The sequence below is a fragment of the Puma concolor genome, chromosome D3 (genome assembly GCF_028749965.1).
Source record: "Puma concolor isolate L17-30 chromosome D3, mPumCon1.1.hap2, whole genome shotgun sequence".
Lineage (NCBI taxonomy): Eukaryota > Metazoa > Chordata > Mammalia > Carnivora > Felidae > Puma > Puma concolor.
Window position 1 is genome coordinate 20873452 of NC_141678.1, and position 72089 is coordinate 20945540.

The following is a 72089-nucleotide window of genomic DNA, read 5'->3' on the forward strand; positions in this document are numbered from 1 at the left end:
GAGAGGATGTGGAGAAACAGGAACCCTCCTGCACTGAGGGTTGCAAACTGGTGCAGCCGCTCTGGTAAACAGTGGGGAGGTTCCTCAAAAAATTAAAAATAGATCTACCCTATGACCCAGCAATAGCACTGCTAAGAATTTACCCAAGGGATACAGGAGTGCTGATGCTTAGGGGCACTTGTACCCCAATGTTTATAGCAGCACTTTCAACAATAGCCAAATATGGAAAGAGCCTAAATGTCCACCAACTGCTGAATGGATAAAGAAGATGTGGTTTATATATACAATGGAATACTACGTGGCAATGAGAAAGAATGAAATCTGGTCATTTGCAGCAATGTGGATGGAACTGGAGGGTATTATGTAAAGTGAAATACTTTAGTGTATGTATGAAATACTTTAGTGTATGTATGAAATACATAAAGTGTAAAGTCAGTCAGACAAAGACAGATATCATATGCTTTCACTCTTATGTGGATCCTGAGAATTGTAACAGAAGACCATGGGGGAGGGGAAGGAAAAAAAGAAGTTCGAGAGGGAGGGAGCCAAACCATAAGAGACTCTTCAAAATTGAGAATAAACTGAGGGTTGATGGGAGGCTGGGAGGAAGGAGAGGATAGGTGATGGGTATTGAGGAGGGCACCTGTTGGAATGAGTACTGGGTGTTGATGGAAACCAATCTGGCAATAATTTTCATATTAAAAAATAATAATAATAATAAAATAAATGGGTGTGTGCTTCTGTATACAAAATTTCTCTCAGTAACATAGATTGAAACATTCTTGAAATTGAAATGTTCTTATGAAAATGCAGATACAATCACTAGATTGTATTTATCTATTACAAATCACAGATCTGTATTTATTGCAGAGAAAAATAGATAGAAATTGTGGGAACAATGGAGAAGGGAATCCCTTTGTTGGAGGTTGAAGGAGTTGATAAAGTGTTTCGAAAATCATGTTTTCTTTGTCATGAGTATAGCATGGTGGAATTTTTCTGCAGGTAGGAGAGCCCGACATGATGCTCAGTGAAATCTCATGAGGGGCCTATTTCTATGAATTCCAGAACCATCTCTATAATGCAATTACCAAACACTGAGAGAGCTTCCAGGAAAGAGCGATTTGGGGTCAGACTTGTCTCTGGGGTGAACACAGCTCTACCTCTGTTCTTTGTGTCCAGCATATTCAGGATAGAAAAAAGCTCATTCAGACATCCATGAATAGAGGAGTGAACTTCTATCATCTGAGGCCAACGGGCTGAAAACTTTCTGTCACAGGTTCCATATGTGAGTGGTGGAGAGATGGCAATAAGGGGAACTGTGTCCGTGAGGTCACTGTCACTGTGGCCCTTGGGTGGGGGACAGAAGAATTTTCAGCAGAAGTCCAGATTGCTGCAGGTGTCACTGGGAAGACTGAAGCAGTGACAGCCCCGTTCTGAGAGCACGCACAGATTTTGTCGCGTGTCCTCATGTACATTGAGCTCCGTGGGAGCATCAGTGAAGCTGCTGTCCCAGAATCAATCAACTGATCAGCCTTGGGGGCTGGCTGGATCCCAGAGATTGTTGGGGACTGAGCTGCCCATGGGGACAAAGAGTCTCCTTTGGATTCCCAAGCATCAGCCTTGTCCCAGGAGAGCAGGTGTTCAGAGCGTCTGCTGGTTGCACTTGTGACAGGACCCCAGTCACACTGGATGTTGCTGGTGTTTCCTGATGATGGAGATTCTGCCTCCTGGGATTCTGATCCTGGGAGTACTGGTTGAGTACATGTTGACCATGATTTCTGGAGACAAAGGGAAGCTGGGAAACTGAAGACTCTAGGACACTATACACTCAAAGGAGAGTTGTGTGTGTGTGTGTGTGTGTGTGTGCGTGTGTGTGTATGTGTGTGTCCATCTGCGTGTGTGTCTGTGTTTGTGTAAGACAGAGAAAGAAAGGGAGAGAGACAGAGAAACAGAGAGAGAGAGAGAGAGAGAGAGAGAGAGAGAGAGAGAATATGCTCCATGTATCCCCAGGAAGTCTTTCCTTCAGAGGCCAACTATGTAGACAAGTGTACCCCTGTCCCTCTAATGTCCTCTCTCTGCTCCCTGAGTGTTGTTCTCCATGCAAATCCATCGCTAGGGCTGGCTCTTTAAAGAGCCTCCTGTGTTCTGGAGCTTGGAGCTAAAGAAGGCTAGTGTCTTGAAGGTCACTTCCCTTGCACAAGGATGGAATGTACACAAGGAAGAGGAATTTGGTGCAGATTAGTTCTGATAGGAATTCCATTGAATCATGAATTTGGATCTTGGGGATGGGTCTTCAGTCCATTTTCACCCCAACAGATACATATCCCACATCTGTGGGTTCCGGTCTCAGGAAGCACAAGACAGGGGTGACAACACAGTCCCTTCCTCCTGCCCTGCACAGCACAGCCACCCCACACTGTGCCCCCAAGGTCCCTGGATGCCTCCTGCGCGGTGACCATGAAAGAGTGCCTTTTTTATTTTGGAAAAAGGCTAATGCATGAGACTTCAATGATTGGAACAAAAGTGTGTGGTTGCATTAATCTCCTGATGGCCTCAGAAGCAAATATTCTCAAAAACAAGAAAAACTGTCATGTCTGGAACTATGTAGCCAATCCTTCCTTTGTTGGCTAGGTCAACAGTTACCTTTTGTGGTACCTCAGTAAGTTTCAAGGGGGAAAAGTCATTGTACTAATGGCTTTTGTGGGCAAATACTCAAAGGCTGAATGAACCTTCATTTGTCAGAAACACAATAATATTGTTGTCATATTATAGAGATTTACTGAGACCGGTGAGCATGGAAACTACAAACAGAGATGAGAGCAAGAATCAGATGATGAGGAGATTTCCTGCCAGTCCAATTTCTGCAACTTCTCCTCCCTAGAGATGAACCCTAGAAAGTGGAAATTACTGTAAGATTTTACTTCTCTCTGAAATCCTAACATAGAAATGGGTTCAGACCTGAAGAGCTATGGGGAGAGACTAAAGGCCTGAGGGAGGCAGGAGCAGAAGGGAGAAGAGGAACCGGTGTTGGGATGGGGAGGGGGTGAGGTGAGTCTGAAGAAGTTGTGACTCACTTTTTGTCAGATGGGTGAAAGAGAAAATTGTGTCTATGACCAAGGTGCTTATTAACATATCGAGTATGGATGTGTCGTCAGTAACACAAGAGTCACAGTTTCTGTCCTGAGATTTGTGGATGAACATGACTCTCTAGTTCACCTTGTCCACTTGAGACAATCGTACTGTGTGATCTTAGAAACTATATAGGAGTCTCTGCGCCCTGGATCCTGACACAGAGTTTCTGAAATTCTTGTCATTTCCTAAGTGACAAGAGCACTAGAAGCATCTTAGTTCTAATGACGTGGCTCTGGGTGGGCTCCTGGATGGCTCCTGGATGGGGCTGGTCCCCAGAAAGACCAAGCCTTGATCAGAGCCTGCGAAAATTCACCCCCTCATACTTGAGACAGGGAGGGAAGACTGACAGTGCAGTTAATGTCCAATCACGTCTACCCGAATCCTCAATAAAAATGCCAAAGTACAGGGTTTGAAGAGCTTCCGGTTTGGCGAACACATCCACTCCCAGAACAGATGCACCTCAACTCCACAGGGACTGAAGCTCTGGTGCTCGAGACACTCCCAGACCTAACACTAGGTGTCTCTTCATTACTTGTTCACCTGTCCCCTTCATATCTTTAATGAGCTGACAAAAGGAGTCAGTGTCTCCCTGAGTTCTGTGAGTTGATCTGGCACCTTAATGGACCTGAGGAGGGAGTCGTGGGAACCTTCGACGTATAGCCACGTTGGACAGAGGGTGCCGGCAATCTACTAGTTGTTGTTGGCATCAAAATGGGGAGCAGCCTCCTGGTGCCGAGCCCTTCCCCTGTGGATCTGACACTCTCTCTGTGCAGATAAACTAAGCCTTAAATTCAGGTAAATTGTAGGACACTCACCGTGTGTCCCACAGAATTTCTAGATATGGGAAAACAGATACAAAACGTATAATTGATGAACATGAGTGTGTGAAGTGAATATTCTGTGAGTAGTAAAGGAGATATGACTAGAGGGAGAGACAGAGATTTTGGTTGTAAAATAGTTGTTCTTGTTACTTTTCTCCAGACCCAGGGGCATGTGCAGTTGGGCTCCATTCCCTGATTCGCATGGGCTCCTGGGACACGTGTGCTGTCTCAGGCAAGAGCATCATCTGTGTGTCCGTCCTTCCTCCTCAAGGACAGCTCTCAGCACAGAGGTGTCTCCCCCACAGAAGCCTCCACAGAAGGTTCCCAATAACAGAGGCTCAGACGCAAGGTCTGTGGACCCAGGGGTTTTTGACTCACTTTCTCCATATCTGAGTCACTGGGAGTAGCCAAAGCTGCTCCCACTGCCATGAGCTGTAGCACAGGAAGAGTCAGCCTTGTCCTCAGGCTGCGGCCCAGAGAGGAGCAGAAGCCCTGCATTGGCCAAGGCATCTTTGGACCCAGAGAAGCGGCTGGGGATCCCAGGGCCCTGGTGCTTATTTGAGTCTGAGTAGTAGTACAGGAGATACAGAGGAGGGCTCACTGGCTTCTGCTGGAACCAATGTATGTAATAGCTGCCAACACTGAAGCCACTGCTCAAGGTGCAGATGTCTGGCAATTGTTCCCGGAGATGCAGACAGGGAGAGCGGCTGGGTCAGCACAGGCTGGGAGATACCCTTTGGGGATGCAGCTGGAAATGGTAACCAAAATTCAGGATTCTGAGCAGAGGAGGAGTGATGTGGGGACCACCCTGTGAGCACAAGGCCTGTCCCTACCTGGGCAGTGAGGGAGGAGCAGGAGGAGGAGCAGCGTCCAGGCCATGGTACACAACCCCTGGTCCCCACACTGGGCTGGGCCACCCCAGGCCTCCTTTTCTCCTCCACCCTCTGCCAAGGAGGGGCTTTGCATGCAAATGAGGTCCATCCAGTGCCTGCCCAGCCCCTCCCTGAGCCCTGGTGCTGGAGCTCAGCTCACACCACACACTGGGGAGGATGGGGGTGGAACTCCTGCCCGGGGAAGCCCTGGGAGGTAGCACCAGCTGCAACACCACAAAGCCTCAACGTCTGGTCTCCTTTGAGTGATTGGTCCTCACTGACCAGCTGTGTAGGGACCACAAGGCTGTCCCACAGCGCATCCTGTTAATCTCACATGGAAAAATGAAAAATGAATAAAAAGAACTTGTAAGTGGTACATCTTAGTAAGAATACATTAAATACATAGTTTCTTAGAAGTTACAAAATTGGCTGTCCTACAAATACATTGACTGAATAGACCAATTCCAATAAAAACATGGAAAAGGTTATTACAGAAGCACTCCACAGAAATACATTAGGTACAGACGTTTTCACAAGGGACATCTAACAAAACTTCAGAATTTAGATGATTCCACTTATTTAGTTCATATTTTTCCATAATTTAACACGGTATTGAATATTTCTTACTTCTTTTAAAAACGTTATAAAACTCATAAATACACCTTCAAAATAGCTTTTACAAAAAGGAAAATAGTAGAACAGTACCATGAAATATTGATAGACTGTTGGGTACAAAATATTAACAAAGAGACCTCAATACCATATTAATAAATTGAAATACTATCATTAAGTGTGATTTATTCCAATGATACAAAGTTGGGTTACATAATAAGAAAGAGTTTTATATTACACACCATATTATTACATCATGAGATATGACCATATGGCCCCAGCTCGTCTCAAAAGGGCCTTTCACCACATTTAACACCATATCCTAATAACACCCATACAAAAATACAATCAGATACATCTATAATATGGTAAAACACACACTCTCGCACACGGATGATGTAGTCCTAAGGCCCACATCTTACTTCCTGCTGTAGTGAGGAGACGATTTCCACAAAGATCAAGAACAGGTAAAGGAGATCTTAACTTCTATTATTTTTAAATTATTCCTCAATAGTTAGAAAATGTAATTAAAAAGCCAAAATCAATGGTTAATACTTAGCATTGATGGCAAAAGACAAGTGGTCATTCTTGGATATCCAGATGGACGTCATGGCCTTAGGTAAGCCTGTGTTTCTTTGGCCGTGATGGCAGAGATCTCCTCAGTGAGGACTAGTCGCTGACTCTGACTAGTACTGGTGACACTAAGTAACAGGGACAAGATGGGTGGAACAAGGGCAGCAGAGAGAGGTCTTGTCCCACTTAACTGGGTGAAGAGCCCTGTGCAAGGTGTGGGCCAGTGACCCTGGATCTGAAGTGATTATTTCCTCCCACGCTGGCTGCATTCTACATGATGCCAGTCATCACATTCATGGGGCTTCTGCCTCAGACCCACAATAGTACATATTGCAGAGGTTTTCAGTGCAGAAATTGGGGACATTTGCTGAAGTGACCGGTTCACCAACAGATGGATTGTGAGTCTGATGTCACTGCACCTGCTCCTTGATGAGCTGAGGAAAGGGCAGGTCCTGTGTGATCTCAGGGACTCCTTTTGTAAAATCTGGCAAAGGCTTCCTGTTTAAAGGTTTGAAGAAGAGACTCCAGGACATGGTGGAGATCCCACAGAGCTCTGTCTTCTGAGGTTCCATGCGGGGGTTCTATCCACAAGCTCTCGTATCTTCTGGGCAGACTCTCCTGAAAGCCCACTTCCTCCTTGGAAATACATTTGAGCCGGTCGTTGTCTATCAGCCTCAAACGTACCAGATGCCATAGAGAAAAAGGACATGATCCACATTTGACTCTATGTGGTGAAGCATCCAGATCCAGGAGGTCACAGAGCAATGGGAGCTCACAGGTGGAGGCTGGTCATACATCAGTGAGGATACAGTTTGCCTCCTGCCCCTCCCACCAGCTGAGTGGTTTCCCAGTTGTCTGGCTCAGCCCCTCCCCTCTGCAGGCCCCTGCCACACTGCTCCCCTGCTGCCCTCAGCACCATGTCCTCCAGCTGCTGTGGTCCCCTCTACACTCCAAGCAGAATGTTCATTTAGGCAGCAGTCTTACTGACGTCGTGACCCAACAGAGTGGAGTAAGAAAGGGGCTTTCTAGGTCTCTTAACGGAATGATGACACTTTCACATTTGGAAATGTATATCAGTGGAAAACTATGATTTATTTCAAAATATCCATCTCTGCCCAAAATATCCCTGGAACGCACAGTGTGTCTTGTGTTTGCAGGCACTGCATGTGGTAAATGTAAAGACGATGAAGGGGTGTCGTTGGGGCACATATGGAGATAGTGCCCAAGTTCACGTGGAAATTTGGGACAAAGTGCATGGAAATTTGGGACAAAGAACTTCCATCAGAGCTGTGGTACATACGGTGGGGACTATATGGTGAGTCAAGTGGTGTCCCTGCAGAGAGCTGGGAGACCCGTGGGTCAGAGGTCAGGGCATGTGCCAAGGCCAGAAAAAGAGAGGAGGCTGGTTGCAGGTGACTCTAGTGAATATCCACTCAGAGCCAAACTGATAGACCAATGAGCACATGAATCCAACATCTCCCAATGGAATTGGAAGGGAAACACGGAAAATAAACATACCTACACAAAAACCTGAAATGGTTTTTACTCATTGTGAATACACATATATTGATATGCCACAATTATAGTCACAACAATGCTACCCATGTTTACTTGCTATTTCTACAGGACCAGCCTGTAGACACTTCCATGGGGGTGGAATTTCTGCACTCAAGTGAACCCTTGCTGTCTGTCTATCCAGCTTCCCTGCCCAAGGCTTTCACAAGTGGGAGCACACAGAGGAGGAGTTAATGAACTAACCCAGAGATGCAGGTGGTCTGGGTGCTGATGATCCCCAGGTCCTGGCAGGTCAACATCGTCTAGTGAGCACACTGATGCCTGAAACCTGGAGGCCCTGAATGGTGTTCCTGATGGCAGGGGACAAACAGGATTGCCCCAGCCTTTCCCACATGCCCTCAAACACCAAACCATCCCCCCAAAAAACAAATATTCCAGTGAAGAAATGGGCAAAAGACATGAATAGACACTTTTCCAAAGAAGACATCCAGATGGTTAAAGACACATGAAAAAAGGTTCTACATCACCCATCATCAAAGAAATACAAATTCAAGCCACAATGAGATACCATCTCACACCAGTCAGAATGGCTAAAATTAACAACTCAGGCAAAAACAGATATTGGCAAGGATGCAGAGGAAAAGGATCTCAGTTGCACTGCTGGTGGGAATGCAAACTAGCACAGTAACTCTCAAAAACCGTATGGCGGTTCCTCAAAAAACTAAAAATGGAACTACCCATGGATGATAGGCATTGAGGAGGGCACTCGTTGGGATGAGCACTGGGTATTGTATGTACAGAAAACAAAAAGTACTACCCTACAACCCAGAAATTGCACTACTAGGTATTTGTCCAAGGGACACAAGTGTGTTGTTTCAAAGGGGCACAGGCAGCCCAATGTTTCTAGCAGCACTATCAACAATAGCCAAAGTATGGAAAGAGTCCAAATGTTCATTGACAGATGAATGGATGAAGAAGATGTGATATACACACACACACACACACACACACACACACACACACACACACAATGGAGTATTCCTTGGCAATCAAAAGAATGAAGTCTTGCCTTTTGCAACCATGTGGATGAAACTAAAGTGTAGTATGCTAAGTGAAATTAGCCAGGGAGAGAAAGAGAAATATTATATGACTTCACTCATATGAGCAATTTAAGATACAAAATAGATGAACATAAGGGAAGGGTAGCAAAATTAATATAAAAACAAAGAGGGAGACAAACCATAAGAGACTCTTACATATAGAGAACAAACTGAGGGTTGCTGGCGGGGTTGTGGCGGGGCGTGGGCTAAATGGGTAAGAGGCATTAAGGAAGACACTTGTTGGGATGAGCACTGGGTGTTATACATAGGGGATGAATCACTGGAATCTACTCCTGAAATTATTATTGGATTAAACGGTAACTAATTTAGATGCAAATAGACAAATAAATAAGTAAATAATACACTAGCAAAATACACAAAATATGGTAACAGCCTTCAGAGATCATAGTTTCAGTTGTCTACAACCCCCTCAGCATTCACAGACAGAAAATGTATACTGAGATAACACACAGTCTCCCACACACGTAGAACTCAGTCCCACACCCAGAAAATTAGATAATGAGATGAGGGTGGGGAGGATATTTCTACAAGATGAAAAGGCTAACGTGACCTAAACACCATTATTATTCACCATCTTTCTGTAAGTGTTAGGCAATGCAAGTGAATAAGAAAAACCACTGCTTGGATCTCAGCATTGATGGGAATGGACAGGGATTCATTTCAAAAGGCAAAAAAAATTGTGATTTAGTCATATATCTTCTGGGGCTGGTGCTGCAGTGAGAGAAGACATAATCCCAAAGAGCCAAAAGAACAGTTCTTTCTACTGAAGACTAATAAGAGGATTACATAGGGCTGGAAACTTCTAGAAACAGGTAAATGGCCAAGGATGGAGACCTTGGCTTCCTCAGAAGTCAGGTGGGAGCTGAGAACACTGGACCTACGACCCCCAGTCCATGAACTTAGTTAGAGACCGTGTGTCTCAACATGATGGGCGAGATGAGCTTTCTGTGTCCTTTGAGACCCTTTGTCTAGGAAGGGGCTGCTGTGAGTGACGTTGGGGACAGAACGGAAGGAGGAGCCCTCACTCCCAGGTGGTGCTGTTGCGTGCACCGGGGCCCATGGTGGCAGCAGCAGGAGCATCAGAAGCAGAAGTCACAGGCTGAACCTGAGCAGCTGCTGGGGCCTCACCCTCCCAGCAGATGAGAAAGGGGTTCTGCTTTCAGTTCTCATGGGCCTGGGACTCTGTGTGAGCCCACGATGCTGTCCCAGGAGGGACAGGGACCAGAAGCCTCCTCCTCAACCCTCAGCCCTTAGCCCAGGGAAGATCTGGGAGCCAGAGTTGCTAGACATGGAGCCAAAGAGGGAATCAGGATCCACAATGGATCCGACTATCATAATAGATGAGGATTTAGGGGCAATTAGTGGGAGCTTTTGTTACCAGGACACATAGCGGACACTTCCGATGTGTCCTGACTCAGAGCTGGATTTGTGTTCCTGTTTCTGCTGTGACCTGTCATGGACCCTGTCCTCAGGGCAGCCTGCCTTTGGCATCCAGGAATGTGCTCAGTTTGAGAAAATCACTCAGTATATTGATCCGAAAGACAGGCTTCAAGGAGGAATTGCAAAGAATGTGGAAAGACTTTGTAGACATATTGCTTGTGAAGGGTCTCAGACCCCAGCTTGCACGAAAAAAACAAAGAAGCACTTGACTTGGCCAAAAAGTCAGAGCTTCACAGGAAGTCCCATTGCTGTGGGGACAGCAGGTTTTTGTCTCACTTCCCCACAGGCCTGGAGCACTGTGTCAGCACCTTGAGTAACGTCAACAGACAGGCAGTAATAATCAGCCTCGTCCTCGGCCTGGAACCCAGTGATGGTGAAGGAGCCTGTGTTGCCAGACTTGGAGCCAGAAAATCTGTCAGGGACCCCTGAGGGTCGATCGCTACTACCATAGATGAGGAGTTTAGGGGCTTTTCCTGGAAACTGTTGGTACCAGTTCACACCAACAATACCGATGTTGGCACTTCCAGCGCAGGAGATGGTGACCGTCTGGCCCAGGCCCCCAGACACTGAGGGCGGCTGAGTCAGCACAGACTGGGCCCAGGAACCTGGAAGGGGAGAGACAAAGAGAGCATGATGCTGGGATCTAGAGACCAGAGGAGAATCCAAGGCCCACGTGTCCTCCCTGGACCACTTCCTCTGTTCCCTCATCTAGTCACCTGTGCAGTGGATGAGGAGGGCGAGGAGAAGAGGGAACCAGGCCATGGTGGAGGTCATCACCGACCCTGCCTTCTGTGGATCCACAGCTGAGCAGATCTCCTCTAATCCCTTCCTTCCCCTTTTCATCACCTGAGAGAGGGAGGGCCCATCCATGCAAATCAGACCAGCGGCTCTCTGACACTTCACTGACCCTGGGTCAAGTCCCTCTGCCTGAGGATGTCAGGTGAGTTGGACGGGGAGGTGGTCTCTGGGGCCATGCCAGGAGAGGGGAGGTCACAGTTTCGAGTCCTGAGCAGAGGGCACAGGCATTGTCCACATACTGGTCCCAGGTCTAATCATGGCCGACCCTCAGAAGCAGGTGACGACCACCCCCTGGTGTCCAGGCCCAGACACAGCATATGTGACATGGTGAGCAGATCTCATCAGAGTTCCTGCCTTCCCACTGCTCTGTCCACCATCCCCTTCCTTCGGGACAGGCCAGGTGTCCCCTGTGTGGCCTCCCATCCCCTGAGGACACACTGTGCTCTCCTCTGGCTCCGCATAGTGAGTCTGTCCACAGCGCCTTTGGCTATTATTGACGGGGCAGGACTGACATGGTGACTGTTGTACAACCACACAGATGAGGATCAGGGCCACAGAGAGATGGGTCCACATTGACACATGGCCAGTTCTGTACAGGAGGCCGACTTCTTCCCCCTTCCCTGCTTCCTCTCTGGTCTGAGAGTTTTCCTTTCCCAGAAGCTCCCTCAGCACTGAGGACACAGGGACACCTTTTCTCCAGGTTGTGGGTAGAAGCCCACATCCCTCGTGTGCATTCCTACAGGGTTCCACACTGAAAATCTTTGTCAGTTGTCACTCTTGCCACCTCACATCACATACTGGGGACGATGGAGGTTGGCTTCACCCCTGGGGAGACCCCTGCAAGGAAGCACCTGTTGAGGCAATACACATGTCCTTGCTCAAGTGGGGACTCTGCCACACCAGAAGGGACGCAGCTGCTGAGTCTCCCTCAGGAAGTACAGGGCCCAGTCCCCAGTCCCAGGTTCCTTTTAGTGAATGGTCCCCACTGAGGCCCTGTGTAGGGAGACAGGGCAGTCCCACAGCGCCCCCTCCTGGCTGAAGGGCACACACCCCACTGTGTCCCACAACCCTGAGAGCCCAGTGGGTTTCCTCACTTCTGTTTATTCACACATCATTGAGCTGAATCTTGGATAATGTGACCCTGTAGTGCTGCCCATGTTCAATGTAGTATTTTTCAGTCTCCAAAGAAGCCCTAGCCCATAGGATTTGGAGGCATTTACCTATATTAAATGGTAAGTTGCCAGTTCTTTGCAGAAGGTACTCCAGACCTCATGTCCCTCTTCTGGCCTACAATTGAGAATATGTCTATCTCATGAATATTTGAAGACTCCTGTGCGTTAAAGCAATGGATTCCAGCCTCTGTCATTGGAATTGAGTATTATGTTAATCTTCTATATTTTTAGGTAATTTCCTTGGCTTACTACATTAAAAAGAAAAGGAAATAACAACGAATTTATATTTGATGAAGTCCTATTTAGCAAGTGTCATTTTTTGTTTTTCTTTTTTTGTTTTCTCATGGGTTACCCTGACAGTGTCTTATTTAAACATTTTTATAGAAACCCTAGATCCTGAATATTTTCTCCTTTATTATGTTTGTAGCTTTATGTTTTACAGATATGTCTATAATCCTTTTAGTGATTTTTAAATATATATAAAGTCAGTTTTAAGTATGATTCATTTCTCTCTCAGGATATCCAATTTTTCTGTGGCCATTTGTCGAAAAGTCCATCCTTTCTCTTCGGAAAGGCTTCTTCTACTTTGTAAAAGAAAAAAAGTGTTTATCCTTCACTCTGTGGGTCCATTTCTGGGTTTTATGTTCTGTTATCTTGGCCAATGTGTCTATCCTCTATCCATACCACCCTGACTTGTTAGGACAGGAACTGAATTACACTTTTATCCAATTTGGGAAGAACTGGCATATTTATTATAATGAGTCTTCTAATCCATGAACGGAACTTATCTTTCCTTGTTTTAGATCCACTTTGATTACATTTACCAGCATTGTCCAGATTTCAGCACCTGTGGCCTATACTTGTTTTGTGAAATATGCCCTGAAATAGTTCATCGAGTGGTTTTAAGGTTTTTTTATTTTCACCTGTTTATTGCTAGCATGTATACATCTATATGATCTTTCTATGTTGATCTTTATTCTAAAATGTTTCCAAAATTATTTATGACTCTTTGAATTTATATATTTGCATACTTCATTGTAGCTTCCTTTGTAGTTTTCCTGTAGGTCATTCTCTCACCTGAAATGGGACAATTGTCTCTTGTTCTTCTTCATCTGAATGCCTCTCATTGTTTGTCTTGCCTTATGGTTCTGACAGACACATCCAGTCCTATGTGGAACAGCAGTGTTGACATAGGACATGGTGGCCTTGCTCCCTACCCGAGGTGGGAAAGCTTTCAGTGCTTCCCCTCCGTGTGTGTTCACCGAAGGGAAGGTGTTTTATAGTTTTCTTTACCAAACTGAAGATGTACTCTTCTATATTTTGTTCTCCGAAAACTTTTATCACTCTCATTCATATACTCATTCATTCTTTTCCATGAGCACAAATAGGTCTTGAGCTGTGCAGGAAGTGGAAGAGAATTCATCCTACCTGAGAGAGTGAGGGAGACGCTTTCATCGGTCTTTCTTTTTTAATTTTTTTAATGTTTATACATATTTGAGAGAGAGACAGATGGAACCCAAGTGAGGGAAGGGCAGAGAGAGAGGGAGACAGAATGGGAAGCAGGCTGGAGGCTCCGAGGTGTCAGCAGAGAGCCCGACATGGCACTTGAACTCGGTAGCCATGAGATCATGACCTGAACCGAAGGCACATATTTAACTGACAGAGCCACCCAGGGGCCCCTCAGCTGTCATTTAATACTTTGGCTATTATCGCAACTGATTTATTTCTCCTTCTCCTTTGGTGTCAAGGAGACAAGGCAGGAGGCCTGGTGAGACAGATACCACTCCCTCGTGTCCAATATGAGGGTGGGTGAGAGGACACTTATGACATGGAAGAAGTGGCATTTTCTCTCTCCCTTTTCCTGCTGGTTTCTTCACTTCCTTAGACTCCCTGCCCTCCTCACACTCTTAAAATCCTGGGTCATCATTAGCATGATCACAATCCATCCCACATACCCCTCGAGGTTTAGTCCCACCCGCCTCACTGACCACCCACCCCATCAAATCCACATACTGCTCCCTCTCCAGCTGAGTCCCCCAGCTGACTGGCTGCAGGTGCACATGGCCGTGATGGCTGCTCCCGCTGTGAATGTATGAGACTCTCTTCAGGGCATCCCAAGTCAGACACCCTGTGATCTTCATTTCTCACATTCCTCTCTGTAGCCCATTGTTAGGGCTGTCCCTGTCTACAGTGCACAGTCAGACTTCTTCAATCTCCTTGAAGTGAGAAAGTATCTTCCACCCAGACTCCACACTGGAAAATAGAAGCTAGAATGTAAGTTTCATGGCGTCACCCACTAGTTGTTAACAGGCTCATGTTTTGTTTTCTTATTGATGACAAAAGATGTTCACTGTGGGGCATAAGCATAGGAGTCTCCCGGGCTTACACCAAGGGGCTAACAAGGCATAAAGAAATACAACGCCATAGAATGCTCACAACTGAGTGCTGGAAGCCGAGCTCTCCCAGCCTGAGTGGCAGGCCCCGGGCTGTGGACGGATTGGTGACTGCAGGGCGGCCCGCCGACAGTGAAGCTTCTTGTACTCCTGCTTTTATGTAACTTGGCCTTAAAAGTACCTGGGGTATTGTCTGTTGGGGAATTGCGCTCGGCAGCCCCCCTGGGAAAAGAACCATTAGGGAAGAAATTAAGGTTCCGCAAGAAATTGTCCGGCCTTACGGTTAGCCCTTGCTATCCCCTATGGAGACTCCTCTACTTGCAGGAAGGATAGCCTCATGCATTTGCCAGCAAAGAGGGCCTGTAAGGAGAGACATACGGATCTGAAAGCCTCACTCCGGAAACTAAGGAGTGTATCTCTGGGCACAGGTGACTTCAACCCCTAGGCCCACCTGGCCCCCGGAGGCATTCCAGATGGTGACTGAACCTAGTCGGTTAAGCTACAGAACGGTTCATTGGTTCCTAGGTGCATTGTCTCTGTGAGAATGTGTGAGGCATGGGTTTCTAAGGCTTTTTCAGCCCCTTTCTGGCACCTCGGACCGAGGCAAACACATTGTTCTTCTGGCCTCATGTGGTTAGGAGGTCATGTCCCTATAACTGTTCCACTTGAGGTGTTAAGAAATGGAGGGCCTTTCACGAGAACAGCAAAGCAAATCCTTTGTAGATTATAGACAAACGCAGATGCCTAATGGAATAATGTCAGAAATTAATCTTTAATCAAAGGGTATGCGGGAAAGTTAGGGCAAAATCACCATGTTATTTCTTAAAGGTTGTTTACATATAGGAACATTTTCAAAATTAGGTAATGTTAGAAAAACATAGTTGACGTATGCTACAAGGAAATCACTAGGATATATAATGCCACATTTACTGCAATAAATCGGCCAGCTCAACACACTGCTGTCGTCTGTGTCCATTTTTATTTTTTGTTTCTATTTTAGTTTTTTATTTTAGTTTTGTTTTATTTTCACTTTTTCGCCAAGGCCGTTCATCCTTCGGGAACCCCTGGATCTCCTGGAGCTGCACTCCAGCAACTGAGTTTGGGCAAACCAGATTGGCACCCCAAGACTAGGGGGATGTAAAGGCATCCCAAGAATAGGGAGGTGCAACGGCACCCCAGAATAGAAAGGGGCCGCAGAGCCCCCAGAATAGAGAGGGAGGGGAAAAGGCCTAAAGTAAGAACAGGCACAAAAGCTCCCCATACAAAGGTATATGAGGTAAGCCAGATTAGGCATTCAGGGCAGAAGCACTCTCCAACTTAGTACTATAGCAGAAAAGCTGCTTTCACTGGAGGAAAGGACCAAGTTAGATAAACAGGTAAATTGAGCTACAGACCGCTGCACTGCAGGCAAAGCAGCCCAGAGCAGAGATGGTTAACAAAAGAAAAGGTGCCTTGTTAACCTAACCCTGAGGTTGCTCCCCCTGTCTGCTTTAGCCCCTAGGCTGGCTCAGATAAACAGACACGGTGCCGGTGCCATTAACAACCATGGTAACAACCATCTGCCCATCTGCCCGGTAACAGGATTTTGTTGTATATTGACCAAAACCCCAAACACTGTATATCTTCAAAATCCCTTTTCCCTCACGTCCCCAAGTGAATGTTCACAATTTCCTTGTCTCTTTGTGCACGCCCATCAAATCTGTAAGCCTTCTGATCTTGATAAACACAGGGAAAGGGCCCTTATTTGGGGCTCTTGTCTTTTCCTGGACATTAGCCATCTCTCGCTTTTCATCCAGCGTCCCGCTCTCTTGTTCGACAAGAGAGAATTCTAGACATAGAGTCTACGACAGTTCACCATTTCAAATATGCTTTCACATTCTTCAGGACAGTTTACAATTCCCTTAATATATACATTTCACACATCTCAGCGTAACAGCTCTCCCTCTGGTCTCTCCGGTGAACTTGTTTCAAGCATAGTCTCTCTTTGTGTGCTGACCTACTGATCTGCAACAGAACTACCCTACTTTCTTGCGATTTGCAGGCCACTGTCCCTGAGGAAGGAGTGAAGGACTGACCTTTCCCAGAGGCGAGGCCTGACCACATTTGGAGCAGCTGCCAATGATGTCACCAGATCTGGTACTGCCAGGCTCATGTCCACAGAGAACTAGCCACATGGACACTTGCTTCTCCCCCATGGACCGCCGCCACGATTCCCTGCACCTTCCCGTACGAAAGTATAGGACTTCTCTGAGACAGAGAAAATGATCTTTGAGACATTTGTCCACATCTCCCCAGGCTGCTGGCTTCCTGAGGAAGCACCCATTCCTTTCCCATCATCCCTTGTCTCTCAAGTATTGAATGAATTTCTACTGGCAAACAGCAGAGCCTGAATTTGGAACCAGCTCTCTGTACAATAATATTAGCATCTTGACATTGTTGGCAATATGATAAGAATCCTTTTTGTTTTTAGCATATAACAAGGTCTTGTTATTACTGAAATTATTATTGAAATAATTAATACAAACTTTATTTTACACATGTCTCATGACTTTCCTGAATTACCTTATTAGGGCCATATTTTTAAATTTTTATTTATTTTTGAGAGAGAGAGCGCGAGAGGGCAGGGTTGAGGCAGAGAGAGGGGGGATGAAGGATCCAAAGCAGGCTCCTTGCTGACAGCAGACAGGTGGACTTGGGAATTGAAATCACAAACCAGGAGATCATGACTTGAGCTGAGGTCAGACATTTAACTGACTAAGCCGCCCAGGGCTGCTTGTTAGCACAATGCTTTTAAACTAAATACCCTGAGCCATCTGAAAGCAGAACTGAAGGGGTCCCCAGGTGGGAAAACAATCTCTGTATATAAAGAGGAGACAGCTTTCCTGCCCCAAGAGCACTCATTGGAGGCCCCCAGCTATTTTCTGTGGTCTGTGCCCTGCAGGTTCTACTTGCCCAGCACCCATACCGAGCACTTTCCTGGGAGGAAAAGAAAACAGAAATGCAACAAGGTCAGGAGTTCAGGGTTTGAGGAGAACAAAGGGGATGCCAACCTACCAGTCTCGACCAGTCCAGGAAATAGCCTGAGTGCTTCAGAGACATGACCAGAGGAAAAGTCCCAGCGCAGGAACAAAAGTAAACTTTTCCCTAAAGCACATGCTTGAGTTGTTTTGGCAGGATTGAAACCTTGCCCCACAGGTTAATGAGGTTAAAACAGTCACCAGCAGGACCCCCACTGACACCTCTTTTTTTTCACAGGAATGTTCCTGTATTTCAGAGGCAAACAGCAGAAAGAGCCTGGGAGCTTAGACCAGTTTTATCTCCTGCAACAGCTCCACCAGTGCAGATGGACCAGGGAGTGTCCTCCAGGGACCTCTGTCTCTTTATAACGTTAAGTCTCTGCCCTAGGAGGAGGACAAGCTTCATTAACCTACCACATGATGGGGACACAAGCTCCTGTGCTCCATATTCCTGCACAACCTCATGCCCACTCTTGCATAAGATGACAAAACTCCCTTTTATGGGTATCCACCCTAACCCTGAACGAAAGGAACCCACTCGCCTCCACTCAGGGAGACACAGCTTTGATAATTCTTGTCCCTGATCCCCTTATCTGTGGCAAATAAAGTTTCCTTTGTGTGACAGCATCTGCTGAAGCCTCTGCCTGTACCTCACCAAGGAGTGAATTCAAAGTAGCTCCAACACTTCTAAGTCATATATTTCATCCCTTAACTTGGAAACCTGCCTTCTTCTCTCTACTCTCTACCTGTGGTTTTAGTGACATTTAGTCTATTAATAAGAAATTTCAGACAAATATTAAGTAACAGTTTTCTTAAAATTATCTTTGCTCATTTTCACCCTTTATATCAAAGTAAGTTAGAAAAAAATGAAATAATTTTATTTTTTTAAAAAAAAAATTTTTTTTTCAACGTTTATTTATTTTTGGGACAGAGAGAGACAGGGCATGAACGGGGGAGGGGCAGAGAGAGAGGGAGACACAGAATCGGAAACAGGCTCCAGGCTCTGAGCCATCAGCCCAGAGCCTGACGCGGGGCTCGAACTCACGGACCGCGAGATCGTGACCTGGCTGAAGTCGGACGCTTAACCGACTGCGCCACCCAGGCGCCCCAAAAATGAAATAATTTTAAAGGTATCTGTTGTTAAGAATCCCTGGTGGCCTCGCGCCCAGGCTCACACCACAAATCATGAGCGTCAGTGGAAAGAGAAGTCAGTTCCCGAAAAGGCTGGGGTGACAGAAGGGGAAAGCTAGCCGTGGGTCTGAACCACCATCACTCGAAAAAGCCCCTGCGAGTGAAGACACAGGACAGCAAGTGGAGAGACCCAAGCCCTGACCACAGGATAGGCATCCAGGGTGAGCAATAGTGAAACGGGAGGTCTCAGATGCAGTGCTGTGGGCAGATGGGAGAGAAAGCGAAGTCAGGAGGGATGCTCTGGAAACATCTCACTAAGGAAAAAGAGTGGGGAGGAGACATGTAGAGTCTGCCGGGCATGAGGGAATGGGAAAAAGAGAAAGGCCACAGAGCCCACTTCCCCACCACAAGGAAAGGAAAAATGTATGAGATAAAAACTTGAAATATGGACCGTAACACATAATATTATTCTTCATAATAATAAACTAAACTATTGACCAAAGTTGCAGTATGCAGAAATCTACAAAATAAAAAATGACAATGGGGGACAATAGCCATCGGAAAATAAACTTTTAAAAAAGAATCTGTGATTACACACCATCATGGAAAATAATTATGCTATTTCGACAGCCTCTATTAAAATTGCAGCCATCTAGATAGATCCGCGTGTCCTCTGCACAAGATGAACACGTCTCTAGAGGAAACGATGAAACGTTCCCTATATTTAAATATGGAGCCCGTGATGTTCCTACAACAATGCACACACTGATGACACTGAATGGTGCGCTTCCGGGGACACGTGGTGTGTGACTCAGCCACTGTGAAATGTGCACAACAGGAAAATCACTGCAGACAGAAAGGAATTTTTGCCTCCAAAGGGCTGAGTGCAGGGGGGCCATGGACTCGGGGGTCAGGGATTTTTTCTGCAGGTGATGGAAATGTTGTCAATTTATCCTGATGATGTTCGCCAAACTCAGGAAACATACTACAGACCACTGAATCGTACCATTTAAATGACTGCACTTTATGCCTATAAATTATGTTAAGAGATTTGTCTTATTTTTAGAAGAAAACAACATGAGGTGAAGCTACTATCAGTGACTCTTCATAGTTGTTCTGTGCTCAGAGAGTCAGACCCTCAGACCCTCCGGGGTGTCCACGGTCTCCCTGTTTATTTGTCACTGGCAGTGACCATGGGAAACTGGGGCACGTTGCTGTATCATTTGCCCACGGGCTTAGAGCACTGTGTCAGTAATACCAGCCTCGTCCTCAGGCCGCAGGCCCAAGATGATCAGAGAGGCCCTGTTCTCGAGAACCCAGCTGGGATCCCGGAGGGCCTAGTGTTTCTGAGCATCTCAGCTTTGGGGACACGGTGGGGAATCTGTGGGTACCAGCCCACCTAATACGACCCAACATTGTTGCTGATTCCAGTGCAGCTGAGGGTGACCTTCTAGCCCACAGACCCTGATAAAGAGGCTTCCTGTGTCAACACAGACAGCGCCCAGGACCCAGCAACAGAGCAGTGGAGACACGGGTCAGTATCAGGTTATTACTCACAGTGTGTTCTCAAAATGGGGGAAACAGGCAACTTAGGGGTCCCCCGAAAGCAATTCTTCCGCTTTCCACAGCCAGTAACCTGAGCAGAGAGCAAGGAAGGTGAGGAGGGGAGGCGTCCAGGCCAGGGTGAGACACTCCAGGCTGTGCCTCTGAGCCCTCAAGGGAGAGACCTGCACAAAGCCTCTCTTATCCTCTCCCTTCCTGGAAGAGAGAGAGGAAGCCTTCATGCAAATCTCTCCCTCCCCTGGGACTGAATGTGGTGACAGCTGAGTGTGGGGTGGGTGGGACTAGGGAAACTCCTCTAGGCACAGTTTTGCAGGGGGCACAAGGCAGGGCTCCAGGCCTGGGTTCTCAGATGGGACCCCTCCCCACGCAGACACCACTCAGGCACAGGCCTACAGCGCCCCCTGCTGTCTCAGTGTCCAGCCGCACCCATGCCTGGAAGGGACATCCTGGAGCTGTGAGAGAGACACCAGGGCACTAAGGACTTCAGTCAGCCTGGCATACTGTCCACCCCCACACAGGGCCAGATCTTCTTCTCCCTCAGGGCTTCTGCAGGTGCCACCACACCTCAGTCCTTGCTGCAGACACAGGGCCTCCTCAGCGTGAATCACCCTGGGCTCCTCCCACTACTTAGAGACTTGTGTTGTTGGGGCCAAGAGTCATTGACCGCTGGCGGAGGATGTTTCCGCCCAGTGAGCACAAAAGCGGAGAGCATGCACGCCCCTCCACAACCTTTTTCGGGAGACCTGGGGGGACAGTTCAGTTTTCTCATCTCACTTCCCGTTCTGGCGGGCAAGTCCCCATTACCCTCTGCACTGAACTGGATGAGGTAGATCAATGACAGTGCATGGCTATAGATCACGTGAGTATATTCTATCTCTCTATCATCCATCAAACTTTGAATTTTCTACATTACCTATAATTGGTATGGTATCGGCCCCAAAAGAGACACATATATCAATGCTCCAGATTCCAAAGGCCAGAAATAGGGTGGCTCAGTCGGTTGGGTGTCAGACTCTTGATTTCAGTTCAGGTCATGACCTCAACTTCTATAATTGAGCCCTGAGCTGAGTTCTGAGCCTGCTTGGGATTCTCTGTCCCTCTCTCTCTGCTCCTTCCTCCCTCTCTCTCTCTTAAAATAAATAAATAAAGCTGAAAGTACCCAAATAATATAAATAAAAAGACCAGAAATAAGTGCAAGTTCCCCTTGACAAGCACAGAGAATGTAGACTGTAAATGAGGCCTTTCCTCAGTCTCTGGAGGAGAGCACACATGGATTTGCAGGGAATTCAGACAAGAATAAGCATGAATCATATAGCAGATGCCTCATAGGAGTACCTCAGGTCTCACGGATGTTCCCTGACACACTTTGGGAAATAAAGGTGGAGTTTCTGGAGCCCCTGCAGTGGGCACACGGATCCCCGTGCCATGGGCTTCATCGTGCGCCCACATGGTCATTCCGGGGTAAGAAGCCCACCTGGGTCAGGCCACATCGGTAAAGAGCCCCATGGGAACTGCCCTCTGCCCTCTGCTGATTCCTGCATTGGCATGGGCTCCTGGGGCCCTGGCTTCTCTGTACACCCAGCTGACCCACTCCCTTCCTGGGTGCACAGTTACTGTGTGGGATGATAAAAAGATTTGAGAAACGGAGAGTCGTGATGGTCACACAACATGGCGAATATACTTCATATCTCTGAATTGCACAAGAAAGTAATGAAAAGAGTAAATATCTGTTGTATTTTCATAATTAAAAATTACTAGCTGGAAATGCAAATTATGTTTAAGAAGTTGCACACACACAAATCTCTTTCCCATCTTTATATGTGTTACCTTATTCTAACTCATCCTCATCACTAAAAATTGACAGTGATTTTATTATCTTTTTCCTGTAGGTTCCACATGTAAATGAGATAAAGCATTTGCCTTTCTGTGTAGGCCTTATTTCTCTCAAGGTCATGTCCCGCAGGTTCGTCCATGTTGTCACAAATGACAAGACTTTCTCCTGGAAAGGCTCAGGGGATCGACTTCCTTTATGCAACATGGTGCCCCGCAGCCCCTCTACTGCATGGATCACGGACAACCCCGATGTGGCAGGAGAGGAGAGGAGGACACAGTCCGTTCCTCTGGGCTCCAGAAACCAGCCACAAGGCTACCCGTGGGCCCTGATGGTGTCAGCTGCAGGAACCTCACGACTGTGAAATCTCCCAAGCAGACTGAGAATTTTGCTGCAATGGTGGCACTCCCCCCTTTCCCTCACAAGCCCCACGGAGAAGTTTGCTGACTGGCACACACAGTTTCTCCCAGGGGCAGTCACCCTCTCCCGACATCACAAATGAGGGGCAGGTACCTAGCCAGTGGGCCAGGCCAGCTCTGTGTCTGTGATTCCGTAGTGTCTCCACACTAGGACACAGAGCTACTCAGCCTGAGGACAGGAGCCTGGAGGGAAGGGAGGGCCTCTGCTCTGACTTCTAGAGGAACACAGGCCATGCAGTGGAGGACTGTCTGCCTCGGGGATGGTCTGTAGACTCTGACCAGAAATCTAAGGCAAGTTGATGTACCCTTGTGAAGAAAAAGAAAGCGAAATCCACAGGCTCTAATTTTTACGTGTGAATCACAAGGCGAAATTTCTGCATCATTATCACTTTTTTGTTGTCTTTGGTTTGCTTTATTATTGTTGTTCTTTGTCTTTCTTTGTTTTCCTTTTTTCCGGAGAGTTCACACAGGTTTGATAGGAAACTGGGAAGAAGGACATTCAGATCCAGTAGCTACACCCAAGTATAGTAACTGTGCATTCAATTTACATTAGACTTGAGAGACTCAGACTACAGTGGCCTAAGCAGACTGGGTATTTCTCCCACTTCCCCATGTGTCTGTATCACTGTGACTAGCACTACTGGGCCAGATTGCACAGTAATAGTCAGCCTCGTCCTCAGGCTGCAGCCCAGAGATGAGCAGAAGCCCTGCATTGGCCGAGGCATCTTTGGATCCGGAGAAGCGGGTGGGGACCCCAGGTCCCAACTGTGTACTGGAGTCTGAGTAGTAGTACAGGAGATACCGGGGAGGGCTCCCTGGATTCTGTTGGTACCAGTGTATGCTATAGCTTCCAACATTGATGTCCCTGCTCAGAGTGCAGGTGAGTCTGGCTGTTGTTCCCAGAGATGCAGAGAGGGAGGCTGGCTGAGTCACGACAGGCTGGGACAGGGAACCTGCAAACACAGACACAGCAGAGGGAAGAGAAGGAACAGCGCACATGGGATTAGGGAGCTGAGCCACAGGGGTTTCACTCTGGCTGCAGGCCCACGCTGGGGCACTGGGTCCTGTCCCTACCTGTGCAGTGGCAGAGGAGCACGACGAGGACGGGGATCCAGGCCATGGTGACACACGCCCTTCCTAGACCACAGAGCCGGGGCTGGGCTGCCCTGGGCCTCTCTTATCCCCAGTCCACAGAGCTCAAAAGGAGGGGCTGCTCATGCAAATGGGACCCACCCCTGCTGCTGGCTCTTGTGCACTTAGAGGCCTGCAGCCCGTTGACATGAAGACTATGTGATGCACTAGTTTCCCCCTGGGTGGGCCTGGAAGAAGCAGCTGCTGGGACCACATACAGGCCCAGGTTCAGAGACTCCTCCAGGAACAGCGAGGACACACCTGCCCTGTCCCCACTGGAAACAAGGGGTCCAGTCCTGGGGCTTTCTGTCCTGGAGGGCTACTCAGCAGAGAGCCCCCATCCTGCAGAAAGCCCCAGACCTTGTCACTGTGCCCCCTGCTGGTGTCTGGGTGAACCTCTCCTTTCCCAGTGCAGGCTTCCCTGGTGCCTGTGTTTCCACCACCTGAGAGTAACCCTCCAGGGAAAGAGAAAGGTCCTGCTGTACATCAGGTATCGTCCATGGATGGGGTCTGATGAGAGGGTCACATGCAGTCCTGACTCAGTACAACCTGTGAACCACTATGGAGCTGAGGACAAGACACACGGAAGAGGCAATAGAAACCATCTGTCCCAATGGTACAGCTCAGACGATGCATGCTGGCTCTGGGTGCCGGATGTGGACAGGAGCTCACCTAGGGGACACACACTCACGCAGGAGGACATGTAACGTGGGCATGCCGGGTCCCTCCAGAGCAGGGGAGACAAGACACAGCAAACCCGGATGAGGGTGCTGCAGGTGTGGGGACAGAGCAGGGCTGGGCATCCAGCAGGGACCACTGCAAGGCCATCTTGCGACCTCACCTCCGTGTTCTGGGAGACTTGCAATCCTGTCTGTGCAAATCATCAAAAGCACCTGCTAGACACAAGGAGAGGGAACCTGCCAGCTGAGGGATTGGGGGAGCACCAGTGCCGTCTGGTGGACACGGGATGCACAGTGACCCAGGGCCTGGAGCTGGGGCCTGGGTCCTTGCCCCTTATCCCCCCTGCTCACTGTTGCAGACTCTTCACAGTGGATTCTGGCACTAACACATATGCATGGAAGTTTCACCCATGTGTTTTGTGGCCTGATAACTCATGTCTTTCTCCTGCGTCCTATTCCATGTGTGGACATACAGATATTGTTTACCCATCCTAAGGGTGCGTTGATCACTTTCGAGTCTTGGCAATCATAAATAAGACAGCAACAAACATTTAGGTGCACATTCTCGTTTGCACACAAGAACCTCATTTAGAGTAAGCTGTAGGACTGTTCTTTTTGCATTCTATCGTTAAGGCTTTGTTTGCCGTAGAAACCACTCACAAGGAATCTTCCCAAGTGATGGGGCTTTTCCCACTCCCACCAGCAGTGAATGAGAGTTCCTGCTGCCCCACATCCTCGGTAGTATTGGTGCTGGCACTGTATTGAACTTTAGCCATGGTCATGGGAGGCCTCTGGTACGTCCTTGTTCAATTTGTAATACCACAATGACATATGAAGTTGGAAATCACTTTGCATGTGTAATAGTCATTTTGTCTATCTTCCTTGTTAAGGGATCTGTTCAGATCTGCTCATTGGGAAGGCACTGCCCAGCACCAGGGAATTCAGGAGCTCAGCAGAGCTCTATGTCAGGAAAAAGGGAGAAAGTGAATGTGGAGTCTGACACAGGACTCGACCCCAACACCCTGGGATCATGACCTGAGCTGAAATCAAAGAGTTGGACACTCAACCAACTGAGCCACCCAGGTGACCCTCAACAGTTTGTTTTTAAGTAACCTCTGTACCTAAAGTGGGGCTTGAACTCACAAACCCAAGGTCAAGAGTTGCATGCTCTAACCACTGAGACAGCCGGGCTCTCCTCCACTGAGTCATTTGTAACTCTGAACAAGCTAGTTTGCCCTCGAAAATATGAACAAAGGGTGAGTAAGGATCACTCTGAAGATATAACTGAAGGAAGGGATATGGCACTCTCAGATCATCTTATTCCAGGACAACAATAATCTTTTGGAAGATCTGACAACAAAAGTCACTCCCGGAACCTCTTGACAGGGGATGCCACCAGGTCTAGAGAGTGGAGGGAGATTTTCTCTCACTTCCCCATGGATCTAAAGCACTGTGTAAGCATTGGTACTATCTTGGCATATATGACACAGAGACACTTCCTTGCACACAAGATTCCAGAGACGTCAGAACATATGCATTGGTCAAAACATCTTTGGATCCAGAAAACGACAGGGCACTGGGATCTCTGGTGTGGTATTTGACCCTGCCTTGAATCGCAGGAGATACCACCGAGGATTCCATGGCTTCTACTGGCACCATTATGCATATTTCTTAAAACAACAATGATGTCACTTCCCAGGGTGAAAATGAGTCTATTAGATTCTTCAGAGATGCGGACAAGGAGGGTGTCTGAGCCAGCACGGGCTGGCAGAAAGAACTTGCAAACACCCGCACTCATGGGTGATGGGGCAGGGATGGAGGCGAAGCTGCTTGGAAGCTGATCCAAAGGTGTGGACATAGGCTCAGAGGCTGCTTTGGATCACCGAGGACCGTCCTTACCTGTGTGGTAAGAAGAGAACACAAGGAGAAGAGGTTACACCATGGTGGTCCCAGTCCTACTGAGAACCCATGGCTGGAGCTAGGCTGTCCCAGACATTTCTTATCTCTTTCAGTGGTCTCTGGGAGATGGGGTTATACTTAGGGTTGCATTTTCTTTCTTGAAGTATATTTGGGTGTTCAAATATAGTAACTTTTGAGAGGCTCAATTGATGATCTTCCCCCCATTTTTTGCTGTTTCTTATGATATCCTATGTGAAGAATCTCTTGCGAAACCCAAAAATCATGGGGATTTCCTTCTTGTTTTCTTCTAAGATCTTTATAGTTTTAGCTCTAAAATTTAGATCTTTGATCCATTTTACATCCATTTTTGTTTATAGTATGTGGTAAGAGTCTAACTTCATACTTTTGTGTGTGGATATCTAGTTGGCCCAGCACCATTGGTAGGAGAGAACTTTTTTTCACACTACATTCTTTGAGAACCCTTTTGAAAATCAATTCACCATAGATGAATGATTTCTTTCTGGCCTCTGAGATAAGTTTAATTTATCCCTCTGTCTATCGTTAGGCCGGTACCACATTCATCTTGACTATAACTTTGTAAGTGAGTTTTGAAATCTAAAAAAAAATTTTTTTTAATGTTTATATATTTTTGAGAGAGAGAGAGATGGACACAGAGTCTGAGCAGGGGAGGAGCGGAAAGACAGGGACACACAGAATCCGAAGCAGGCTCCAGGCTCCGAGCTTTCAGCACAGAGCCCAATGCGGGTCTTGCACTCACCAGTTGTGAGAACATGACCTGAACAGAAGTCGGACGCCCAAACAACTGAGCCGACCAGGTGACCCAGTGAGTTTTGAAAACTAGAATTGTCAGTCCTGAAAATGTGTTCTTCTTCAGGATTTTTTGGATGTTCTGAGTCCCTGCAAATCCACAGAAATTTTAAGGTCATCTTTTCTTACAGTGAAAATAGACATTTGGACATTTGATAGGGATTGCATGTAATCTACCAATTGCTACGGAGAGTATGGCTTCCTAACAATTGTAGTTCTTTATTTGTTTTACAAGTTAAATAAGGTAAAATAATAAAACATTCATATTAAACATCTGTTTATCTACTTTTGTCTTAGTACAGAAAAACTATAAAGATAAATACGGGTCCATTAGTAAACACGGGTTGTTCTTTACTCAAATATTTTATTATGTTTCTGGAAATTGTGAAATGTAGTCATAAAGTTGCTATTCTAAGGAATACTAGCATAGCAAATAGTTCACATTTACTTCCTATTTAATTTTCACCAGAAAACTAAGGTTTCTAGAGTTAGGAATTCTAATAAATATAATTTAGACGACTAAAAATAATAAGGAAAACAACTATGTGCTCCAGGAAAGTAAGACATGTGGTTTTTTGGGGGGAAAGGTATGAAGAATGGGAATACATTTTGTGTTGAAGGAAAAGAAAAATAATTTTGTCCTAACATGAGTCTGGTTATTCAAAGAATCCTTAGATCAAGATCTAAATGTATAAGAGAAAGCTGTAGTAGGATTTTGGAAAAGAAACCTGGAAAGGAATTTTAAGTGTGGTCAGTACTGGTTCAAATTTTTAAAATATTCAGTAAAGAAGTGGTGTTTCATATCAAAATACATGGATGAAAAATTAAAATTGTGTTTTCTCTGGGTTAAAAGGTGAAAATTTTCTTGAACTATTGGTCTGCTCTTATTAAAAACGGTAAACAAAAGGCTTATTCACTTTTAACCTTATCTGCCTAGAATACAAGCACTCTGTTTTGCCAAAATATTTCCTATGTTCATCAGAAATGTCATTCATTGAAAACAAATTATTTATAACATTTCAGAAGACCTACATGTTGCTTATAACTAGGTAACTTTCTCTACTTCCTTTAAAATGTGTTTGTGTTGGGTGTCAGAGGAATAAACACATTTTCTTGTCAATTGCATCGTAATGAACTCTACTCACGTCTTTGGCCATGACCACTTTTACGGCTTCTCATGTACAGCGACCGTGTTACTCCCATGCTCCTGCAATGTGTTTCATCGTCAAGGATGTTCATGGAGAGGACTTTTGACAAACTTCGGGTTTTGATACCGTTAGGATAGTAACACAGAGGTATAAATTCCAAGAACAAATAGGAAAACTGGATTCAAATGGCACAAAACTTAATACCATGACACTGAATGTACAGAGAAGGATACATACGATTTTCGTGACGTTTTCTTTAAAACATTGCTGCCTTTTAAAAACAGGTTTTTTCCTTCAGATTCAAGACACTTCTTTTAAGCTCACTTACACATAATGACATGATGAAATCTACCTTTGTCAACCAATGAAGCCATTTAATTTTTTTTCCCTACCTGATCCCTCCAGACCTCAGAAACTGTCAGTGACTCTCTCATATTTTTATGGTGATACATTTATTAGCACAAGTTTGATAAGATTCCATTTTTCTTGTAACAGACTACAATTGGAAACATTGGTCGTATTACCAAGAGGTTGACAAGAATGTCATATTTGAAAGAGATAAATAGATAAATAGATGCAGATACTCAATATCACCAGACAGCTTTACGGACCTAACCTTGACTTTATGGTTCCAATGCAGCTTCTTGGAAGTATCAGCCTGCCACCTGCTTACAAAGTTCCCAGCAACTCTTCCAGTGCGTCAAGCAGGACATTTTCTGGAAGTTGCAGGAAACTTGGGATATACTGGGACCCTGAGCACAGAGAAATTGCCCACTTCTAGAGGCGTTGCAGGCTAAGTCTGATGGCAGGTTTTTGGCACCAGTTTGGCTGGACTTTTGGCCTGCAGGGGCTGCTAAATGTTCACCATAGAGCTTTCTTATAAAAGTTCCAGCAAAGCAGGTTTTCAACAGCTATTTTGCTGTAGTTAGGTAAATAATCATCACAGCAAGTTCTTTTTCAAACTACACTTATTTTGCAAACAAATGTATGTCCATTTGGCTGTAAGTTGGAGATACAGGGGGCGTTGTAGAGAAAAAAGTTTTTTTCAATAAACACATGAGTAAATACTTGATTCTAATCCTGTTCATTATAACCTGGACTAGAAACTGATTTCTATAGCTTCCTACACTGTCTGACTACAAGTCTCAAATGTAATATTGTTTTATCTTAATTTTTTTCAACATTTGTTTATTTTTGAGAGACAGAGAGAGACAAAGCTTGAGGAGGGGAGGGGCAGAGAGAGAGGGAGACACAGGACCCAAAGCAGGGCTCCAGGCTCTGAGCTGTCAGCACAGAGCCCGACGCGGGGCTTGAACCCACAAACCCTGAGATCATGACAGGGGCCAAATTCAGGCACTTAACTGACTGAGCCACCAGACGCCCCTCAAGCCTAACATTGTGAATTTTCTCCCAGCAGCTGAGCTGGACTAACACTGCCCTTTGCCAGGAGTCGTGCAAAGTAAATCTGAACAACTTGCTGTAACTTCAGAGAAAGTTGATGTACCTTCACAGCAGCTCACACAGAGGCAGTCTTCATGTTCTTCCTCTCCTTCCCTTCCCCATTCTCAGCCCCTGATTCCTTCCTGTCATGAGGCCCTTGACCTTCCCCATCCCTCCACCTCTCATCCGGAGCCCCAAACCTGACTATGGCTCAGTCCACAGCCCCTGCCAAGTCACACCTTCCTGCTCCCCTCCTGCTCCTTCCTTATCTGTGCACAACTGGGATGTCATTACGGGGCAGCAGATCTGGGGTTCACTGTCAAACTCTACAGTGCTCCAGCTCCAACCCCAAAAACCTCACCCCTCCTCAAGATCCTGGGACACAACCTTCCTTTACAACACGTTTAGGTTCTGTGTCCTCTCTCTTGTCCTAGACACCGTCAACTCCCTGAACATGGGGACCCTTCCTGTCACGTCCACATGGATCCCACATCCCTAGAGTCATTGTGGCACACACTAGGTGTTCAGGAAGTGCTATGGATGCACATTATCTGGGCAGCACTGTATCAACACTCAGACACACCTGGACTCTTTGTTCCTGGCTCTGTCCTGACCCGTCACAGATCTGTCCCCAGGACAGCTGGCCCCTGACGCCCAGGAATTTCTCCTCGGTAGGAGAATCTCCTACAATGTGTTCCTGCTGAGGACAGGCTTGGGGGCCTGAAGTTAATAGAATATGGATCATTTGCTAACCAAAGTTCCTTGAAATTGTTCTCACACTACAGTTGACACCAAACGAAGGAAGCAGCTGACTTGGCCAAAGAGAGGAGGCTGTGAGAAGAGCACCATTGCTGGGGAAACAGCAGATTTTTGTCGCACTTCCCCAAAGCACTGAGCACTGTGTAAGCAGTGAGATTCCTGTCCCACGCTGAGCCATGATCATCAGCCTCGTCGTCCGCCTGGAGCCCAGTGACGGTCAAGGAGCCAGACTTGCCAGACCCAGAGCAAGAGAACTGGTCTGGGACCCCCAAAAGACGAGTGTTCTCATAGATGATGGTTTTAGGGGTCATCCTTGGGAGCTGTTGGTACCAAAACACACAATAACCGGCCCCAATGTTGGCTGGGCTTCCAGTGCAGGAAATGGTGAGCGTTTGGCCCAGGGACCCAGACACTGAAGATGGCTGAGTCAGCACAGACTGGGCCAAGGACCCTGGAAGAAGAAGAGACAGAGAGGATGAGGCTGGGGTCTAGAGACAAGAGGAGGAAGCAGGGCCCCTTCCCCTGTCTCTGCATCCAGTCACCTGTGCAGTGAGCAAGTACGATGAGGAAGAGAGAGACCCAGGCCATGGTGGAGGCCCGTTCCTCATGACTGCTCCTGCCCTCTGTGACCCCACAGCTGAGCAGACCTTCCCTAACCCCTCCTTCCCCTCTTCATCCTCTGAGAGAGGGAGGACCCATCCATGCATGAGACTCCCAGCTCTCTGACCCTTCACAGGCCCCGGTTGGTCCCTCATCCTGAGGAGGTCAGGGGTGGGCAGGGCAGGGGCTGTGTGGGGCCAGGGGGTGGGGAGGTCCCAGATGGGAGCCCTGAGCAGAAGGCAAAGACAGTGCCAGGTGGCAGATTCAAGTCTCAATAACCCTGACCCCTCAGAACCAGGCCCTGAGTGACCCCTAGTGTCCAGTCACAGACATGCCATTGTGTGACATGGTGACCAGCGCCCATCAGAGAGACAGCTCCAGCCTCCCCACTGCTCCCTTGCTCGTTCATGGGTGAAGACTGAGCTGGCATCTCTGGGACACACTCCTTTGAGATCATGATCAAGCTCAGAACAGTGACAGGTCTCCATGGACAGGTGTTCCCTTCCGTCCAGGAGGCTGGCCGTTCCTCTTATGGGATTCCTCCCTGGTTTCCGGAACTTCCCTTCCACATGTGTTCACACAGTCCTGAGGAGTTGGGGACCACTCCTTTCCAGGTTGTGTAGAAGCCCTCATTTGTTCCTAGAATGGTTAAGCCCTAAAAGCCTCGGTCATCTGTCACCATTTCCACCAGCTTAGAAACAGTCCTCTGCACACTGTGGGCATGGATTCCCTCCTATTATCTGTTCTGCAAGCACATAGACCCAACTCTGCAAGAGCCCTGCCAAGCGAGGCTGTGTGTGGCATTGACCTCAGAGCACAAAGGGCAAACCTGCAGGGAGTTCTAGGAGGGAAGGAGTGACAGCTGCAGGTGTTCTGACAGGGACCTGTTTGCAGACTTTATGTGTTAATCACCTATTAGACAACGGTTACCTTAAAATGAATGTGTGTCATTTTTTCCAAAAACTCAGCTCCGAAAGAATGATTTAAACTCAGTGACAGTTTCAATGGGAAGGTACAGATTCAATTGTGAGTGTGTTTCCCCGGACCCATGTTTCTTGCAGACAGAATATGATTTAAAATAGTGGTTGCCAAATGCGTGAAAACATAATGGAAAATACGTGACATTTAGTTCTTGGTTGAAGAGGGGCCAATACCTTGCTTAAATCACTTGATTCATTATTGTTATTACTATTCTTATTATTATTTTAATAAAGATTTTGCATATTAGGTCTGGTCTAACAGGTAAAGTAGGAAAGCCCAACATGGTGCCCTGGGAAACACCATGAGGAGCCTGTTCCAGTGAACTTCACACTGATCTCGCTGGTGGAATGAACAAACACAGAGTTTGATGCATGGAACGATGAGGGGTCAGACTCCTCTCAGGGTGGGTAAAGCAATGGTCACTGTGTCTTGTGTTCACCGTGTTCAGGATAGAAAAATTGCTCAGTCAGCCGCCGCTGATTAGAGGAATGATTTTCCACTAGCTAAGGCCAATTTGACCCAGAAAATTCTTTCAAATTTCCCATATTGACTCCAGCTGAGGTGGAGATAAGGGACACTGTGTCTCTGAGGTCACAGACCCTATAGCCCCGAGTTGAGACAGACGTTTCAGCAGAGGCCTATCCTGGCTGGAGGTGTCACTGGAGTGTCTGGGGGTGACAGTCCAGCCCTGAGAGGATGCAGAGGGTGCCTCGTGTCCCCGTGGGCCTTGAGCTCCAAGGGAGCAGCACTGAGGCTGCTGTCCCAGAATCAATGCACTGATCAGCTTCAGGCGCTACCTGGAACCCAGACGTGGTTGGGGGCTCAGCCGCCCATGGGGACAGAGACTCACCCAGGGATCCCTGCGCATCAGCCTCATCCCAGGAGAGCAGGTGTTCAAAGCAAGTCCTGCCCTGCTGATGGGATTCCAGTGACACTCGCTGTCACTGGGTTTCCTGCTCATGGGGATTCTGTTTCCTCGATTGTGACGCTGATGAAGGCTGGGTGAGCACAGGTTGACAATGACTCCTGGGGAGACAGAGGAACCTGGAAAGTGTCAAGTCCAGGACACTATACACTAGCTCATGCTGGACAAAGCAGGAAAGAATATCCAATGGGAAGAAGACAGTGTCTTCAACAAATGGTGTGGAGTAAACTGGACAGCAACGTGCAGAAGAACGACTGCACCACTTTCTTACACCATATACAAAAATAAACTCAACATGGATGAAAGACCCACGGGTGAGACAGGGAACCATCAAAATCCAAGAGAAGCGCGCAGACAGCAAACTTTGACCTCGGCCATAGCAAATTCTTACTGGAACTGCAGGACACAAGGGCAGGCCTCCCCTCGATGAGCCACTGGGCATGAAGTTTTTTTATTTATTATTTTTAAAAAACGTTCGTGTGTTTATTTACTTTTGAGAAAGAGAGCACCAGAGCATCGGTGGGGGAGGGGCAGAGAGAGAGGGAAACACAGAACCTGAAGCAGCTTCCAGGCTCCAAGCTGTCAGCACAAAGCCCCATGCAGGGCTCGATCCCACGAACCGGGAGACCATGACCCGAACAGAAATAGACACTTAATGAATGAGCCACCCAGGCTCCCTGGGATGAAGATTATTTTGAGTTAAAAAGCAGTCAAGGTCCACACACACAGGAGAAGTTCTTCATGTCTCTTCAACTGAATAAAAAATTCAGTGTGAGCACCTGCTCTGGGAAGCCAGCTGGCACCACAGACAACTGCACTAGGATATGGACATGGTGGGGGAGACCGTAAGGGGGGAGGGGCAGCCAGCAAGGCCTGTTTGGTCACAGTCCTCTGTGTCCCATCATTTCCCAGGGGCCCTGCACACATTGTTTTCCCAACATCTACTCTATTCTTCTTCTTCTCTCTGTGATGTGCATTTCTTTGCATTGAATACTAGACCCCTACCTCGTCCATGTAATTCAGAAAAACATATATCTCATTTTCTCTACGTGTCTTTTGACTTTCTAGGTCTCTGTTGATTCCCATATGTTCACTATTAATTTCTTGTGTGTCATTTCAACCTCCTCAAGGACAGGTCTCACCATAGAGGACTCTCCCCTACAGGAGCCTCCACAGAAGCTTCTCAATAAAAGAGGCTCGGAGACAAGGTCTGTGGACCCAGGGGTTTTGGTCTCACTTCCTCGTTATCTGAGTCACTGTGAGTAACGGTAGCTGCTCCCACTGCTATAACCTGTAGCACAGTAATAGTCAGCCTCGTCCTCAGGCTGTGGCCCAGCGATGAGCAGAAGCCCCGCATTGGCCGAGGCATCTTTGGACCCGGAGAAGCGGCTGGGGACCCCAGGGCCCTGGTGCTTATTTGAATCTGAGTAGTAGTACAGGAGATACCGGGGAGGGCTCCCTGGCTTCTGCTGGAACCAATTTATGTAGTAGCCCCCAACATTGAAGCCACTGCTCAGGGTGCGGGTGAGTCTGGCTGTTGTTCCCGGAGATGCAGACAGGGAGGGCGGCTGGGTCAGCACAGGCTGGGACAGGGAACCTGCAAACACAGACACTCGTCAGTGATGGAACCAGAAATGCAAGGAAAATGTCCCAGGATGCTGAGCATGGCAAGCACCCTTTGAGATCCCCCTGTGTCCCTGAGGCAAGCCCCTACCTGTCCATTGAGACACAAGCATGAGGACGAGAAGAGGCCAAGCCATGGTGACATAGACCCTAGTACCCACACTGGCCTGGGCTGCCCCGGGCCTCCTTTTCTCCTCCACCCTTGCCGCAGGAGGAGCTGTCCATGCAAATGAAGCCCATCTAGTGACTGCCCAGCCCCTCCCTGAGCCCTGGTGCTTCAGCCCAGCTGAAGGACACACCCTGGGGACGATGGAGGTTGGCCTCACCACTGGGGAGAACCCTGGGAGGAAGCACCTGCATGCACAATGCACAGGTCCCTGCTCGGGGGACCTTGCCACACCAGAAGGGACACACGTGCCGACTTCCCATCAGGGAGCTCAGAGCCCAGTCCCCAGGCCCAGGCTCTGAGCAGTTGTGAAGACACCACAGGGTACTCCCACAGCGTCCCCTCTTGGCTGACAGGCACATACCTCACTGTGTCCAACAGCCCTGAGAGCCCAGCTGGTTTCCTCAGCTCCTTTTGTTCACACATCCTTGAGCTGAATCATGGCCAACGTGATCCCATAGTACCGCCTGTGATGACTGCAGTGTTTTGCACTCTCAGAACGAGTCCTGGTCTCTGTGAGATGCAAACATTACCTCCCATTAGTGGTAAGTTGTTGACATCTGGCAGAAGATGCTGCAGGCATCAGATCCCTGCACTGGTGTGCGATGTAGCATCTGTAAACCTTGGGAATGTTTTTCACCTCCTATGCATTGTAGCGATGGATGCCGACGAGTGTCCAATAAATTGGGTTTTGTTTTAATCTGCGATTTTTTAGCTCATTTATTGGCTAAGTGATTTATCAAGGAAAGGGAAAATAATGAATTTATCTTTGATGAAGTCCAATGGATCAGTTTTTTTATGGCTTGTGCTAATGGGGTCTTATCTAAACATATTTATACAAACCCTAGAGCCTGAAGATTTTTTCCATTTTTATGTTTACAACTGTATACTTTACAATTATGTCAATAATCCTTTTAGTGAATTTTTTTATGGAGTGAGAGTTTTTGGTGAGCTTCATTTCTCTCGATGGACATCCAGTGGTTCTGTGGACATTTGTTCAAAGGCCATCCTTCCTCCTCTGAAAGGCTTCTGCACCCTTGTCAATAAGGTTTTCTTATCCATAAGTATCCATAAGTATTTCTTATCCATGCTTTTGTGAGTCTGGTTCTGAGTTTTCTGTTCTGTTACATTGGCCACTGTGTACCTTCCATCCACACCACTCTGTCTTGTGATAGGAATTGAATTACACTTCTCTACAAGTTGGGAAGAATTGTCATCTTTACTATATTGACTCTTCTAATCCTTGAACACAACATATCCCTCCATGGTTTTAGATCCACTTTGATTACATTTCCCAGCATTGGCGAGATTTCAGCATCCATGTCCTGTACATGTTTTGTTACATATTCACCCAAATATTTCATCATGGAGTGGTTTTAAGTGTGATTTTTACATTGTTTTTCACAAAGTTACTGCTTGTAGGGGCGCCTGGGTGGCGCAGTCGGTTAAGCGTCCGACTTCAGCCAGGTCACGATATCGCGGTCCGTGAGTTCGAGCCCCGCGTCGGGCTCTGGGCTGATGACTCAGAGCCTGGAGCCTGTTTCTGATTCTGTGTTTCCCCCTCTCTCTGCCCCTCCCCCGTTCATGCTCTGTCTCTCTCTGTCCCCAAAAAATAAATAAACGTTTAAAAAAAAAATTTTTTTTAAATAAAAAAAAAAAAAAGTTACTGCTTGTATATACGCAACTAAATGATCTTTCTATGCTGATCTTGTGTTCCACCACCTTCCCGAAATTGCTTATTACCCTTTCAATTCATATATTTACACACATGTTCAGAGCTCCCTTTGCATTTTTCCCCTATATCATCCTCTGGCCTGAAAATAGGGACAATTGCCTCTTGTTCTCCTTAGTCTGTATGCCTCTCATTGTTTGACTTGCCTTATGGTTTGGTCAGGCACATCCAGCCCTATGGCTAACAGCAGTGTTGAGACTGGACATGATAACCTTGGTTGCCACCCTGGGGGAAAAGCTTTCAGAGCTTCACCTCAGTGTGTTAGCTGTGATGTTTCATCATTTTCTTTATCAAGCTGAGGATGTGCTCCTCTATTTTCATTCTCTGAGAAATGTTGTCTTTTTCATTCATTCATTCATTCATTCATTCTCATTCTTTGTCATGAATAGGCTTTGCATTGTGTGAAATGCTTTTTCTGTATTGATTGATAAGACCAGGTTTTTTTTTTAATAATTTTTTAAAATTCAGTGTATTCATTTATTTATTTAGAGAGAGAATGATAGCTTGAGCTGGGGAGGGGGAGAGAGAAGAGGAGAGAAAGGATCTCCAGCAGGTTCCATGTTGTCAGTGTGGAGCCCCATGGAGCACTTGACCTCAGGAACCCTGAGATCATGACCTGAGCTGAAATCAAGAGTCCTATGCTTAACTGAACCAATCTGGTGCCCCAGGATTTTTTCTTATTTGGCCTGTTAATATTGGGGATTACATTGACTGATTGTTTAATGTAAAACTGGCCTTGCATCCCCACAATACACCCCATTTCATCGTTGTGTGTATTTCTTGTGATACATGTATATAACTGAATACTCTTTTTTTAATATTTTCTTTGAAATAGTTTTCTGCTTATTTGTGTGACATATTCCATTTTTTTCTGTTTTGTGCTAGGGTGCTATTGACACCAGCTACTGAATGACAATCTTAGAAAGAATAATTTCTGGGGCACCAGGGTGGCACAGCGAACTATTCATGATTTCTGCACACGTTGTGGTCTCACGGTTCATGGCATCGAGCCCATCAGAGGGTTCTGTGCTGACAGTGCAGAATCTGCTTGGGTTTCTCTCTCTCTTCCCCTCTTTCTTTCTCTCTCTCTCTCTCTCTCAAAAACAAACTTAAAAAAAAACAAAGAATTCTTACCTTAACCCAATTCAGCATATTGATCCACAAGCAAGGAATATCAATTCATTCATCCCAGTTTTCTCTAATTTCTCTTATGATGCTTTGTAGTTTTCCATATACAAGACTTTCAATTTTTCCAAAATACATCCTTAAGAATTGCATAATTATATCACTATAAATGGAACTGCTTTTATTTTTATATATTGATGGTTTATTGCCTCTATATAGACTACCATTTATCTCCTCATTCTGTTTTTGCAACCTGAAGCCCAGAATTGAAGCAATCAGACCCAAACCATCTGCGACTGAGCCCTAGAGCTGATTGGGAATCAACACCTTTTGTTCTCGGACATCTCCACTGAATATTTTTTTTACCTCTCGGCAACAAAGTTTGCATTTGAAAACATGAACATGGTGAGAATGGGTCATCAGTGTAAAAACATAACTGAAGGAAAGGATATGACAGTGTCACATCATCTGTCTCTGGGACAACTGAGGGTCTGTTGAAGATCTGAGCACAGAAGTCATCCCCTGAGCCACCTGAAGGGTAATGTCACCAGACCCAGAGGGTGAAGGGAGATTTTGTCTCACTTCCCAATGGGACTGACGCACTACATAAGCATTAGCACTATCGTGGCATATGAGACAGTAATAGTCAGCTTGTCCTCATGCTGGAGTCCAGAGATATCAGAAAACCTGAACTGGTCAAAGCATCTTCAGATCCGGAAAATGATAGGAGACCCAAGATCCCTGGAGTGCATCTGACTCTGATTTGGATCTCAGCAGAAACCAGGGATGGCTCTTTGCCTTCTGCCAGTGCCTATATACGGTGTCACTTCTCAGGGTGCAGATGTGGGTCAGCACTGGCTGGGAAAGGTTTGCTTCTTCCAAACACAGACACTCCCGTGTAATGGGGCAGGTATGGAGGTGAAGCTGCTTGGGGGTCTGATCCAAAGGGGTTGGCAGAGGGTCAGGGGACTCCCCAGTTGTCCGAGAACAGGAAGGGGAGTGAGGGGTCTACATGCAGCTGTATGTTCTGTCCATTTTCCTCCCGAGGGATGGACCCTGGAGATAGGAAACTACAGCAAGATCACTTCTAGTTTCCTCTGAAATCCTAACGTGGAGATGGAGGTCAGACCTGAAGAGCCAGAGGGAGAGACTGAATGTCTGAGGGACACGGGCAGAGACAGGAAAAGAGGAGGGAGGGTTTGGGGGATGTTGCCAGGGAGAGTCTTCAGGATCTGGTCCAGATTCACATGTAGCTGGTTCAAACAGAAGGCACTTTGACTATGACTAGGGTTATTGTCCATATATCACCTGTGGGTACATCAGTAGTGACACAAAGCCCTTTCAGGACCACATGGTGACACTGATGTGTGGATGAATGTTTGCTGGGCACCACGTTCAGGTGCAGACACAGTATTTATTCCTGCGCATCTTCTCCAGACCCCATGGGGACGTGCGGTTGGCCTCTGTTATGTCAACTGTCAGTGTCTTCCCGGGATGCCCAATTTTTTCTCACATTACATTCAAATATGAGCATTTCTATGTTCCCTGTTCATGGAAAGATCTTTCTGCAGAAGAATCCCATCTGCATGTGTCTCCAGGTAAGTTTCATACTGAAAAGATACTGGGAATCATGATCTTTGTGCACAGGTATTTTCTCTCGTTTGCTCACTATCTGAGACGCTGTGAGCAATGAAAGCCGCTCACAGTGCCATGAGCTGTAGCACAGTAATAGTCAGCCTCGTCCCCAGGCTGCGGCCCGGAGATGAGCAGAAGCCCTGCCTTGGCCAAGGCATTTTTGGATCCAGCGAAGAGGCTGGGCACCCTGGAGTCTTCTCCATTCTGAGTCTCCCCCTTAAAATTTCTTGCAGGATTTGTTTAGTGGTCACAAAATCCTTTAGCTTCTGTTTCCCTGTTAACTCTTTATCTCTCCTTACATTCTGAATGACAGCCTTCCTGGAGGAAAGATTGTTGGCTACATATTTTTCCCATTCAGCCCATTGAGTATATCCTGACACTCCTTTCCGGCCTTCCAAATTTCTGTGGACAGATCTGCTGCGACCTTGATCTGTCTTCCCTTAGAGGTTAAGGACCTTTTCCACCATGCTGCTTTCATGACTCTCAGTTTTTCTGTGTATTTTGTGAATTTAGCTATGATATGCCTTGGTAATGGTCATTATTGTTGAATCTAATTTGTGCTCTCTGTCCTTTTGGATTTTGATGTCTGTACCTTCCCTAGATTAGGGAACTTTTCAGCTATAACTTGCTCACATATATGTTCTCCCCCTTTTTCTCTCTCTTCATCTTCTGGGACACCCATGATATGAACGTATTCCTCTTAGTAAGTCCCTGAGTTCTCTAAATCCTGTATTGTGATATTTTGCCTTTGTTTTTCTCTTTTTTTCAGCATCATTATTTTCCATAATTTTATCTTCCGTAACACTGATTGTGCTCTGTTTCATCCATCCTCACTGCCATGGCATCCATTCAAGATTGCAAATCAGTTATAGCATTTACAACTTGGGCTTGACTAGATTTTAGTTCTTTTGTCTCTGCATAAAGGGATTCTCAGGGGTCTACTATGTTTTTTTCAGTCTCAGCTAGTATTCTTATAATCATGGTTTTAAATTCTACTTTAGACATCTTACTTATATCTGTGTTGATTATATCCCTGCACATCATTTCTCTTTTTATGTTCTTTTGGGGTGAATTTCTCCATCTTGTCACTTTGGGGAAAAAATAATAATAAATTAAAATTAAAAATTAAAATTAAACAAATTTTTAAAAATAAGCAAAGAAAGGAAGCTAGATGCTAGATGTGTTTTGGTCTGCTTGAGGAGAGATCTTTGATGGAAAAGAGAAAAAAGAGAAAAGAAAAACAGTTTACAAATTTACAATATTTTTTAAAAATTAAAATTATACAAAATGAAGAAAATAAAATAGAGTAAAAAGTTTGGCTCTTTTTTTTATCCAAGAAAGAAAAGAAATAAAAACAACAACAAAAACTGGAGCAAACAAAAGAACAAATGAACAAGCAAACAAAATGAAATTGAAAGAAGCTAGATCCAGTTTCTCCTAGAACTGAAACTTTGTAGCACAATATGGTCCCCAGATTCAGCCCAAGGAAGGGGTTTGCCTTGTTCTGGGGGATGTGCCCAGAGGTTGCAGATGGATAGGGCTCTGTGTAATGGCTCCATTCTCCATTTGGTGGTGCTGCTTCGCTCACTGGGGTGGGTAAGTGTGGGTCTGCTACAGGCTAAAATGGCTGCATCCTGCTCTCTAGTCTCCTGAGCAGAAAAATTTCACACCCTCTTGGATGCTCACTCTGTCACCTCTCCTTTGTCTCAGGCTTCTGTCCATTCCCCACCTTTACACTGTCTGTGTTTATTTATTTATTTTGAGAGAGAGAGACAGAGTGTGAGCGGGGGAAGGGCAGAGAGAGAGATGGAGACACAGAATTGGAAGCAGGTGCCAGGCTCTCAGCTGTCAGTACAGAGCCCGATATGGGGTCGAACCCATGAACCATGAGATCATCACCTGAGCCAACGTGGGAATGCTTAACCAACTGAGCCATCTAGTTCCCCAGAGCTTAGGTCTTCAAAGCATTTAGAGCACTCAGCACTTCAAGAAGACACATGTGTTAGTATAAATTGGTCGCGGATGGGGCGCCTGGGTGGCGCAGTCGGTTAAGCGTCCGACTTCAGCCAGGTCACGATCTCGCGGTCTGTGAGCTCGAGCCCCGCGTCGGGCTCTGGGCTGATGGCTCAGAGCTTGGAGCCTGTTTCCGATTCTGTGTCTCCCCCTCTCTCTCTGCCCCTCCCCCGTTCATGCTCTGTCTGTCTCTGTCCCAAAAATAAATAAACGTTGAAAAAAAAAAAAAACTATTTAAATTGGTCGCGGAATAAATTAGATTGACACTAGGTAATCTGTCAATCTCAGGAAAACTTCCATGAAAGAAGGTATACTGTAAAGCACCCCTCAGTTCCCAGTCCCATGCCACATCCCTCCTAGGGATTAGTGTGGCTGCAAGAAACCAAGGCCTAGCCAGAATAAACGAATAATAATAATTATTATTATTATTATAATTATTATTATTATTATAAACAGATGTGGATTTCTCTTTCATCTTGTATGACCTTAATATCTTGGCTTTATGACTAGTGAGCATATTCTGCCTGGTGTTCACAATCTGGAAAATGTACCTGTTTGGGTGCAACTTTTTGCCAACCAAACAGACTGGAGAACATTCTCCCTCTGTCTGTCTATGCCTCTGTCTCTCTCTTGGTCCAGATGGGCCTGCTGTTGGGGGAGTTAGTCATGAGAGTTTCCAGACCCTAGGAAACATCTGTCACCTCCACCTTCAAGTTTGTTTGTGCTGGAAAGTTTATTCCAGGAGCACCAGCCCAGTGTCCCAGTTTAGTGGGCCTGTGGCACCGTTGTGTCATAATTACCCGTGAGACTGGGGACGCCATTTTCACTACAGCCTCCTTACCACCTGTGCAACAAAGGTTTTTGCTTTCTTAGACTAATTTAGGAGTAAACTTTGGATTGTTGGGCAACCCAATCAGGTGTAGGCCAGCAGCATGGGTGGTGAAAGAATTCACCCAAGCAGAGCAAAGGAGATAGAAGTTTAGGGAATACACTGTAAGGGAGCAGCAGGCAGGAAAGCAAGGCAGAGATGGTCTCCCAGGAGGCAGTGGTGGGGGCTGTGGTCAAGAGGGGAAGGTAAGGAGGTGTGAAATATTTGGCTTTTTTTTTTCCTTTTTTGGTATCTGTGTCTGGGTAGGAGTCAGCTAGGGCTTATAGATATTTTGAGGTGACTTGTCTAACGTGCCTGTTTGCATCCAGCCCACTCGTCACTGTGGGACCTTCTACCATACTCAGGTGACCATTGCTCAAGCCTGTTGCCTAAAACTGACCTCCGTGTTCCCGCTTGCTAGATCAACAATGACAAATCCTTGCCATTTGGGCAGAGGTCTCATCTTCAGTAGCGGCTCATGTTGAACAGTGGGGGTGTGCTGTCCATACATAAACTTGTCTGTCCGTCTGGGGTTCTGTGCCGTTATAGACCAGAGCATGGTATTATACTAACATGCTGACAGGTGATTTGAGTGAAATGCCTTGGTGGTCTGGTCCATGGGATTTAGGAGGAGGGGATCCTCTGGTGCTCCGGGCTGGTATCCTTGTTGAACCATCATTCATATATGGAATTGTTGCATTCTGGAGGACACAAAGTTCAAAAGTGGATTAAATTGGCGGGGGGAGGGGGTAACAATTAGGCATATGAAGCCATAGGTCCTAAGAGAGAAAGAAGGCAGCGTAGCCATGACCAGGTTTCTTTCCAGGAAAACCATCCTTATGTTGCCCAGTCCCAGGGGGGAAGGTCGTTCGATCAAACCGTAGACTTTTTTTTATGTTCCCTGATTGACCCTTTAGCAGGACACAGATATCCTCTGGGCTTCAGCTAGGAGATCTAAACTCAGTCATTTCTGCAAACCGAATGTGACTAAAACCTCCAACTGGGTTTGTACAGTCTACCTATTGTAGACCCTGGGGCATGTGTACTGGGCTCTATGCCCTCACCTGTGTGCACTCCTAGGATGCCTGTGCTGTCTCAGGCAATAACACTGTGTCACTCCTTCCTCCTCAAAGACAGGTGTTCCCACAGTGGTGTCCGATACACAAGCCTCCACTGAAGCTTCTCAATAAAAGAGATGCAGGGGTTTTTGTCTCACTTCCTGCTTATCTGAATCACTGTGAGTAACGATAGCTGCTCCCACTGCCATGATATATACCACAGTAATAGTCAGTCTCGTCCTCAGGCTGCAGCCCAGAGATGAGCAGAAGCCCTGCATTGGCCGAGGCATCTTTGGACCCAGAGAAGCGGCTGGGGACCCCAGGTCCCAACTGTGTACTGGAGTCTGAGTAGTAGTACAGAAGATACCGGGGAGGGCTCCCTGGATTCTGTTGGTACCAGTGTATGCTATAGCTTCCAACATTGATGTCCCTGCTCAGAGTGCAGGTGAGTCTGGCTGTTGTTCCCAGAGATGCAGAGAGGGAGGCTGGCTGAGTCACAACAGGCTGGGACAGGGAACCTACAAACACAGACACGGCAGAGGGAAGAGAAGGAACAGCGCACATGGGATTAGGGAGCTGAGCCACAGGGGTTTCACTCTGGCTGCAGGCCCACCCTGGGACACTGGGTCCTGTCCCTACCTGTGCAGTGACAGAGGAGCACGAGGAGGACGGGGATCCAGGCCATGGTGACACACCCCCTTCTTAGGCCCAGAGTTAGGGCTTGTCTGCCCCGGGTCTCTCTTATCCCCTGTGCACAGGCCTCAGAGAGGAGGGGCTGCTCATGCAAATGGGACCCACACCTGCCTCTTCTCCATGTGCACACACAGGGTCTGTGGCCCTTGGACACGGAGACTTCCTGATGCACTGCGTTCCCCCTGGGTGAGCTTGGAGGCAGCAACTGAGGGGACCACACACAGGCCAAAGTCCAGGGGAATCCACCAGGCCCTGATGGGACACACCTGCCCTGTCCCCACAGGAAACACGGGGGCCCAGACCTGGGGCCTCCTGTCACTGCAGGACTGCCAGCTGGATCCCCCGTCCTGCAGAAACCCTTAGACATGATCTCACAGCAGCCCCTGCTGCTCTTCGGGCAAACGTCTCATTCTTTCCACTTTCTCGTTCTTTCCCACTGCTGCCAATGCTCTCCTTGACCTGCGTCCCTGATGTTTGTGCTTCCACCACGTGAGACAGACCCTTCAGAGAAGGATGGAGATGCAGTCCTGGTGTTCTCTCCCTGAACCGGGTTCTTCCTTGGGCGGGACTATTGTGGGAACAACAGGAGCAATCTTGACCCAGGACAGTCTAGGAATCCCGGTGGAGCTGATGACAAGATGCAGGGAACAGAGAGCAGGGGATCTGCCCCCACAGGGGGCTCCTAGGGGGCAGGCTGACTCTGGGTGATGAGTGAACAGGAAATTGGTGAGCGGTCACAAACCTTCACAGAAAAGGACACAGATTATGGAAATTTGTGCCTTCTGGAGCATGGCAGAAAGGACTCCACAAACTCTGATGAGGCTGCTGAGGGTATGGGGACAGAGCAGGGCCCGGGAGTCCAGTAGGACCACTGCGGGGCCATCCTGCAACCTCCCATCCCTGTGCTGGGAGTCTTTTCATTCCAGCTGGGCTTCTCCTGGTCAGTGCTGCTCATTAGAGATTTAGTTCTGCAGGAAGTTCTAAGACAGATTTTGGGGCGAGGAGAATTAGAAGGCAACCCTGGGGGATGGTTGGGGGAAGATGACAGCAGAGGAAACAGGAAGGGTGAAATGGGTTGTGTCCCCAAGTGGGACAGAGGGAGGTAACTGAATGGACCGCAGGCTGTGGGAGAGGGAGTGATGGTCCAGAGAGTTAGGTGGCTAGAGGGTGATGCCCACAGAGACAGGAATGCCCTGACTGACACAGGGGAAGTCAGGTGGGAGAGCAGATGGAGGGCAGGTGATGGGTCTGTTGTCCCCGTGTCAAACTGAGACCACGGTGTGACACGTTGAGAGGCGTGGAAACATCAGAGACAACCAGGGCTTTAGGGTCACCTTCTGTCCCCCATAGGAAGGATGTGGGTGTTACAGTATTTGCCTGACTGACGGCTTGGCCTGCGTAACTTATTCAGTTGGTCTCCAGCAGCAGATTAGTGAATGACAATATGGCTCTTAATGTCATTTGAATAAGCATCTCACAGGGAGCAGGTTGCTGAGGTTGCTGGCTCTGACCATTTGTTGATATATTTAGGTGCTGAACGCCCTCCCCTTCATTATATGTGCAGATGTGGAAAGGAAGCCCAGTCTTGGAGGTCACACTGGTGAGATGGACACACACTGGGAGACATGGGATGGGCACATTGGATGAACCACTGCACAGCAGAATCAGGCTAGGGAGCCTCCCTTCCCATGGTGGTGTTGACCATCCTCCCCCTCGCTTGTTTCCCTGGTGCTCAGGGCTGAGACATTCTGAGCCCTGGTTGCACTTCTCCATAGACTGAGATCACTGTGGAATGCCACTACCCGGAGACAGCATACAGTGCTAATCTGCCTCATCCTCAAGCTGGCCCCTGTGATGGTGAGGACGGCTTTGTTCCTGGAGATGGACCTGGAGAAGTGATCAAGGACCCGAGACAGGTGATTGTTTATGGTAGATAAGGGGGTGGGCACCCCTGCCTGGAGTCTGTTGGTACCAGCCAGGGAAGTTACTGATAACTACTGACCCAGAGCTAAAGTCACAGGTGAGTGTCACCATGCTTCCTGCAGACACTGACTGTGATGGCTCTTGGATAACCACAGTATGAGAATTGGTTCCGAAAACCAAAAGGAGGCACATGTGTTATTATGAGAGGCAAGGGTCATCCTGAAACCTTGATTTTATGTGCCCTCCAAGAAAGCAGTCTCTTCCCCTGACCTGAGCCGTAAGCAAGGAACCTGAGAAGAAGCACCATCCAGGCCATGGTGGGGATCCTCACAGGTCTTGCCTCCTCAGGCTCTTGGGTTGGATTGGGGTCTCCTCTGGGCCTTTTCATGCCTGCAGACCGATGAGGAGGAGAGGTGCTTCATGCAAATTAACTTCCTCTCTTTTACTGCCCCTTGGTCACCCTGATGTCCCCTGGGGGAGACCTTGAAAGAGGCATATATTGGGACTACACAGAATCAATGACTGCAGGGAGCCTGGGACACTGAGTGACAGGGTGACATCTTGCCCCGAGTCATCTCCTCCATGTCCCTGGTGGCCTCAGTCCCAAGTTTCTTGCCTGGAAAGGCAGACTGAGGGCATGCATCTGCTTCTCACATCCTGGCCATGCTTCTAGTTCATTCCACATGTACCCCATCCCTGGGAATATTTTATGCCCTCCCCAATGAAATGGCCTCTTGTCTCTTTGGAGAAACTTAGTGGTCAGTCCTCCAGGAGTAAGTCCACCGGGAATTTCAAAGCCCGCGCTGGGTATGAACAAACAGGGTCTCTTCTGACTCAGTCCTAGTCCCTAGCTACGGGGCAGAAGACCAGATGTGGGGGAGTCTACACCAGAGGCACCCCAGGCTGTGGAAGTCACCCTCATTTGCTCTTGGAAGCCATCTATTATCTGAAGTAGCAACAAGGTAACTGCTGGTTTTGAGGGGAAGGTAATCATATCACCATTAAATTATGAGATTTCTCCAAACATCAGGGAAAAAAAGAATCTGAACGAAAATGGCACTGTCTGAAAACATTGTGTGACCATCCCGAGGCATTGTAAAATACCCTTGCCTTGTGTAGTCGCTATGCAGCAGAAAGAACCAGAAGGGTGGCCGGGGAAATGGAAAAACATACAATTTCTGGAGTAATAGGTGAAAGAAAAGCCACAAAGTTGGACTTCATCCCACCGTGGAATAAGAATGTGATCCAATGCTCATTTCTGAATGGTTAGTAGATTGTTTCGTGATACGTATACAGCCATTGCTTTCTTTGTCATCAACTGTGTTCAGAGACTTAACCCACATCAGACGTAAAGATTTATAGTAAATTCGGGCACCTGGGTGTCTCAGTCCGTTAACCATCTGACTTTCGATTTCAGCTCAGGTCGTGATCGCACAGTTCCTGAGTTCAAGCCCTGCGTCGGACTTTCTGCTGTCAATGCCAAGCCTGCTTCTGTTCCTCTGTTTCCCTCTCTCTCTGCACCCCCTCAAAAATAAATAAATGTCAAAAAAAGATTCATATTAAATCCAATTCTGTTAGCCAAAATTATTCTTGAGACAGTGGTTAATGTGTAATTATATGCATCAGATTTCAAGATGAAGAAGAAGACCTAAAACTTAAGAGAAAAGATATCAATTCACATCCGTCACTACAAAATGCTGAAGCACATGAGAAGTCACAGAATACTCTGAATCTTATCTGTGACTATTGCAGATAATGGAAGCGGTGTGTATTATGTATTTCATCCAGAATTCCGATATCCAGTGTTTTCCACAACAAAAGTAACCTTAAAATGTCCATACTACCGAAAACCATCTATAGATTGAAGGCTTCCTATGAAAATTCCTATGATATTTTTCACAGAAATAGAAAAAATGTCCTGACTTTCGTATAGAGGCAGAAAGAGACCTAAAATTGCCCAAGCTATCTTGAGAAAGAAGAATAAATCTGGAGGCACCATACTTCCTGCTTAAATTTATACCAAAATTCTAGGAATACAAACAGTATGAAACTGGCCTAGAAAGCCACACATAGATAGATGCCACAGAATACAAAGACCAGAAGGTAATGCAAGTTCCCCTTGACCACCAGGGAGCAAGTACACTGAAAACAGGGCCTTTGCAAGGTTCCTAGAGGAGAAGTGACACGGAGTTTGGAGGGGATTCAGATAGGCATATGCATGAATCATACAGCAGGTGACCCAATCGAGATCCTAAGGTTCTCACTGGTGTTCCTGACACACTCTGGGAGAGAAAGCTGGTATTCTTGGACACCTTGCAATGGGACACATTGGTACGCATGCCATGGTGGTCAGCATGCATCCACATGGTCAAGGTGGGGTAAGAAGCCCAGCCTAAAGCCTCTCTCAGCCGCGTCAGGCCGCATCTGCCAACAGCTCCCATGGGAGCTGCCCTCTGCCCTCTGCTGCTTCCTGCATTGACATGGGTTCCTGGGACCTGGCTCCTCTGCCATTCCAGATTACCCATTCCCCTGTTGGGTGCTCGGGATCATGAAAAAGCTCTGGAAATGGATAGTTGTGGTGTTTACAAAACATTGTGAGTATACTCAGTATCTCTGAATTGCACAATACAGAGTGATTAAAATAATAAATCTTGTTGTGTTTATTCTCATCACTATAAATTATCAGGTCAAAATCAAATTATATGTAAGAAGCTGTACTTATACAAATATCTTTCTTGTCCTGGTATGTGGTACCCTATTCTAACTCTTCGTCATCAGTAAAACTTGACAGTAATTTTTAAAATTATTTTTCTTGTAAATTCCACATATAAATGAGATCATATAGCATTTGTCTTTCTCTGTAGGGCTTATTCCTCCTAGGGTAATATCTGGCAGGTTCGTCCATGTTGTCACAGATGGAAGAAATTCCTTCTGGAAAGACACAGGGCTGGACTTCTTTGTGCACAGATAGGGGACCTCCTGCCCTGTCGCCCCACAGCCTCCCTGCTGCTTGGATCACTGATGAGCCCTGATGTCACAGGAGAAGAGAGGAGGACAGAGTCAGGGCCTGGGAGTTCAGGAAACCAGCCACAGGGGTACCCAAAGTCCCTGATGGTGTCCGCTTCGGTAAATTCACATCTGTGGGATCTACTTCCCACCTTCCCAAGAGCAGACCCAGCATTTTGTAGCAATAAACGAGCGCTGCATGTTACCTTCACAAGCACTACTGAGAGTTTTGCTGACACCTAAACTTTCTCCCCTGGCTAACCCCCCTCCCCTGACGTCACAATTTACAGCCAAGGAGCTAGCCTGGTTGCCCAGCCAGCTCTGTGCCTGCTACTTCTTCTGTTCTGAGTCCTCCCTTGGCACCAATCTTATTTAGTACATCCTACCTGGAACACACAGCTATTCAGCCAGCTCTGAGCACAGGAACCTGGAGGGAAGGGAGCCTCTGCCCCAATCCCTGGAGGAACAGAGTCCACATTGTGGAGGACTGTCCACCTGCTGCGATGGTCCAGACTCTGATCAGAAAACTAAGACAGTGGATGTGCCTTTGTAAAGACAAAAAGGGCCAGCTCAACACGCTCTGAGTTTTACACTTTAACCACCAGACAAAATGTCGGCATTGTCGTGGGTTTCTTTGATGCCTGTTTTTTTGGTGACTTGTTTGTTTTCCTGACAGTACAAAGAAGTTGAATAGGACACTGGGAGGAGGAATGGTGTCGTGACCTGGAAGCTACTTCCAAAGACAGTCAGTGTGCATTTAAGTTATTTTCAACTGGAAGAGAGTCAGAGTGCAGGGTTCTGAGCAGGGTGAGGTATTTGTCCACTTCCCCATGTGTCTGTGTCACTGTGACCAGCACTACTGTGCCCAATTGCACAGTAATAGTCAGCCTCGTCCTCAGGCTGCAGCCCAGAGATGAGCAGGAGCCCTGCATTGGCCGAGGCATCTTTGGATCCGGAGAAGCAGGTGGGGACCCCAGGTCCCAACTGTGTACTGGAGTCTGAGTAGTAGTACAGGAGATACCGAGGAGGGCTCCCTGGATTCTGTTGGTACCAGTATATGTAGTAGCCTCCAACATTGATGTCCCTGCTCAGGGTGCAGGTGAGTCTGGCTGTGGCTCCCAGAGATGCAGAGAGGGAGGCTGGCTGAGTCACAACAGGCTGGGACAGGGAACCTGCAAACACAGACACAGCAGAGGGAAGACAAGGGACAGGGGACATGAGATTAGGGAGCTGAGCCACAGGGATTTGACTCTGGCTGCGGGCCCACCCTGGTGCCCTGGACCCTATCCCTACCTGCGCAGTGACAGAGGAGCACGAGGAGGACGGGGATCCAGGCCATGGTGACACACCCCCTTCTTAGGCCACAGAGCTGGGGCTGAGCTGCCCCTGGCCTGTCTTATCCCCTGTCCCCAGGGTCACAGAGGAGGGGCTGCTCATGTAAATGGGACCCACCCCTGCTTCTTCTCCATGTGCACACACAGGTTCTGTGGCCCTTGGACTGGAGACTTCCTGATGCACTGCGTTCCCCCTGGGTGGGCCTGGAGGCAGCAGCTGTGGGGACCACACACAGGCCAGGGTCCAGGGACTCCTCCAGGTCCTGACCGGACACACCAGCCTTGGCCCCACTGGACGCAAGGGGCCCAGTCCTTGCTTTCTGTCAGTGGAAGACTGCCCAGCTGGATGCCCCTGTCCTGCAGAAAACCCCAGACACAGTGTCACAGTGCCCCCTGCTGGTCTCTGGGTGAACCTCTCCTTTCCCACAGCTGGCTTCCCTGATGCTTGTGTTTCCATAACCTGAGAATGACCCTCCTGGGAGAGAAAGGTCCTGCTGTGCAGGAATTTGTTCTGTTCTCAGTATAAGAGGGGTTTATATCCTTTTGCTAAAATCACTTATTTATATTGTGGGTCTAATCTTCCAGGTAGGAAAGATCAACATGATGCCCAATGAGACCCTTTGAGGGGTCTCTACTTAGGCACTCAGAACCATTATATTCAGAAATTACTAAAAGACAGAGCTTCTAAGGCAAAAGGATTTGGGGCTGACCACTCTCTGCAGTGGGAACAGCTACAGTCCCCGCAATTTGTGTCCAGCATGTTGTGTATAGAGCAATTATTCATTCAACAACCCGTGACGAGATGAATTTCTAGTACCCCAGGCCACGTGGACCCCGAAGATTCTGTCAAAGCTATCTCATCTGAGTGATGGAGAGGTGGAGAAAAGTCAGGCTGTGTCCTTGAGATCACAGCCCCTGTGGCTCTGGTTTGGGACACAAGACTTTCCTTCAGAGTGCAGCCTGGATAGAGGTACCACTGCAGTGACTGAGGGAGTGACAGCCCACCCCTGACAGCACAGGGGTTTGTGTCTGTTGTCCCCATGAGGCTTGAGCTCCGTGAGAGCAGCACTGAGGCTATGTCACAAAACCAGTGTCCTGACCAAGCGCTGAGTGGAGCCCGTAGATGGTTGGGGGATGAGCTGTCCACAGGGACAGATACTCTCCCTGGGATTCCTGACCATCAGCATCAGCCCAGGAGAGCAGGTGTTCAGGGCAGAGCACGTCAGTGAAGACTATGATTTATCGCAAAAGGCCACCTCTGTCAACTGTATCCCTGGAGCTGCAACTGTGTCTCCTGTTGTCAGACACTGCATGTGGTACCTGGAAGGACACACGGGGTGCCCCAAGGACATACAGATGGGGACACTGCCCAGGTGCATGTGAGGTGTGCACGGGAATCGGGACAAAGAGGTCTGAGCACAGCTGTGGTATGTAAGGTGGGATCTGTAGGGTGACCCAACAGATGTCCCTGCAGAAGGGGGATAGCCCTGGGTCAGAGGGCAGATCATGTGCCAAGGCCCAAGAAACAGGGGAGGGTAGTGGCTTGTGACCCTGGTGAACATGTCTCCTGGAGGGAAGAGAGATGGACCTGCTGAACACACGAATTCAGCATCTCCAAATGGAACAGAAAGACCTGGAAAATAAGTATCCATTTACTTAAACCTGAAATCTGTGTTTCCCCTTTGGGAAAGCACGTGAATGTACATAGAGTCACAAAGGCCAAATAGATGCGTAATGATACTTCCCATGCACTTGCTAATTCTGCAGATCCGACCTTTTATCCTCACATTATTATGTCTTCTAATCCTGAGTGGTCCACACGATTGTCAGTGGAAACCCAACTCTTGTCTCTTCAGGGGCCAGTGACATGGTCTTCAGGTGATGGGTGACGCCTGGGAGCTCAGGGTTGGGGTGTCGCTTCCCAACTGGCCTGAGGCACGGTGCAACTCCAAGGCTGTTTTTCCACGCTGACTGGGAATAAACAGCCTCCCCCTCAGCCTGAAGACCAGGGATGTTCAGGGAAGCCAGGCTGCTTGCCCTGCATCCAGAAACTCTGTGGAGACCCCAGAGGGCTAGATGTTTGTTCTTCCATTGAAATGAAGTTTGAGGACATGGCTCAGGTGTTGCTGAAGCCAAGCTTCTGCCTCAATGCCAGCAATGTTACTGTGTCCAGTATAAGAGAATCTGGTCATCATTCTAGGACCTTGATCACTGACGGTGGCCGAGTCAGCCCTGCCTGGCTCACAGACACTCTAAAGGGACCCAGAGGAGTTTGAGCAGGGCAGGAGTCCACTGTGAATGAGAGTGAGGGTTTGGAGCAGAGCTGGCACGTCTCCCACCCACCTTGGGTGAGTCTGGCTCTCAGCTGTGTGGGGAGGGAGGGAGGTGAGGAGGAGAGGGGCCCAGGTCATGATGGACATGCAGACTCTGACCTCTAAAGCTCTGTTACGGAGACTGGGCTCCTGAAAGTCTCCTTCTATCCAGAAATTCCCATGTGGGTGGAGTTGCTGCACTCAGGTATGCCCTTGCTGTACGTCTGTCCAGCTCCCGTGCCCTGGGATTTCACAGGTGGAATGAGCCAGAGGAAGAAGAGAGGACCTAACCTAAGGGCACAGGCAGCCTGGGTGGTGATGAGCCCCAGGTCCTATCAGGTGAGTATCCTCTAGCGAGCACACTGATGGCTGGCCCCCTGGTGGCCCTGACTTCTGTCCCTGATTGCTGGCCAAAACCACATGGATTATTCCATTCTATCCCACATACCTTCACACCCCAAAAACATCCTGTCCTCTGTGACAAAACTGGCACCCCGGTTAGAGGCCCGTGGTTGTCTGGACCCTCGTTACTGAGCTGCTCCTGATGGCCGTCAGGTGCTGGGTCCACAGCTCTGGGCTCACCCGTGTAGTTCATACACGTGCCCACAGCACCCCTTTCTAGCCCCGTTACAGGTGACAAAGCATGTGAAAGCCAATGTGAGTATCGCGCCTGGGGGAAGGGAAGGCCCTCTTGACTCCTGCCAGTTCCACGGCCCCCTCCTCACTACTGGGGGAGATCCCTCACCTCAGGGCCCATCACTAGGCTGCAACCTTCTCACCCGCACCCACCCCTCCGTTCCCTACAGCAGCCTCCCCAGATCCTGACCCTCCCTCATGGGTTTACATGAGTGGAAGACAGGGTGACCAGAGACCTGGCCCCTGAGGAATGATGTGTCCTCGGCTGGCATAGCAGGCAGATAGAAGCCTGGATGGCCACATCCCATGGCTTGGGAAGGCTGGGGCGCTCCTTCTCCCTCTGACCCCAGTTTACTGAACAGGGTCAGACCCCCGGGCCCTCCCCTGGATTCCTCTTCTGTCTACTGCTTGTGGGAGTGGGGGAGTCCATCAACAAAGACCACAGGGGAAGGGATTGGAAAGAGGCAGCTCTGCCTTGTCAGAAAGACAGAGGTGGCTCCCTGGGACCCACCTCTCAGCACAGCTCTTCCAGTAGGACCCGAGCCTGGACCCCTGACCTCAGGAGGAGGGGTCTGACGGGGACACAGTCAACAGCCTCTGCCTGGTCCCCTCCTCACGCTCCCCTCTGGCTCCTTGATCATCTATGCAGCACTGAGACATCATCACAGCACGTCAGATTCGGGGGGTTCCTGTCAACCCCTCCAATGTTCCAGGTCCACCTCACTGCCTCACCCTTGTTCACTCTCCAGAAACATCTTATGTGTTGCTATTCATACTTCTTTGTCCTTTTTCTCTCCCAGGACATTTTCAGCAACATGAGGACGTAGATTGTCCCTAGCGCACTCACGCTGTATCTAAGCCCAAGGGTCATGCCTGGCACATACTTGGTGTTCACCAGAGGGTGTGAAGGGACTGATCTCTGTACAGTCATCTATCCTGATCAGGAACACATGGAATCTGCCTGCTTCTGACCCAATGAGGACTCAATTCCCAGGACAACCTGCCCCCAGGTGTGCAGTAAATCTTGCCCAACGGAAGAAAATCAGACAATGTTTTGCAGAGTAGGGCTGAGTTTACGGGCACAATTTGGGAGAACAAGGACACTTTTGTAGACAAAATTCCATAGCCTTGGACTAAGACTCCACTTTTGCAGGAAATGAACAAAGAAGCAGCTGTGTCGGCCAAGGGGGTGTGAGCTGCACAGGAAGTCCCATTGCTGAGGGGACAGCAGGTTTGGGTCTCCCTTCCCCACAGGCCTGGAGCAGTGTGTGAGCTTTGAGACTGTGGTCCCACACTGAGCAGTAATAATCAGCCTCATCCTCAGCCTGGAGGCTAGAGATGCTCAGGGAGGCCACATTCCCTGACCTGGAGCCTGAGAGTCTGGACGGGACCCCCGCAGGCCGAGCACTGCTACCATAGATGACAACGTTGGGGACACTGCCTGGGAGCTGCTGGTACCAGAACACAACTCCAGCCCCAATGTTGCTGCTGCTTCCCGTGCAGGAGATGGTAACACTCTTATTCACAGGCTTGGACACTTCAGATGGCTGAGTCACCACCAACTGGGTCCAGGACCCTGCAAGTCAGAAGAGAGGCACGGGGTGAGAGAGAGGTCAGTGCACAGGGCCCATACATGGTTCCACAGTCCTTTCATCTCCAGCCCTGATCCCAGCCTCCAGCCACCTGTGCAGTGAGCCAGCAGTGTGAGCAAGAGAGGAGCCCAGGCCATGGTGGAGACCCCTGCTCAGCAGTGTGTCCTCAGTGTCCCTCAGTCGGGCTCCCAGAGTCTCTCTTATTGCCTCCAGCAGCCCAAGGGGAGGGAGAGACATTTCATGCAAACCAGCCCCCTCCCCCTGGCTGGCCAGCACCAGCCTGAACCCTGAACCTGACCCTTGTCTGGAAATCTCACCCCAGGAGGGGATGGAGCGAAAGCTGTGGGGCCTGACCTGGGGCTCCCCAAGGGCCTATGAGCACCCAGAGGCTAAGCCACAGTGAGAATCAGAGCCAGGTGGCTCCCAGCTGGGATCACAGCACACAAGGCTCAGAGACAGGCCACAGCGCCCCCTGCTGCCCGAGACCCAGTCCTGCCCATATGTTTGGTCTGCCCACAAAATATAAAAACATCAATAGACTTTATGATTTATTGTCACAGAAGAATTTAGTGGAAATTCCAGAGTTCCCAAATACACCAACCCCTCTACCACCTTGTCTTTCCCATCATCCAACTCTAGCATGAGTGTGGTCACTTCTTATACACCATGAACCAACACTGACAAGTCATTGTCACCCAAAGTCTATATTTACCACAGCAAAGCTCACTCTTGAGGTTGTTCACTCAATAGGTTCAAGAGCTATACACTGATATATGTCCATTTTAGAACCACAAAGAAAACTTCCACTCCCACAAAAAACCTCTGTGCTCCAGCTGTGCATCCCTCCCTATTCTCAACCCCTTGCAACCACTGATTCTTTTATTGCCTAAATAGATTTGTCTCTTTGGAGAATGTTACATGCTTGGAGTCACACAGTGTGCAGCCATTACACGTTGGCTGCTTTCATTTAGCAACGTGCAACAAAATGTCTTCTGTGTCTTTTTATGTCTTGGTGCCTCATATCTTTGTAGCTCTGATCAATATTCTATCGTTGGGGTTTACTTACCTGTCACCTCCTGAAAGGCATTTCGGTTGGCTGCTGCCAGGTGTGGGCAGTTAGGCATAAAGCCGCTGTCAACATACTTGGGCAGGGTTTTTTTGTACACATTGTTTTTAACTCCTTTAGGTAAATGCAAAGATGCATGATCCCTGGATTTTAAAGCAAGACAATGATCCTGAGTTTTGTTTGTTTGTTTTTTGTTTTTTGGGTTAAAAAAAATTTTTTTTATTTACATCCAAGTTAGTTAGCAATAATCAACATTTGGGGAGTAGGATCCAGTGGTTTATCCCTATATAGAACAGGCCATGCTCATCCGCACAAATGTCTTCCAAATGCCCCTTGTCCATTTAGTGTATCCCACCTCCCACAACACCTCCAGCAACCCTTGGTTGTTCTCTATATTTAAGAGCCTCTTATGTTTTGTACCCCTCCCTGTTTTTATATTATGTTTGTTTCCCTTCCCTTGTGTTCATCTGTTTTGTATCTTAAATTCCACATATGAGTGAAGTCATATTATATTGGTCTTTCTCTGACTAATTTCGCTTAGCATACTACCCTCTAGTTCCATCCATGTTTGTTGCAAATGGCAAGAATTCAGAGAATGTTCAGTTTTAAAAGAAATTGCCAAAATCTTTTCCAAAGTATCTGTACCATCCTGAATTCCCCTCACCAATGAAATAGAGTTCCGTTGCTCCACATCCTGGCCAGACGTTGGTGTCATCTGTGGTTTTGATTTTGGCCATTCTTTTTTTTTTTTTTTTTTTTAAGTTTTTTTTTAACGTTTACTTATTTTTGAGACAGAGAAAGACAGAGCTTGAATGGGGGAGGGGCAGAGAGAGAGAGGGAGACACAGAATCGGAAACAGGCTCCAGGCTCTGAGCCATCCACCCAGAGCCTGATGCGGGGCTCGAACTCACAGACCGCGAGATCGTGACCTGAGCTGAAGTCGGACGCTTAACCGACTGAGCCACCCAGGGGCCCCTCATTTTGGCCATTCTAATGGGTATGTAATACTATGTCATTGCTGTGTTTTTGTGCAATTTCTTACTGACATATGATGTTGAACAGCTTTTCTCAAGTTTATTTATATCACGTGAATATCACCTTTGTTGAGGTAATCTGCAGTTTTTAGATTGGCATTGTTTCCTTACTATTGAGAAGTCTTATCTCTTAAATTAAAAAAAAAAAAAACCCAAATAGTTCTCTCCTTAAATCACCTTCCATTTGCAGTAGAAAAGAATATGTATAAAGAAGACTATGCCCCGAATTTCCTCCTTATTGCAATCCTTTGTTGGATGCAAATATATGTCACATGTATTTTGTGACTTCCCTGAAATAAGAAGACATGTATCCAAACGGAGTCTTTACTCCCCCTCACGGATGGTGAACCTCCTTCTTGTACCTAAGGGCTCTCAAAACACCCTGAACAGAGCTTCAGGGTAGATGGAAGAGCCATTCTCCAGCCTACATGCTTGTAAGTATCAGACTCTCCTCGTCCCCATCACTTTCTGAGCAGCAGTAACTGCAATGGAGACGTTGTCCACAGAGGTGATGGGGGGCCCTCACAGGGTCACCAGCTGCTCAAGAGGAAAAATGAATAAAGGTGAAAAGGGAGAACTTTTCTTGTAATACAGCAGCAATGAGCTCTTCCCCTCTTATGGTGAGTCTGGGACTGGGAAGGCCTTTTACATTCTGAGAGCGGGTCAAAGGGAAAAATCATGGAACCACCCATCAGTCAGCTAGTGCATGTAGGTTTCCTTTGGAAAAGTTAGTGACCTTGACTAATCCCATTCAACAGGTTTCCTTCTAGTTCTGTCGATTTCTTTCTTCATTCTGCAGAAGCTTTTTATTTTGATGTAGTCCCAATAGTTTATTTTTTCTTTGATTTCCCTTGCCTGACGAGATGTCCCTAGAATAATGTTGCTACAGCCAATGTCAGAGAGATAACTTCCTGTTCTCTCTAGAATTGTTATGCTTTCAGGCCTCACATTTAGGTCTTTAATCCACTTGGAGTTCATTTTTATGTATGGGGGAAGAAAGTGGTCTGGTTTCACTCTTTACATGTAGCTGTCCAGATTTCCCAGCACCATTTGTTGACAAGACTGTCTTTTTCCCATTGTGTATTCTTGCCTCCTTTGTCAGACATTGATTGGTCATATAATCTTGGGCTTATTTCTGGGATTTCTATTCTGTTTCATTTTTTTGGTCTGTTTTTGTGCCATTACCATACGGGTTCGATTACTATATTTTTCTAATATAAATGGAAATCTGGAATGGTGATACCTCCAGTTTTGGTTTTCTTTTTCAAGACGGTTTCACTATTTGGGAACCTTTGTGGTTCCATACAAATTTTAGGATTGTTTGTTCTAGTTCTGTGAAAAACGCTTTTGGCATTTTGATAGGAATTGCCTTAAATCTGTACATTGATTTGGGTAGTATAAAGAATTTAACAATATTTGTTCTACCAATCCATGAGCAGGGATGTTTGTTCATTTCTTGTGTCGTCTTCAATTTCATTCATCAATCCTTTATAGTTTTCATAGTAAAAGTCTTTCACCCCTCCGGGTAAGTTTATTTTTGGGTATTTATTATTCTTGGTTCAATCTTCAATGAGATTGATTTCTTAATTTCTCTTCCTGTGGCTTCATTATCAGTGTATAGAAATGCAACAGAGTTCTGTACATTGATTTTGTATCCTGTGACGTTACTGAATTTATTTGTCGGTTCTGACAGTTTTTTGGTAGAATCTTTAGAATTTTATATACGTAGGCAGGCCAATCAGAGAAGATGGCCACGTAGGAGGATGCTGGGCTCACCGCGTCCTGCTGATCACTTAGATTCCCCCCACATCTGCCTAAATAACCCAGAAAACTGCCAGAAGGCTAGCAGAATGGACTCTCCGGAGTCAAGCATAGACAAGAGGCCCATGGAAGAGGGTAGGAAGGGTGGAGAGGCAGTGTGCCCTACACGAACTGGTGGGAGGGAGCTGGGGCGCTGGAGGGGCAGCCAGCCCACCCAGCAAGACAGATCCCCTGAGTCTGGCTTGCAGATTGGAGGGCCCGGATTCCGTGAGTTCTGATAGCCAGCGGGACTTGACATCTGGAATGTTACAAGTCAACAGCCCTGCTCTCAGACAGTGGGGAGGGCAGGAAGACACCAAGAGGGAGAGCTGTTGAGCCCCGGCAGACAGAGTTCAGCTTCCGGGGAACAAAAGCTCTGGCCACCACCATCTCCCTCTCCCATCCCCAGCCGAACAACCTAATGGAACCAGTTCCTGTCACCAAACTTGCTTGCATCGCGCAAACACCCAACGCTGTGCTTCTGTGGATCCATCCCTTTGATGAGTCTGCCTGCTTCCCTCCTGGTGCTGCAGGGCCCCTCCTGCAGGGGACCACCGGCAGCAAACTGAGCTGAGCCTGTCCCTTCTGCCCTGGTGCACTTTTCGATGCACCCGGGCTAATACGCCAGATCCCATCTAAGCAGCACCACTAGCTTGGCAGTGTGCAAGTAGCCCAGTCAGGGGCCACACCACTCCACAGTGAGTCCTGTCCCTGGGAGAAGGGCAGATAAGGTACACATCAGTCTGACTGTGGCCCCAGCGATGGGCTGGGGGCAGACATCAGGTCTGACTGCGGCCCTGCCCACCAACACAAGTTACTCCAGACAGCACAGAGGAAGAGCCCTGCAGTTCCACACCACTCCAGGGACTATCCAAAATGATGAAATGGAAGAACTCTCCTCAAAAGAAACTCCAGGAAGTAGTGACAGCTAACAAATTGATCAAAAACTGTTTCAGCAATAAAGCGAAACATGAATTTAAAATAATAGTCATAAAATTAATCTCTGGGCTTGAAAAAGGTATACAGGACAGCAGAGAATCTATTGCTACAGAGATCAAGGGACTAAGAACCAGTCATGAGGAGCTAAAAAGTGCTATAAATGAGGTGCAAAGTAATATGCAGGTGACCACAGCTCGGAATGAAGAGGCACAGGAGAGAATAAGTGAATTAAAAGATAAAATTATGGAAAAAGAGGAAACTGAGAAAAAGAGAGATAAAAAAAAAATCCAGGAGTGTGAGGGGGAGAATTAGAGAACTAAGTGATGCAATGAAACACAACAATCTCCGTATAATAGGAATTCCAGAAGAGGAATAGAGAGAGAAGGGGGCTGAAGGTGTACTTGAACAAAACATAGCTGAGAACTTCCCTTACCTGGGGAAGGAAGAAGGCACTGAAATCCAAGAGGCACAGAGAACTCCCTTCAGACGTAACTTGAATCGATCTTCTGCACGATGTATCATAGCGAAACTGGCAAAATACAAGGATAAAGACAAAATTCTGAAAGCAGCTAGGGATAAACACACTCTAACATATAAAGGGAGTCTGATAAGACTAGTGACGGATCTAGCTACTGAACCTTGGCAGGCCAGAAAGGAATGGCAGGATATCTTCAATGTGATGAATAGAAAAAATATACAGCTGAGAATCCTTTATCCAGCAAGTCTGTCATTCAGACGAGAAGGAGAGACAAAGGTCTTCCCAAACAAACAAAAGCTGAAGGAATTCATCACCACTAAACCAGCCCTACAAGAGATCCTAAGGGGGATTCTGTGAGAGAAATGTTGCAAGGACCACAGTGTACCAGACACATCACCCTAAGCATGAAATCTACAGATATCACAATGACTCTAAACCCATATCTTTCTGTAATGACATTGAATGTAAATGGACTAAATGCTCCAACCAAAAGACATAGGGTATCAGATGGATAAAAAAACAAGAGCCATCTATTTGCTGTCTACAAGAAACTTATTTTAGACCTGAGGACACCTTCAGATTGAAAGTGAATGGATGGAGAACTATCTATCATGCCACTGGAAGTCAAAAGAAAGCTGGAGTAGCCATGCTTATATCAGACAAACTAGACTTTAAATTAAAGGCTGTAACAAGAGATGAAGAAGGGCATTATATAACAATTACAGGGTCTCTCCATCAGGAAGAGCTAACAATTATACATGGCCATGCACTGAAGATGGAAGCCCTCAAATATATAAAACAATTCATCACAAACATAAGCAAACTTATGTTTTTTTAACTTTATTTATTTTTGAGACAGAGAGAGAAAGAGCATGAATGGGGGAGGGTCATAGAGAGAGGGAGACACAGAATCCGAAACAGGCTCTAGGCTCTGAGTGGTCAGCACAGAACCCGACGCGGGGCTTGAACTCACAGACCGCGAGATCATGACCTGAGCTGAAGTCAGACGCTTAACCGACTGAGCCACCCAAGCGCCCCAAGCAACCTTATTGATAAGAATGTGGCAATTGCAGGGGACTTTATTACCCCCCTTACAACAATGGATAGATCATCTAGACACAGGATCAATAAAGAAACAAGGGCACTGAATGACACATTAGATCAGATGGACTCAACAAATATATTTAGAACTCTGCATCCCAAAGCAACATAATATACTTTCTGCTCAAGTGCACATGGATCATTCTCCAAGATAGGTCACATACTGGGTCACAAAATGGCCCTTCATAAGTATAAAAGAATTCAGATCATACCATGCATACTTTCAGACTATAATGCTATGAAGCTTGAAATCCACCACAGGAAAAAGTCTGGAAAACCTCCAAAAGCATGGAGGTTTAAGATCACCCTACTAAAGAATGAGTGGGTCAACCAGGCAATTAGAGAAGAAATTTAAAAATATATGGAAGCAAATGAAAATGAAAATGCAACAATCCAAACGCTTTGGGATGCAGCAAAGGCAGTCTTGAGAGGAAAATACATTGCAATCCAGGCCTATCTCCAGAAACAAGAAAAATCCCAAATACAAAATCTAACAGCACACCTAAGGGAAATAGAAGCAGAACAGCAAAGACACCCCAAACCCAGCAGAAGAAGACAAATACTAAAGATCAGAACAGAAATAAACCATACAGAATCTAAAAGAACTGTAGAGCAGATCAATGAAACCAAGAGTTGGTTTTTTTGAAAAAATAAACAAAATTGATAAGCCTCTAGCCAGGATTCTCAAAAAGAAAAGGGAGATGACCCAAATAGATACAATCATAAATGAAAGTGGAATTATGACAACCAATCCCTCAGGAATACAAGCAATTATCAGGGAATACTATGAAAAATTATATGCCAACAAACTGGGCAACCTGGAAGAAATGGACAAATTCCTAAGCACCCACACACTTCCAAAACTCAAAGGGAAGAAATAGAACATTTAACAGACCCATAACCAGCAAAGAAATTGTATCACTTATCAAAAATCTCCCAACAAATAAGAGTCCAGGAGCAGATGGCTTCCCAGGGGAATTCTACCAGACATTTAAAGCAGAGATAATACCTATCCTTCTCAAGCTATTCCAAAAAATAGAAAGGGAAGGAAAACTTCCAGACTCATTCTATGAAGCCACCATTACTTGGATTCCTAAACCAGACAGAGACCCAACAAAAAAGAGAACTACAGGCCAATATCCCTGATGAAGATGGATGCAGAAATTCTCAACAAGATACTAGCCAATCGAATTCAACAGCATATAAAAAGAATTATACACTAGGATCAAGTGGGATTCATTCCTGGGCCGCAGGGATGGTTCAACATTCACAAATCAATCAATGGGATACATCACATTAATAAAAGAAAAGATAAGAACCATATGATCCTGTCAATCGATGCAGAAAAAGCATTTGACAAAATTCAGCATCCTTTCCTAACAAAAACCCTCGAGAATGTCGGATAGAAGGAACATACTTAAACATCATAAAAGCCATTTATGAAAAGCCCACAGCTAGTATCATCCTCAATGGGGAAAAACTGAGAGCTTTCTCCCTGACATCAGGAACGTGACAGGGATGTCCACTCTCACTGCTGTTGTTTAACATAGTGTTGGAAGTGCTAGCATCAGCCATCAGACAACAAAAGGAAATCAGAGGCATCAAAACTAGCAAAGATGAAGTCAAGCTTTCACTTTTTGCAGATGACATGATATTATACATGCAAAATCCGATAGGCTCCACCAAAAGTCTGCTAGAAGTGATACATGAATTCAGGAAACTTGCAGGATACAAAATCAATGTACAGAAATCAGTTGCATTGTCAGACACTGATAATGAAGCAACAGAAAGACAAAGAAAGAAACTGATCCCCTTCACAATTGCACCAAGAAGCATAAAATACCTAGGAATAAACCTAACCAAAGATGTAAAAGATCTGTATGCTGAAAACTATAGAAAGCTTATGAAGGAAATTGAAGAAGATACAAAGAAATGGAAAAACATTCCGTGCTCAGGGACTGGAAGAATAAATATTGTTAAAATGTCAATACTATCCAAAGCTATCTACACATTGAATGCAATCCCAATCAAAATTGCACAAGCATTCTTCTCGAAGCTAGAACAAGCAATCCTATAATTTGTATGGAACCACAAAAGGCCCCGAATAGCCAAAGTAATTGTGAAGAAGAAGACCAAAGCGGGAGACATCACAATCCCAGACTTTAGCCTCTATAACAAAGCTGTAATCATGCAGACAGCATGGTATTGGCACAAAAACAGACACTTAGACCAATGGAATAGAATAGAAACCCCAGATTTAGACCCACAAAAGTGTGGCCAACTGATCTTTGACAAAGCAGGAAAGACTATCCACTGGAAAAAAGACAGTCTCTTTAACAAATGCTGGGAGAACTGGACAGCAACGTGCAGAAGGAGGAAACTAAACCACTTTCTTACACCATTCACAAAAACAAACTCAAAATGGATAAAGGACCTGAATGTGAGACAGGAAACCATCAAAACCCTAGAGGAGAAAGCAGGAAAAAACCTCTCTGACCTCAGCCGCAGCAATTTCTTACTTGACACATCCCCAAAGTCAATGGAATTAAAAGCAAAAATGAACTATTGGGACCTTATCAAGATAAAAAGCTTCTGCACAGCAAAGGAAACAATCAACAAAACTAAAAGGCAACCAATGGAATGGGAAAAGATATTTGCAAATGACATATCGAACAAAGGGCTAGTATCCAAAATCTATAAACAGCTCACCAAACTCCACACCTGAAAAACAAATAATCCAGTGAAGAAATGGGCAGAAAACATGAATAGACACTTCTCTAAAGAAGACATCCAGATGGCCAACAGGCACATGGAAAGATGCTCAATGTCACTCCTCATCAGGGAAATACAAATCAAAACCACACTGAGATACCACCTCACGCCAGTCAGAGTGGCTAAAATGAACCAATCAGGAGACTATAGATGCTGGAGAGGATGTGGAGAAATGGGAACCCTCTTGCACTGTTGGTGGGAATGCAAACTGGTGCAGCCGCTCTGGAAAACAGTGTGGAGGTTCCTCAAAAAATTAAAAATAGATCGACCCTATGACCCTGTAATAACACTGCTAGGAATTTACCCAAGGGATACAGGAGTGCTGATGGTTAGGGGCACTTGTACCCCAATGTTTATAGCAGCAAGTTCAACAATAGCCAAATCATGGAAAGAGCCTAAATGTCCATCAACTGACGGATGGATAAAGAAATTGTGGTTTATATACACAATGGAATATGATGTGGCAAAGAGAAAGAATGAAAAATGGCCTTTTGTAGCAATGTGGATGGAACTGGAGAGTGTTATGCTAAGTGAAATAAGTCATGCAGAGAAAGATAGATACCATATGTTTTTATTCATAGGTGGATCCTGAGAAACTTAACAGAAGACCATGCGGGAGGGGAAGAAAAAAAAAGAGGTTAGAGAGGGAGGGAGCCAAAACATAAGAGACTCTTAAAAATTGAGTACAAACTGAGGGTTGATGGGAGTGAGAGGGAGGAGAGGGTGGGTGATGGGTATTGAGGAGGGCACCTGTTGTGATGGGCACTGGATGTTGTATGGAAACCAATTTGACCATAAATTTCATATTTAAAAAAAAATAAAAAAATACATAAAATAATATATGACATGTAAAAAAAGTCATTTGAGGCTGAAATCTTTAAGGGAAGAATGACTTTTCCTGGGACTTCTGCCTGGCTCAGTAGGTTAAGTGTCCGACTTTCCCTCAGGTCACACTCAGTGTTCATGACTTTGAGCCCCGCTTCAGGTTCTGTGTTGACAGCTCAGAACCTGTAACCGGCTTCAGATTCTGTGTCTCCCACTGTCTGCCCCTCCCTTGTTCATGCTCTCCCTCTCTCTCTGTCTCTCTCTCAAAAAATAAATAAACATTAACAAATTCTTTAAAAAATGAATGACTTCTCTTACGTCCTAGAGTGATTCCTAGGAAGTAAACTCTTCTTTAATGACCCTGTGTTTTTCCTGCAATGCACCCCACATTACTGTGGCAACAGACAGGAGATGACGGTATAGGTTCATGAACTAATTAGTGGAAGGGGAGGAAGGAAAAAGGGAAGAGTGGAATTTGGGAAAAGAAATGACCCTAGACCTGGAGATATAACATGACATTAATGAATAGAGAAAGAACATTCAGGAGGGACACTGGCAAAGAGTGTTCCAAGTGTGGGAAAAACAGGAGAGTTCATTTCTGACTCTTTTTTTTTTTAACTTCTTTTAATGTTTATTTATTTATTTTTGAGAGAGAGAAAGAGAGAGCAGGGGAGGGGTAGAGAGAGAGGGAGAGAGAATCCCAGGCAGGCTCCATGCTGTCAGCACAGAGCTTGACGTGGGACTTGAACTCATGAACCATGAGATCATGACCTGAGCCAAAACCAAGAGTTGGACGTTTAACCAACTGAGCCACCCAGGCGCCCCTTCTGACTCTTAATAGTAAGCTTTGTGTCTTTCAGAGGCAGAGTCACAGTGGAATTGGAATCAGGCAAACAGTGATCTGACTCCCTGTGACCAGGACCCTGGGAAGTGGGGACACTCAGCAATGACACAGAGGTGACTGAGGGAGCCTGAGAGCAGGAGTAGTCCCATATGGAGTGTGTGGAAAAAAAGGAGTGGTTCCTGTACTGGCCCCTGAGTCTGTTCTTCACCCGACAGAGTGAGAGCAAACGAAAAGGTCCCCGGTGCATGGCGGTCTGGAAACGGTCACCATTAAGGTTTCTGGAAAACTTTGTACCTTCTAACAACCTCTGGGAATAAGAGGCCGTCAGAGTAGGAATATGTTTTCTGCTTTCTACTCCTCATGGGACTGTTTGCATTTCAGGCCAGAACCTCGTGCCTCTGAGGCTGTGTTGGGCTGGAGTTGATCTGATGCAAGGGCATCAGAATGGTCTGGGGGCTGAGCTGTAGTTTTATGAGACATAAAGACCCTGGCCTATGTCTCCTGTGCAGATTGTCCATAGTCCGTGCTACGACCTGAACAACACGGAGGATGGAGGGAAGATGATACAGGTGGCTGGGATTTCTTTGGCGAAGCTTCCATCATTTTCTTCTACCTGGACCCCAAATCACCCAACTACATGGCTAGTCAGTGAGTCCAGGTCCCACCAGACAGTCACTGTGTTACCCAAAGCAATAGGTGTCCCTTTCCCGGTTGCCATGATGGTGTCAGGGCAGAGGGCGGGGTGGTTTGATCCAGTCATCCTGAAAGCTGGGGTTTCTAACCAGTGGGTCCGTAAGGGCCAGTCTCTGTCATCCAGATGTTATGGTGTGTGGACATTACCTGGGACTGCAGACACATTTTCCCCATGTGGGAAGTCAGTGTGAGACACAGTACATTTGGCTTATGCGTCCTCTTTCTTCCCCAAGACGGTGTCAGCTCTGTGAGCATGGGGACCCTCCCTGTCATTTCTGTACTGTGATGAGCCCCAAGCCCACATAGGTCATGTAGTGAGGGTTCTCTCACTGCCACGCATGTAGAGCATGTGGATGGTTGACTATCCTCAGTCAGGCACAGCTACGTTCTGTGTCGCTGGTTCTGTCCTGGTGCTTTGATATGGAATGAACTGTATCCCTGTAGATTCCTATATGAAACCCACACTGTGACTTCATAGACTTTATAGAAGAGGTACACAGCATGGGTGAGCACACGTGGAAATGCCACGTGAGGACCCAGGACGAAAGTAACCACTTGCAAGACAAGGAGAGAAACCTCAGGGGACATCAAACTTGGCACCACCTTGAACTTGAACATTTAGCCTCCAAAACTGTGAGAAAATAAATATCTTTTGATTTGCTCACCCAGTGGGTGGTATGATGTTATGGCAGCGCCAGCAGGCAGGCACAATCCTCAAGGACTCTGTCCCCAGGGCAACCGGCCCCAGCATCCAGGAATTTCTGCTCAGTTTGCATAAAACAGAAAATGTGCTCCTACAGGGACAGGGTTTGGTGTCTGAATTGAGAGGACAAGGACACATACTCAAGAGAAAGTTCACTGGTTTGGGTTTCAGACCTCAGTTTTAGGGAAGCAGCTGTGTTGGCAGAAGGTGGGGGCTGCACAAGGAAAGCGCATCAGTGTGGGGACAGCAGGTTTTTGTCTCACTTCCCCACGGGCCTGGAGCTCTGTGTGAGCTCTCAGACTACCATCCCATGCTGAGCAGTAATAATCAGCCTCGTCCTCAGCCTGGAGCCCAGTGATGGTCAGGGTGCCTGTGCTGCCAGACTTGGAGCCGGAGAATCGTTCAGGGACCCCCGAGGGTCTGCTATTATCCCAATAGATTATGGTTTTGGGGGTTTTGCCTGGGAGTCGTTGGTACCAGCTCACATAATTGCTACCGATGTTGGAACTGCTTCCAGAGCAGGAGATGGTGACCCTCTGGCCCAAGGAGCCTGACACTGAGGATGGCTGAGTCAGTACAGACTGGGCCCAGGACCCTGGGAAATGAAGAGATACAGACAGGGTAAAGCCGGGGTCTGGACACAAGAGGGTGGAAGCAGGGCCCACGTGTCCTCCCAGAGCCCCTTCCCCTGTCCCCACATCCAATCACCTGTACAGTGAGCAAGGAGGGTGAGAAGGACCAGAGACCAAGCCATGGTGGAGACCATCACCGATCCTGTCTTCTGTGCCCCACAGCTGAGCAGACATCCCCTAATCTGTTCCTTTTCATCCACTGAGACTGGGCGGGCCTGTCCATGCAAATGATACCCCAGCTCTCTGACCCCTCACTGGACCTGAGTCAGGTACCTCTGCCCGTGGATGTCAGGAGGTGGGCAGAGGAATGGCTGTGTGGGGCCAGGCTGTGCGGAAGTCATAGTTATGAGTCTCAGCAGAGGGCACAGGCAGTGCAGGTGACAGGTCTCAGGTCTCATCACCCCTGAACCCTCAGAAATGGGCCCTGTGAGCCCCCTTGTGTCCAGACTCAGAAACATCATTGTGCAAAATGGTAACCAGGAGCCATTTTGGTAACTCCCAAATGGTAACCAGCTCCCATAAAAGGAGCTCCTGTCCCCCATTGCTTTGTCCACTGCCCCTTTCCTAGGGCCAGGCCAGGTATCCTTCTGGGTAGCCTCCCATATCCTCAAACCAGACTTTCTGCTCTTTTCAGACTCCTCCAGAAAAGCCAAGACATGATTCCCTGTATATTTCATGGGTCAGGACTGAGGTGGTATTTCTAAAAAATGCCACTTAGATCAGAATCATGTCTGGAGCTGTGACGAGTACCAAAGGACACGTGGCCCCTTCTGTGTAGGATTCTGTGTTCTTTCCTATTATGTGCTTCCTCCCTGGTTTCCAGATCTCTCCTGCTCTGAGGTTCCCACAGCCTGAACAGTAGCTCTCCTTCTGTCCTCAGTGCTGTGGGAAGGAACAACTGTGTGTATTCCTAGGGGCACTATCCACTAAAAATCTTTGCCATCTGTCACTATGTCTGCTTATTTGAGACAACAGTTCTCCACACACTGTGGTTAGTGATTCCCTCCCAGGATCTGTCCCCCCAGCACACAGACACAAGTCTGCAGGGGTCCTGTGTGTGGCACTGAACCCAGAGCCCAAGGACAAACCTGCAGGAAGTTCCAAGAGGGAAGGAGTGACCGCAGCAGGTGCTCTGACAGGGATCCAATGACACAGTTTATGTAGTAGTCACCACTTAGCCAAGTGTGCACTTTAGAAATGGACAGAAAACATACACAGACACTTCTCTAACGAAGACATCCAGATGGCCAACAGGCACATGGAAAGATGCTCAACGTCGCTCCTCACCAGGGAAATACAAATCAAAACCACACTGAGATACCACCTCACACCAGTCAGAGTGGGTAAAATGAACCAATCAGGAGATTATAGATGCTGGAGAGGATGTGGAGACATGGGAACCGTCTTTCACTGAGGATTGCAAACTGGTGCAGCCGCTCTGGAAAACAGTGGGGAGGTTCCTCAAAAAATTAAAAATAGATCTACCCTATGACCCAGCAATAGCACTGCTAAGAATTTACCCAAGGGATACAGGAGTGCTGATGCATAGGAGCACTTGTACCCCAATGTTTATAGCAGCGCTTCATCAATGGCCAAATTACGGAAAGAGCCTAAACATCCACCAAGTACTGAATGGATAAAGAAGATGTGGTTTAAGTATACAATGGAATATTACTTGGCAATGAGAAAGAATGAAATCTGGCCATTTGCAGCAATGTGAATGGAACTGGAGGGTATTAGGCAAAGTGAAATAGGTCAGTCAGAGAAAAGCAGATATCATATGTTTTCACTCTTATGTGGATCCTGAGAAACTTAACAGAAGACCATGAGGGAGGAGAAGAAAAAACAAAGTTTGAGGGAGAGAACTCGAGGGAGAGAGCCAAACCATAAGAGACTCTGAAAAACTGAGAATAAACTGAGGGTTGATGGGGGGGTGGGAGGAAGGGGAGGGTGGGTGATGGGCATTGAGAAGGGCACCTGCTGGGATGAGCACTGGGTGTTGTATGGAAACCAATTTGACAGTAAATTTCATATTAAAAAAAATACAACAAAATAATTTTAAAAAATAAATGGGTGTATGCTTCTGTGTAAAAAAATTCTCTCAGTGACATTGATTGAAACTCAATGAGAATGTTCTTATGAAAATGCAGATACAATCACTAGGATACTTTTCACAGATCTGTATTTACTACAGAGAAAAAGAGATAGAAATTGTGGGAACAATGTAGAAGGGATGCTTTCTCTTGGAGGTCGAATAGGAGTCGATAAAGTTTTTCAAAAATCATGTTTTCTTTGTCATTAGCATAGCATGGTGGAATTTTTATGCAGGTAGGAGAGCCCGACATGATGTCCAGTGAAATCCCATGAGGGACCTATTTCTATGAACTGCAGAACCATCTCTGAGATGCAATTACCAAGCACTGAGGGAGCTTCCGGGAAAGAGCGATTTGGGGTCAGACTTGTCTCTGGGGTGAACACAGCTCTACCTCTGTTCTTTGTGTCCAGCATATTCAGGATAGAAAAAAAGCTCATTCAGACATCCATGAGTAGAGGAATGAATTTCTATTATCTGAGGCCAACTGGGCTGAAAACTTTCTGTCAAAGATTCCATATGTGACTGGTGGAGAGATGGCGATAAGGGGAACTGTGTCCGTGAGGTCACTGTCACTGTGGCCCTTGGGTGGGACAGAAGAATTTTCAGCAGAGATCCAGATTGGTGCAGGTGTCGCCGGAAAGACTGAAGCAGTGACCCCCGCATGTCCTCATGTACCTTGAGCTCCGTGGGAGCATCAGTGAAGCTGCTGTCCCAGAATCAATCAACTGATCAGCTTTGGGGGCTGGCTGGATCCCAGAGATTGTCGGGGACTGAGCTACCCATGGGATAGTCTCCTTGGGATTCCCGAGCATCAACCTTGTCCCAGGAGAGGAGGTGTTCAGAGCATGTGCTGGTTGCCCTTGTGACAGGACCCGTCACACTGGATGTTGCTGGTGTTTCTGATGATGGGGATTCTGCCTCCTGGGATTCTGACCCTGGTGGTACTGTTTGAGTACATGTTGACTATGATTTCTGGAGAGAAAGAGAAGCTGGGAAACTGAAGACTCTAGGACACTATACACTCAGAGGAGAGATGTGTGTGTGTGTGTGTGTGTGTGTGTGTGTGTGTGTGTGCATCTGCGTGTGTGTCTGTGTGTGTGTGTAAGACAGACAGAGAAAGAGAGAGAGAGAAGAGAGAGAGAGAATATGCTCCATGTATCCCCAGGAAGTCTTTCCTTCAGAGGCCAACTATGTAGACAAGTGTACCCCGTCCCTCTAATGTCCTCTCTCCGTTTCCTGAGTGTTGTTCTCCATGCAAACCCATCACTGGGGCTCCTCTTTAAAGAGCCTCCTGTGTTCTGGAGCTTGGAGCTAAAGAAGGCTAGTGTCTTGAAGGTCACTTCCCTTGCACAAGGATGGAATGTGCACAAGGAAGAGGAATTTGGTGCAGATTAGTTCTGATAGGAATTCCATTGAATCATGAATTTGGATCTTGGGGATGGGTCTTCAGTCCATTTTCACCCCAAAAGATACATATCCCACATCTGTGGGTTCAGGTCTCAGGAAGCACAAGACAGGGGTGACAACACAGTCCCTTCCTCCTGCCCTGCACAGCACAGCCACCTCCCACTATGCCCCAAGGTCCCTGGATGCCTCCTTGGTGGTGACCATGAAAGAGTGCCTCTTTTATTTTGGAAAAAGGCTAATACGTGAGACCTCAATGATTGGAACAAAAGTGTGTGGTTGCATTAATCTCCTGATGGGCTCAGAAACAAATATTCTCAAAAACAGGAAAAGTTGTCATGTCTGGAACTATGTAGCCAATCCTTCCTTTGTTGGCTATGTCAACAGTTACCTTTTATGGAACCTCAGTAATTTTGAAGGGGGAAAAGTCATTGTACTAATGGCTTTGTGGGCAAATACTCAAAGGCTGAATGAACCTTCATTTGTCACAAACAGAATAATATTGTTGTCATATTACAGAGATTTACTGAGGCTGGTGGACATGGAAACTATAAGCAGAGATGAGAGTGAAAATCAGATGATGAGATTTCCTGCCAGTCCAATTTCTGCAACTTCTCCTCCCTAGAGATGAACCCTAGAGAGTGGAAATTACTGTAAGATTTTACTTCTCTCTGAAATCCTAACATAGAGATGAGGTTCAGACCTGAAGAGCCATGGGGAGAGACTGAAGGCCTGAGGGAGGCAGGAGCAGAAGGGAGAAGAGGAACCTGTGTTGGGAGGGGGAGGGGATGAGGTGAGTCTGAAGAAGTTGTGACTCACTTCTTGTCAGATGGTGAAAGAGAAAATTGTGTCTATGTCCAAGGTGCTTATTAACATATCGAGTATAGATGTGTCATCAGTAACACAAGAGTCACAGTTTCTGGCCTGAGATTTGTGGATGAACATGCCTATCTAGTTCACCTTGTCCACTTGAGACAATTATACTGTGTGATCTTAGAAACTATATAGGAGTCTCTGCGCCCTGGATCCTGACACAGAGTTTCTGAAATTCTTGTCATTTCCTAAGTGACAAGAGCACTAGAAGGGTCTTAGTTCTAATGATGTGACTCTGGGTGGCCTCCTGGATGGCTCCTGGATGGGGCTGGTCCCCAGAAAGACCAAGCCTTGATCAGAGCCTGCAAATATT

At 46.9% G+C, this 72089-nt stretch overlaps 1 long non-coding RNA gene, 2 pseudogenes and 2 gene segments (V, D, J or C); all 5 read right to left on the reverse strand.

The window, feature by feature from the left end:
• Window positions 1-4347: 4347 nt before the first annotated feature.
• On the reverse strand, window positions 4348-4832 carry LOC112870432 (immunoglobulin lambda variable 5-52 pseudogene; annotated as a pseudogene).
• Window positions 4833-10293: 5461 nt separating this feature from the next.
• LOC147575385 (immunoglobulin lambda variable 1-40-like) lies at window positions 10294-10945 on the reverse strand. The segment is given in 2 exon segments: window positions 10294-10691; window positions 10803-10945. Coding segments are annotated over 2 exon segments (510 nt in total).
• Window positions 10946-22989: 12044 nt separating this feature from the next.
• LOC147575386 (immunoglobulin lambda variable 5-37 pseudogene) lies at window positions 22990-23530 on the reverse strand (annotated as a pseudogene).
• A 2389-nt stretch (window positions 23531-25919) lies between these two features.
• LOC147575387 (uncharacterized) lies at window positions 25920-31153 on the reverse strand. Of its 2 annotated transcripts, XR_015242330.1 has the most exons (3): window positions 30838-31153; window positions 30642-30746; window positions 25920-26120 (listed from the first exon to the last, which is right to left on the reverse strand). It is a non-coding gene; the product is annotated as an uncharacterized LOC147575387 (long non-coding RNA). The 2 variants fall into 2 exon arrangements; XR_015242331.1 differs by lacking the exons at window positions 30642-30746; window positions 30838-31153 and adding an exon at window positions 26899-27219.
• Window positions 31154-34039: 2886 nt separating this feature from the next.
• Window positions 34040-50057, reverse strand: LOC147575388 (putative non-functional immunoglobulin lambda variable 5-48). The segment is given in 2 exon segments: window positions 34040-34398; window positions 49937-50057. Coding segments are annotated over 2 exon segments (390 nt in total).
• Between the last annotated feature and the right edge of the window lie 22032 nt (window positions 50058-72089).